The sequence below is a fragment of the Thunnus albacares genome, chromosome 2 (assembly GCF_914725855.1).
Source record: "Thunnus albacares chromosome 2, fThuAlb1.1, whole genome shotgun sequence".
Lineage (NCBI taxonomy): Eukaryota > Metazoa > Chordata > Actinopteri > Scombriformes > Scombridae > Thunnus > Thunnus albacares.
In genome coordinates, this window is record NC_058107.1 from 32,385,177 (window position 1) to 32,438,876 (window position 53,700).

At 39.4% G+C, this 53,700-nt stretch overlaps 1 long non-coding RNA gene across 6 annotated transcripts; it reads right to left on the reverse strand.

Annotated features, from left to right (window-relative positions):
• Positions 1-30,600: 30,600 nt before the first annotated feature.
• On the reverse strand, positions 30,601-34,940 carry LOC122966779. Of its 6 annotated transcripts, none has more exons than XR_006398464.1 (6): positions 34,850-34,940; positions 34,385-34,476; positions 33,992-34,229; positions 33,674-33,699; positions 32,804-32,883; positions 30,601-30,909 (listed from the first exon to the last, which is right to left on the reverse strand). It is a non-coding gene; the product is annotated as an uncharacterized LOC122966779 (long non-coding RNA). The 6 variants fall into 6 exon arrangements; XR_006398468.1 differs by having other exon boundaries at positions 33,617-33,699; XR_006398469.1 differs by lacking the exon at positions 33,674-33,699.
• Positions 34,941-53,700: the final 18,760 nt, after the last annotated feature.

Consider the following 53,700-nt stretch of genomic DNA (forward strand, 5'->3'; position numbering starts at 1 on the left):
CTGGTGCTGTCAAGTTTTTGCTGTTCATACTGTGTTGCTGTCAGCGCTTTGATATAGATCTGTATATCTGGTAGATGATTTTCAGGAAGCTTTGTGGGGGTTCTCTGCCTTTTTATTTTGCTCTCCTGTTTTTCTCCTGTTTTGTGGCTAGCCAGGGAGCGTAGCATTGTCTCTTTTTTTTTTTTTTCATTCTGTAGCCCAAGTGAGACTTTTCTTTTCTAGTTAGAGTGGAATTTTGTTTGTTGTTTTGGCCTTGGAGACCCTGACGCCTAAATTGCTTCTTTTAAATCTGGAGAAGCAGTTCCAAAACAAATGTGGCAAAAGGACACAGACAGAGAATGTACGACTGACAGAAATGTTTACTCAGCAGTAAACAAACTGACAGGCACATGGATGACACAAGAGCCAGAGCTCATCTGGTTGCTGAGAATCCACCTCAGAAAATAACTCTGCATAAAATAACTGACTCAGCATTGTCATCATTACCAGTATACCATGTAGGGCAGATTATTGTCGTTAGGTTAGTCATAAGATTGTAACTGTTTGTAACTTGTAAAGTAAAAAAGATAAGATCACATTTGAGGAGTTTTTTTTTTTTTTTTCACTTCACAGCAGTGTATATTATCAGGCTTTGCACTATGCGGATGTAGGAAAGTGACAAGAAAAAAAACTGAAATATGCACGAGGAAGATAACTCTTCCCACTTCCCTACTCTTCCCTCATGTAATATATCTACTGGTTTCCTGTGTCGGTAATGTGTAGCTCATGTTGCTTTTGGAGATTTCCATTTAAGGAGTTGTTTTCTGACTTGACCGTGATAAAATTAAGGTGAGGCAACAGGTGTGTGAGTGTGTGTGGCTGCGGGTGCAGCCATCACACACTCTGTTCAAAACTAAACTGGGAGGTTATTGGCCTGACCTCCCAGCATGGTCATGCAAGAATTTCCTGCTTCCTGAGTTTAATAGGTTACCATTCAACACTTCAGCCATTAGAAATGAATGTGAAGTATTATTGACGCATTGTGAAATTGTAGATTAGATTAGCTTAATTGTTGTTGTTCACACAGTTATCAAGTAACCAATACAATTGTTCTGAATGTAAAAGGGGACATATCATGTATATTTGCTGATCCGGATTTATATCCTGGTTCTTTACAAGAGTATCATCCCTTGATTTGCAGTTCAAAAAACTCCTTATTTATCTCATATTGGCTCTTTATGTAGCCTCTCAGTTCGGCCTCTGTCTGAAACAGGCCGTTTTAGCTCCTGTCTCTTTAAGTCTCCCCAATTCTGATTTGACAGCTTAAGGAAGCTGCCCCTTGGAAGACTTCCAGCAGTTTGTGAGGCTATGTAAACAAACAATAGTGGTTGGTTTTCGCTTCTCTTTCGTGTTTTTAACTCAAAATATAAACTTCTCAAATACATCCATACATGTTTGTGCCCGAATCAGATCTGAAATATGAGTGGACAACCTGTGGAACAACTTTAGCAACAAACAGCTACAGAATGGATGTCTATTTGTGGGCTTGCACGAACGATCTGATGTCATCACAAAAAGGAAGTAGAGGTAACTTTGCAAACAAAGCGTTCAGATCAGGTTGAAGCCCTGCGTTTTGACTTGAGGGGAGCGTTTTGCTTATGTTAACTTCAAGTTTTGGACCTTTGACCATGTTTAACATAGACATCTGACATCATAACAGCATAAAAATAACAGAAAATCACAAAAAGCATGACATGTCCCCATTAAACAATAGGTTCAGGTTTTTCAAGTCTGTGTTAAAGGAAGATTCCAGTTTATTTGAACCTGATGTATTTCCCATAAATGTGGCCATTGTGGCTCTATTTGTCATGCTAAATTTGCTCTCTCTCAGCTGCTGATTCTCCTAAAGCTTTCAAGATAAAAAGGACTTTTACAGTAATCACTTCAAAAGTTTGTTTGAGAAGTAACCACAGAAACTAGCCCCCTGTGGCAGCCATTATGGCTAACCGCATAGGGAACTACATCTGGAGTAGTTTGCACATCAGTTTGTTTACGTCAGTGTCTGTTCCTGCTAGAGGAGTAGTAACTTAGCAGATAAATAAATGGTTCATGCCTGCAAGTTTCCAAGTTGCAAGGATAAATTGACAGTTTTCATGGGCTACCGCTGGACAATAGAGACTTACATACTGTATAAGGTTTCAATCAGTCTCAATCTACTCTGATGAGGAGAGGGGTGATTTACTGGAATATAGCCTAACTGTCAACAGTGGAACTCCCCAGTTACCAGCTCTTTTGAGTCACCCACATTCCTGCCCTTCTCGTGGTCTTTCCCTCCCTTCAAAATAGATGAGACAGCAGTGAAGAGGAAGCTGAGCCTGAGGAACAACTGTAAAACATAACAGCTGGTCTATATTTCATCCCTGACCTGCATTCATGAACTTTGAGTAGTGAAAGCAACAGGCTGTCTACACCAGAAACATGTGATGCAGTGAAAGGGTAAGGAGCGCGGACATTTGGAAGTTGAAAGATCAAAGTAGAACCGCTACTAGAGGGGATTCATAGTGTTGCATTCGATTGTACACATGACAATGCTGTTTGACCACAAGACAAGCGCTTCTGATAGACTAAACAAACACCTTCAGCCAGCTGCTGTGATAACCTAGACATGAATAAGTGGTGAGCAATGGCTGGAAAAAAAATGCTACTGTTCCCTTGTGTTTAAAAAAAAAAGTTTTCGTAATGACCATTAAACAATAGAGACCGGAGCCGAAGTATCAAAATTTAACAGAATTTATTTTCTTGTACAAGAAGGAACGTTTCACAATGCAACACGCAGGATGGGGTTACAAAGAAAAAGGCTCCCAGTGGAGCGCTTACAACAAGGTTTTATACACCTTAAGTGGGCGTTATAGTTCTTTTCTTAATCTATAAAATACAGACTTATAGATGTCATATCTGTTTTCAGTTCTCCTGTCCAGGAGCCATCTTGTCCAACTGACCCCCAGATTACATGTCTCATACTGTCTCCAACGAATTTCTACATCTTCCTCTTTACAGATATGGTGCTGAACTTTCTTGAACCTTAGCTAATATGTTGCAGAGTTGCAGTACAAGACAGGAACAGTTAATTGTTTAATAATTAACGATTATCAAAGATAATCGTTAATTATTATCAAAGATAATCGTTAATTATTAAAATCGATAAAATTATTAATAAGAATTAATAATAAAAAGATAGCCAGTTCAGTCTCGTAGTGTGCTAATCTATGAATTTTGGACTTTGATTAAAAATTAATTTAATAACTATAAACTAAATCACCATATCAGTAGTTAGTTATGGTTGAAGGATTTGGAGTTCTTTACAGAGCAGGGGTTGGCAAAACTCATTCTTGTGCGACATTAAAACAGACAACAGGTATATCCAAAAGCATTTATTTAACAAAGGGTAAAAGCAACACACAATACTTATCTAGCAAAGTGTACCTATACACAAGTGTGACTGTGTATGTGTGTGTGTGTGTGTGTGTGTGTAGGGAAGACAATAGCAAGATGGCTGCAGTCACCTGACATGGCATGCCGGCAATTTGGCTGATAAAGGGAACTACAGAGATAAAAGGCCAGACCATGTGGTGTCTTGAACCACATGTGCTGCCTGAACCAAAGTTTGCCAAACTAGGTTTTAACCTCTTAACTGTGTGGTTCTCTATTCAAGGCCAATTGGTGTGGGATCGAGGTGCCATGTTAAAACGAGGTTAGTTGCATGCAAGGCCTAGTTCAATCAATCAATCAATTTTTATTTATATAGCGCCAAATCACAACAAAAGTCATCTCAAGGCACTTTTCACATAGAGCAGGTCAAGACCGTAGTCTTTAATTTACAGAGACCCAACAATTCCCCCATGAGCAAGCACTTGGCGACAGCGGTAAGGAAAAACTCCCTTTTAAACGGGTAGAAACCTCAAGCAGAACCCGGCTCTTGGCGGGCGGCCATCTGCTTTGACCGGTTGGGTTGAAAAGAAAGAGGGAAGGGGGAGGGGGGGGGACAGAATAACAACAATCATAACAACAATGACAACAGCAGCAGCCAGGGAAGGATGCCAACAGGACTGTGAAGGACCGCAAAGGCTCGGCCCAGAACACAGGGTTTCCTGCGAGCTGAGAAAGCACAAAAAAAAAACTCCGGGGAGGAAGCAAAGTTAGTGACATGCATTGATGTTACATGAATGCATACAGATGGAGAGGAGGAGGAGGAGAGTTACTGGATGCAACATGTGTTAAGCCTGCTAACATTAACCTAGCAGTGTGGTTATGCAGTAACCTGACTATAAGCGACAAGGACATCACAACAACAGTTCAATGTATAACCTTAACCAGATCAATACACGTACAGCACATTGTTTGAGTTAAACATTCTTGCTTAGCCGTACTATGCTTCACTGTGTTGCTAGGCTATGCCCAGTTGTCACCAGTCCATGAAGGAAGAGATGCTTTGTGGCGTTCTGCTTTGTAGCCGGTGAATCCGTGGGTGAGTCAGGCTGAAAAGGCTTTGGCTCTGAAGCTGAAAGATGCAGGCGTTGCTGGGGAGACAGCACTCCAGTCGTGCAGAGGGCCCAGGTCACTCCTTTGTGTAGAGTTAGCGGCAAGCTTACTCCATTTCACGGCTCCTGTACTTGTTAAACTGGCCAGCAGACTTGTGTGTTAGCTGCTGGCACAAGGAAACTTAGTTTCTGAGTCTTAGGCAGGCTCTTGCATCTTCTGCTGTAAAGAAGACTGTGTGTGTCTGCTGTGAGCAGGCCACACAAGAGAGCAGAGAGCTGTGAAAGAGCAAGCGGCTGCTCCTGCAGCTGAAGGAGAAAGAGAGCAAGGAGCTGCTCCTGCTGCAGCTCGTGGAGAAAAGAGAGCAAGATGAGAGGAGAATCTCTAGTTTTGATAACCTGGATCCATGGGTGGAGCTTCACACTTTGGGTGCGAACCCCCAGGGCTCAGGTTTCTTGGAGGCGTGAAACGTGGTAAACTGTGGTCAACATGTAGTCCAAACATCATCATAATCTAGATAAAATGGTAACACTTATGCACACTGTAAACATGATTTTTATAACATTTCCCTCCTGTTTGTAGTCTTAAAAGAATACAAAAGATACAATCATGAGTATAAAAATTTCTTGTAAGTAGAGGAAAAGAAAAATATAATTAATTCAAACGAGAAAACCACAAATGATTCAAATGAGTATATATGAATGATTCAAGTGAATAACATAAATGATTACATAATTGCATGATTCTCTTGACAACAGATGTAGGAGCGAAAAAACCTGTCTGGCAGCTCTTTATCATTCTTGTCATTTTCTTCTTTTTTTTTCGGACAGGAAAAATTCTCCTCACTACCCCACTGCCCCGGCGGCCATTAATCAGTGTTAATAAGTGTTTCAATCACATTTGTGTGCTTAATCACACATCACAATTTTAGAGATATCAATTCTGACAATAATCATTGTATATGAATCTAAAAAATAAAATAAAACTTGTCCTCAGTCGGGCTGATCGACTCATTGGACCCGTTGAGTGGACCTTACCCTGCCTAAGGGTCTTCTCCCTGATTCGTGAAAGAAAATAATAAAACCTATAAATGTATATAAATCATACTGTCAGTCTTTTTCTCTTAAGCATACATTACATCAGAACACTATAACTTCCTTTCAGATTTTCTATAGGTTCATCATTATACTGTGGAATAAAAACTAAACAGGTGTCTTATCTCTAGCAAGTGCCTCATCTCCAATATGTTCGTAGATGGGTCCATCTACGAACATATTGGAGATGAGGCTTCAAGCTGAACATACTCTCCGTAGATCTCTTCATCTCCATCTTGAACCTCGACATGTCCTCTGACCACATGTCTCTCGTAGTCATTATATGCTGATACAATAGTTGTTGTCGTGTCAGTTCAGCAGTAATCAATTTTTGCATTAATTCTCTCAGACGTGGAATGCAACAACAACCACAAGTGACTATAATAGCAAGCATGATTCCCATAGACAATATGATGGCCTTAAGGATGTTTGCTCATTTCCCAAACATGTCTTCCAACCACCCAGTAAAAGGATCTGTGATACCTGAATTCTCCGCCAGCTCATCCGACAGTGACGTCAATCCTTCTAACGCCTTTGTGATGCTTCCATTAGGGGCGGTGTTATTTGGTATGAAGGTGCAACAGAGATTCCTGAAGATTTTGCATACCCCTCCTTCTTTAGCCAATAGCATATCCAAAGCTATTCTATTTTGCCAAGCCATTAAACTAGTTCTATCCAATTGCTCATGGATGCCCTTAAATCCATTACAAGTGTATTTAATGAAGCGCTGTTGGTTGTAGTAGATGTAATTTATCCAATCTATATTTTTATTGACTGTTACCCATGTTGAGGTAGGCTTTCAGCTAACCTCCCCGAGTTGGTTGATGCGAGAAGAACGAGACCACAGTCGAGTAATGTCTTTGTAGCAGCTGAATTTATTTATCGAAGATCTTCGGAGAACACTTTACAGAAGAAACCTGCATCTGGCCAAGCGCCCTGTGTTCTGAGATTTGTCTGCGTGCCAGAGCATTTTTATACCTTGTCTTCACCCCCCTTCTGGGTGTACCTCTTGTTTGGACCCCAATTGGCTCATTGTCTATCATTTCTCCGAAAAAGGAGTTGTTTTCTTCCTTCATTTTTCACCCCAATTCACCACCCACACTTAAGGTTATTTTTGTCTCCCGCATTCTGGTCTGACCTGGTTTTTTATACGTCTTTTAATTCTCACTTCTAACCACATCCCTCTGTAGGCGCGCTTATGCACCTGCAGACACGCTTATGCGCACATTGAACTTTTGACCTCTACTTCTTGCTTATGTGCATCTGCAGACACAATACTCAGAACACAGTGAACTTTTGACTTCTGCTTATTGTTGCATAACTCATCCTGTTTACAGCCACAGTGGCAAGCAAAGGACATGACCTTTGATATCACCTATCAATTGAATAAGGCATATAAAACATACTCGATTTAACATAAGTTTAATTCAGCATTGGGATTAATATGACAATGTGTGCTTCCCATTACCTCTCACAATTCCCCCTTTTGATCTCTACTAAAGAGATCACTCATCTGCCCCATAGGGTCCTTCCAGATCTTTCAGCCCCAAGGGACTCCCTTCAAAGAGTGGCATTTGGTATGGTGGCGGAGGGGGTGCCTTCCCTTCTATGGTGGAGGTAATGAGACGCACACAGAGCAAGCGAATACATGGTATACAACAACATCCACATGTAACCAAGATGGCCATGAACGTAGCCAACGACATCAGTACCGACAGTATCAGACCCTTCCACTGACCGAAAATTGACTGCATCCAACCTTCTAATGGGTTATCGATCCCCGAGTGCTCGTGCATGGTATCCGAGAGGGTTCGCAATCCTTCCAACGCTTTAGTTACTTTCCCATCTGGAGCAGTGTTATTAGGGATGAACGTGCAGCACGTAAACATAAAACATCTCCGAACATAAAATAAACGCCCCCCTTTTCTGCCAGGACCATGTCCAATGCCATACGATTTTGCACTGCCATTAATGAAGTTGGTGCCAATTGCTCGGCCAGACCTTCTACTCGCCTTCTTGTTGTTGGTCAGATGGTGAGTGACCTCTCCTCTTTGGGACGTAGGGGTAGACTGCCCTACGCCTCCACGGAGCTTCCCAGGGGATTATTCTGCCCCTTTCTCGGAAAGCTCGGTCTCAGGACCAGCCGGTCCTGAGCTCTGGTTCAACAGGTCCCCCTGGACCTGTCTCGGCGACCTCCTGGGCTCCTCTGCTGCTGTGCATTGGCTCCAATGGAACCAGGTGTCTCCTTTACCCTGCAAGCAGACCGCGTGGGATGTCCTCTCGGTGACTCGATACGGGCCAGTCCACCTTGGCTCCGACCACTTTCGTTTGATGACTCTCAACCGAACCCAGTCGGCCGTGGGCACCACCTCTGCTCTCTCTTGGCCCTGATTCTTCTGGAGGACCTGGGTGGAGTATTCTGAAAGCAAAGCTTGGAGATCATTAAAGTAGGTCCTGGCGGGTATTATGTTCTCAGTTTCTGCTACTCCTATCATTCTTTCCCCAGGACCTGGAAACATCCTACCGGTCTGTAGCTCAAATGGTGTGTGCCCCGTACCCTGGTTAACTGATGCTCTGATGGACATTAAGGCTAGTGGCAGGGCATCAACCCAGTTGAGTTTTGTCTGATCGCATATTTTGGCCAACCGTGTTTTTACAGTCTGATTCATTCGCTCTACCTTTCCCTGAGACTGGGGGTGGTACACGGTACCGAAAGCGTGTTTTAGACCAAGCAGTCTTTCTACTTTTTGTAGGTCTTGATTTTTGAAGTGGGTCCCATTATCGAATCTTATCTTTTCGGGGAACCCATGTCTTGGTATGTACTGATTGATCAAGAATTTCACTACTGATTGACTGTCTTCTTTCTTTGTAGGAATTGCCTCTGGCCAACCTGTATAGGCATCCACACACATGAGTACATACCGATACCCTTTGTGCGTTTCAATCATATCTGTATAGTCGATAACGATCTCTTTACCTGCTTGAGTAATCAAAGGGTACCTTCCTGTTTCTGGTTTAATGGTGGTTCTGGGGTTATGTCTGCTACACACTTCGCATGTCTGTATCATTTCTTTTGCCATTTCTTTCATAAATGGGTGCCACCAATGTTTCAGATTTCTCATTATCTGAGTTACTCCTACATGACCTACCCCATGGGCTTCCTCTAGAGCGGTGCTTCTCATACCAGGGGGCAGAATTAACCTTCCATCAGTGTTTCTCCATACCCCATCTTTCTCCCCCCCCTTGCCTTCCACATGATTTTCTCATGTGGCGAGGATTGTTTCTGCATCTTGGAGACGTTTTCTAGACTCATGTCTAACCTTTCCTCGTCTTCTGTTCTTACTAACATTGCCCTGTCAGTATATCCGGTGGCCTCTTTCGCAGCCCTGTCTGCTGCTGCATTTCCTCGTGCTACCTGGCCTCTACTGGTGTCATGGCCTTTGCACTTGATCACCGCCACCTGAGATGGTAACATTAAGGCTTCTGCTAATTCTTTCATCTCCTCTTCATGCTTTATTGGTTTGTTAGTGGCTGTCAGGAACCCTGCTCTCAGCCACTGTCCCAGTTCTACATGCACAGCTCCTGTTGCATATGCTGAATCAGTATAAATATTTACAATTTCTCCCTATCCTGCTTTCAGAGCTTTGATTAGCGCCCTAATTTCTGCTCTTTGTGCTGATTGTTGTCCCTGCTACTCTCATCTGAAACGCTCCTTCCTGCTCCTCCACTACAGCGTATGCTGCTTTGAGTCCCTCTTTTTCATCTCTGTAACAGCACCCATCTGTGTAGTAGTTCCTTCCCCCTTCTATGGCTTCTGCCTGCAGGTCTGTTCTAGGTTTAAGCTCTACCCAGACCCTCTATACACCTGTGTGGTTCTCCAGTCCCTATTCTATCTGCCATATTGATGCCTTCATGTGTGTATGTAATGTTTGGAGCGTCGAGGATTTTGCTTAATTTTTGTTGGCGCAGTGATGTGAGGGTAAATGCTTGTGAATTGATGTAGGCTACTACGTCGTGTGTTGTCAGTACTTGTAAACTGTGTCCCATCACTATGTGAGCTGTCTTTTGAATCAGTTTTGCCAACCCGGCCACATATTGTGTACATGTGGGATGTCTTTGTTCCATGTTATTAGCATGACACTGGCGTACATTAATACCTGTCTATTTCCCCCTTTTTTCTAGAACAGGACGCCATTCACTACTTTCCCTGTTCCAGAAACATCCAAATGGAAGGGTGCAGTGTAATCTGGTGTCGCCAAGTCTGCTGCAGCTGCCAGAGACTGTTTGATGTTGATGAACGCTTCTTCGGCCTCTAATGTCCAATTTATGGGAGCTGAGAGATTACGCATCCCAGCCTCTTTTATAGTGTTTCGCAAGGGCTGCATAAGCCCTCTGTAATCGGGGATATAATGTCTGCTGTATCCGGTCAGACCAAGGAACGACAGCATGTCTTTGACTGTACGAGGCTGTTGGTGGTGAAGTATGTTAGCACAATGCGAGCGTGACAGGCCTGCACCCTTTTGTGAGATAACTCGTCCTAAGAAGGAGACCTGTTTCCTGACCACCTGTAATTTAGTTCTACTGACTTTGAACCCACGCTTTGTCATATGAAGAAGCACTACACGCGTGGCCTCCAAACAGGAGAGGGCAGTTGGTGCTGCTAACAGGAGGTCGTCAACGTACTGAACGAGTGTTACACTTTCCGGCAGCAGACAGGTGAGTAATATGTCTTTGAGTACTTGATTGAACAGACCGGGCGAGAGGGCGAACCCCTGTGGTAATCTGGTGTACCTGAGCTGTTGTCCACTGTATGTGAAAGAGAAAATGTCTCTACATTCCTCTGCTAGGGGAAGACAGAAGAATGCATTAGCTAAGTCAATGCAGGTGAACCAGGAATGTTCAGGAGACAGGTTAGTTAAAGCGACATAGGGGTTAGGTACAGGGACGGTGGGTGTCAACAGGATGTTATTGATTGCCCTGAGGTCATGCGCCATGCGGTATTTACCTGTACCTTTCTTCTCAACTGGCAGAATTGGAGTATTCCATTCTTAGGAGGAGAGTTCTAACACTCCCTGGGACCATAATCCTTCTATGGTATCAGCAATTCTTCCCTCAGCTTGTAGTTTATGGGGGTATTGGTTGAGCCAAATAGGTTTGAGTGTTTTAACAGAGAATGTGATAGGTTGACAATCCACAAAGCCAACATCCGTTGGCCCCTGAGCCCACAAGTGTGATGGCATGGTTTCAATTACACCTGCCGCAGCCGGATGGTCTGTTTTTTCCCTGCCATGATGTCTAGAAATTTGCGTTGCCTCTAACAGACAATGATCAACAGCGGTGACTTTTACCCTGTATGTGTTGCTAGATTGTGAAAAACTAACTGAGGGTATCTGGGTGTTCTGCCAATCTGTGGACTGCACAGCTCTTTTGACCATGCCCCCCAGCTCCCTAGCTTCATGTTCAGGGTGAAGAGCCAGAGAGACATGTGGAACAGCTTCATCATCCATCCTGTACCATGGCTGCTGGTCTGTGGTGAGGTGCACTGCTGCAGCTACACCCTCTGGCGCTACATACAAATCACAAGTGTCTATTTGCCATTCCTGTCCTGCTAACTGTTCCTGAAATTGTTCTTGATACCATTCTGTCTGGTTTCTGTCATAGAACAGGGTGACATGTGGGGGGTCGAGGGGAGGCACGTAAGGCTCAAGAGAAGCAATCCAGGGTTTCCACGCCATGAAGGCAGAGAGGATGCCTCTGTGTTCAGGTGTGTCGGGGAGTAGCCGTCCCCATTAAATCTCGGCTTGTTGCTCTTCGATGGGGCTTATGAGGTATTGCCCCCTCTACCCCTCTCCCTGTCTTCTTGAAATCTCGATAAGCTCTTCCTCCTCCTGTCACCGTCCCTTCACTGCTCCTTTCCCTGGGGTGTTTCGTGGTACCTCCGCTGGAGACCTTTCCTGTCTCCATGTTTAGTACGGGGTAAAGGGATGAACACCCTCCTCCCTCCGGGGGAGGGGCTGTTGACTGAGTGGGGGAGTAAGGAGGAGGGTTGACAGGGGGAAGGCCCCCTTTTGACTCCCCCTTTTCTGACTGTCTGTCCGCTTTTTCCGTTTTTTCTCTCATTTGGTGTCTTATGCCCTGCCAGTTCAGAGCTCTCTTCATCCACTGTCTCTTGGACTGGGAAGTTAATCCCCAATGGCTCCTTTTCCGTTCCGTCTCTACCTTTATTTCTTAACAAAACTTTTAGTTCTTCCCAGGTCTCTCTTTTTTTTCTCTTTCTCTTTTGGAGAGTGTAATCCTTCCTCAGTTTCTACCACTCTTTGAACCTGTACTAACAATGGTTTCCAGTTTGGTGGCTCTGTGGGTGAGAGGACTGTAGACATAGTCTCCTTGTTTTCAACATCTTGCTCATATAATCTACAATTGTTTCTGTAAATTCAGTGTCATCTCCCTTTAGGTTAATCAAAGGCAGTCTGTAGGGTCTACCGGATAAGATTTCAAAAGGTGATAGTCCTGTATTATTAGGTTGTATGTGTAGGCTTAGCATTACTGCTGGCAAACAGGTTAACTATCCTTTCCCTGTCTCTTCCATGGCTTTCCTGAGCTTTGATTGTACCATTTGCTCTTTCCACTAATCCTGCTGACTGTGAGTGATAAGAACAATGATATTTCATTTTGATGGAAAATAGTTCACTCAGTTTAGCAATTACATCATTTCTGAAATGAGGTCCATTATCACTATATATGATTTCTGGAAACCCAAATCTTGGTGCAATGTGTGTTGCTAGGGCTTTGGTTACTGCATCATTCCTTACTGCTGGGATGACTTCAATCCATTTTGAATGTAAGGCTATGATTACTAGGCAGTATTTTTTGTTTTCACATTTATTCAATTCAATGAAATCCATGCATACTGTGTGAAACGGGTATTGTGCATCGGGCATCCTGCCTGACCTTGGCCTCAATCTACCTTGAACATTCTGTTTTCCACACACTAGACATGATGCACAAACATTTTTTGCATAATTTTAGAATCCATAGGTTATATATATTTTGTTTATTCGTTCATACATCCCTCCTGTTGACGTATGGCTTAATCCATGCGTCAATACTGCTGCAAAGTCGGGTGAGCTTTGTTGCATATCTTTTAAAATGTCATGATCAATGTGTGTAATTTGCTCAGCTGTGTATATGTCTTGGTATTCTTGTCTGGCAGCAGCTGCTTTCACTTCCTCATCTGCCTTCCAGTTTCCCTGTGAGATTAAGTCATCTCCTGAAGTGTGAGATTTCAATATTTTTTATTTCAGCTGGAGGAATTCCATCTTTTACCAATTTCATTAGCGCCTGAGTTATATTTCCTGGCCCAGTTTGAACTAAATCCAAACTGTACCAGTAATTTCATGTCAGTCATTCACGCACAAATGTTTCTGTGTCGTCCTCTTCATCACTGTCGGTTGTTAACTTGGCATGCTTTCATACTAGAGCCATTTTGATCTGGTACTACAGCTATCCCTAATTTTGTGATATTACCACTGAGGCATATATGTTTTTGTTTGTTTTGGGATCTTTTGTTTTTAGAGGTTCAGTTAATGGTTCAACAGTCCTGTGGCTGATCTAACCCCTAAACCGGCATTTGGTTTTAGGGGAAAATCTGTCCCTGTTTTGTTACATCGCACAACTGTCGGCAAGCTCCAGAATCACATAAAAATGTTATTGATTTCCCTGTACCTTTAATACTATCCATGGTTTAGTCCCTTCCTGTGATAGTAAAATTGCAGCTGTTTATAACAATAGGATTTAATTTAGCTCTGTCTCCCTATCTACTAATGTGTGTGTGTGTGTGTGTCGGTGTGTGTGCATAACCTGGTTAAAACACTGGTTAACCTGGTTTAAACACATAGAATGATTTCTTTCCTGTCCTCTTTGCCTGGGTTCTGCTCCTCCTTTCCTTCCTCTCCCTCATCCCCCTCCTCTCTCTCTCCACAACTTCTTTGGAGCTCTGCTGTCCAGGTTTGCCACAATTGTGCACAATTGCACACATCTGCGTCTTTCATCAGTGTCATCATTATCATTAGCGTCTCTCCTTCCCTTGGGGTGATGTTAACCTTCGTGAAGGGGTTGTGGGGTGAGAAGGCGGGAGGCGGAGGTGGAGCAGTTGGCGGTGGAGGAGGAGGAGGTGGTCAAGGTTCAGGGTAAGGCGGAGGATCCGGACTGAACCCACATGGCACATAGCTATCATCCTGTTGGTCTCATGCAGATTATAGGACAGGAGATATGTATATTTTCACCTCTATTCTGTTGAGCTTCTTGTCGCTTATCTATGCCCTCTTTTGATCTACCCTTTCTTCCTCTTTGCGCTTTCTTTTCTGACAGCCAGTTTGTCCGGCTTTTGCTTTTACCAGCAATAACTTGGCCTGTAACAGGCCTTCTTTCTTTGACTTCCCCTTTTTCCCTTTTGTTCTTTCTGAGATTGCTTTCACTTATTCTTCACAAGCTTCTACATCTAGTTTTCCTACAAAATCATACTTTTCTTGCCATATCTTGAGATATTTAACATTATCAGGATGCAGTAGTTTCATGAGTTTGGCGTCTACCATATTTCTCTGCTCGTGGTTTTTTACAGCTACAACAGTTACCCATTGTAGAGGCCTCTCCCTTTTTTTGTATGTGGTAAAGCTATTTAATTGCCTTGTTTTCCCCTTAACAGCCAACCAGTTTGTATGGAGTTCACGCAAGCAACTGGTCTGATCAGTGAAATATATAGACCTTTGTTGACACCGTTAGGTTTCCAGTCCCCAGACAATCTGTTGACACCGTGAGGTTACCCTTGTCTGGTTTTCATTTCACTGAGACACTGTTAATAATTATCATATTCAATAAGACCCTTTAATCAAAACACTTATGATACATATATATATATATATATATATATATATATATGTATGTATAATATATTTAGGTATAAATTTAAACAAACACTAAATCATGATTTTACCGGAGTCCTGGACTCCCTGGAGTCCCAGACTCCCAGTATTATTTGTCGAGTCCCAGACTCACAAATAACACTATCCTGCGAAGTCCCTGATTTCTCTAGATGTCTTTTGTTTACTCAGGCCTGAGGGATTAGTTTTTCCAATTGTCAATCCAAAGACATTAGCTTCTAGGTATCCCTTCTAAGTCCCTGACTTAGGTATCACTTCTAAATCTCTGACCTAGGTATCCCTTCTAAGTCCCTGACTTAGGTATCACTTCTAAATCTCTGACCTAGGTATCCCTTCTAAGTGCCTGACTTAGGTATCACTTCCAAGTCCCTGACCTAGGAATACCTTCTAAGTCCCTGACTTAGGTATCACTTCTAAATCTCTGACCTAGGTATCCCTGACTTAGATTTAACTGATCAGTAATTAAAATTTAACATACCCTTTTTTTGCTGAGTCCTTTGGTCCGTCTCCTTGATCAACCCCGTCACTGTCTGCTCTCTCAGACGGTCCTGGCCTTCTCTGCCAAAACGGGGTTTTAAAAACTCCATGGGGAAGGTCTTTGGTTGTGTTCTTGTAAGGCCTTTCTCAGGTCCGGTGCCTTTTGAGGAGATCAGCTGTTGGGGCCCCATGTTGGGCGCCAAAATGTTAAAAAAAATTCTTAATAATGACCATTAAACAGTAGAGACCTGAGCCGAAGTATCAAAATTTAACAGAATTTATTTTCTTGTACAAGAAGAAGCGTTTCACAATGCAACACACAGGATGAGGTTACAAAGAAAAAGGCTCCCAGTGGAGCACTTACAACAAGGTTTTATACACCTTAAGTGGGCGTTACAGTTCTTTTCTTAATCTATCAAATACAGACTTATTGATAATGTCATGTCTGTTTTCAGTTCCCCTGTCCAGGAGCCATCTTGCCTAACTGATCCCCAGATTACATGTCTCATCCTGTCTTCAAGGAATTTTAATTTCTACATCTTCCTCTTTACAAATATGATGCTGAACGTCCTTTAATCTTAGCTGATAAGTCTGATGTTGCAGAGTTGCAGTACAAGACAGGAATAATTCATCATGATCTAAATAAAATAGTAACACTCATACACAGTGTAATGATAATTTTTACAACACCTTGCTGAGCTGAAGATATCCTTTGTCTCCCATACTGCCACAAAGTTTTGTTGTTGTTGCTGTTGGTATTTTGCAGGTCAGATAAAAGCATGCTACATCTGCAGTAAACCTACATCCAAGGAGACATATTCTTCACATTTCCAGGTCTATATGGGCTCAACTGGAATATCTTTGCCTGACATCTTTGTTTTGATTGGTTTGCTTCCATAACCATGAACAGTGGTAGTAGGACTTTACTATCTTTTCTGGTTCTTCACTAGATGCGTCTGTACATGTTTGAGCCTTGGTCTTATCCAAAATATGAGCGTGAACGATGCAAACAAGATGAAAAAACCTTAGCAATTGGCATGCAGGACAAGCTCATCAGCTCATGGAAAGATACAAAAAACCATCAATGCAGGTTGAATCTTTTGACTTTCAAGGAGCATTTCTACACACGTCAACCTCATGTTTTGGAATTTTGACCATGTTTAACATGATATTTAACACCATAACAGTATATAAATAATAGAAAACCAGAAAAAAAAGCATAATACGTCCCTTTGATGTAGGTTTACTGCAGCTGTAGTATGAAGCTGTTTTGTTAGGAAAAAATGACAAAAATATAATAAAAAAATAAATATTAAATCTGACTTGCTGTTGGGAAACACACCCAATAAAGAATCAGGAGCATAAAAAAGTGAGACAAGCCTGTGCTCAGTAATTCAGCCATGGCTACGTCCAGTTATGCTGTGAATTTTAAATTCATACAAATCAATACTGATGAAATGTTTTTGGTTTTTTTCCATATGGCAGTTTGTGTTTCAAACAAAAAGTGCCTGCCCTAATTCCCATGTTCACCAGTTGAACAGTCCAAAATCATTTGTATCCCTCCTTTGTCCAAACAATATCATAAAAAGTATTTTCCAGTGTTTATACAGCTGCAGATTCTGCTGTATGTCTTATGATCAGTCTTGAGGGAGGGCTTGGTTCATGTTTCCAAATAAAGTAGTCTGCTGTAATCCATCTGGTGAACAGCCCACAAAAAAAGCTGCCACCAACATAGCTAAAATTCTGTTCTCAGTCTCACAGTCTTTCCCATCAGCACCTTCACGTGAAACTTTTAAACACATCCTGACGCCGTTTCCTGTTTCACAATCACAATCCTTCCTCTCTTATCTGCGGAGGTCTACAGAGTCTCCTCACAATAACTCATTAATCAGTCATTAGAAAACTTCGAGACAAGTTGACTTCGAGACAATTTACAGATCTATGTGGATTAGATTACAGAGAAGATAAGTTAGAATCACTCCAAAAGTTTCAAACTACCATTACCATAAATTCTGCAATATCTGTATAATGTCAATGTTTACACAAGTAAAAGTAGTATTTGCACATATGCAGCTTGATAGTAACAATGTTTGCAGCATTGGGGGTGGATGAAATAACAAACGCCTGACAGCTGCACGCTAGCCTTATAAATACGGACTTGGTGTCACTCTCAATATCCAAGTTATTTTTTTGTTGGTGTTGTTTTGGGGTTTTTTTCCCGTGCAGTTCTTCTGTACAGTATTTGGCATGATTTTAAATTTTTGTTTTTTATACAATGGAAGCACTGGCATTTCAGGTCTCCTGGTTTGCACTTCTGTTTAGTCCTTCGGGTCATATGGGTTTGATTGAGTCTTGAGGATCTTCAAGTTGCATCAGATAACACATGCAATAAATCACATGACTCACTTGTATAGCTGCCACTGATTCACTGCAGTAAATCATCACACTGCACAGATTGCTACACAAGGTAACCTGATATTTTGCTGAACATGTTCCCCTAAGAACTGATTTGGTCATTTGCAGGTAATGTGAAATTTAGGAATAAAAACAAGCCATATTTGGTTAAGAATTGAGGAGTTTCTTAAAACATTTTGTTCAACATTGTGAATTATTTGACTGTGAAGCAGATCCTAACTAGACATTGAAGAATAGTCGTGAATGTGAAATGCAGTTGAATCAAAAGCATCACTTTGAACTAAATGCTGACATAAGCATGCTAACACACTCAGAATAACGTTACATATACATTACATAACTTTATATATATATATATAGTGAGATTTCGAAAAAGCTTCTCAAGACTGACTAATATTCCTTGGTTTTTCTTAAACAACGTTTTTCCTTTTATGTTTGCGTGTTGTTAATCATTTTTTGTTGTTCTTATGTTTCTTATTGTGCTACCAGTTAGTATTTTGTGTTAAATGCCTTTATTGTAAAGTGCTACTGTATATAAACATATCAAAATTTCCCATTTAAACAAAAGCAAATACACAAGAGAGGAGAAAGATCTAAAATTAATGAGTTTACATCTTTTTGCATATTTTCTGTGCTTTCACCCTTCTCCATCATTCGTCCTCCATCAGAATGACAAGGCATTCATTCTAATCTTAATTCAACATTTAGTTTTGTGGGGTTTGAATTTGTCCGTGAGACATGCTGAAACAATGCTGCTCAATAAATGGAGAATGGTGTTGAGAAATGTATTGCCATAACCTTGCCCAGGGGATCGAAACCTGAATAAGTCTTTTTTCTCACACAAAGGCAAAACCAACACCCACCAACACTTTCAGCCTTTCTCACAAGCACACACCCGACGTTAAACACACACATACACACACACAGAGTAACAAGAATTGTCCTGTTGTGAGGAGAGATCACAGAAAGGATTCATTTCTCAAGAATAATTTGTTGAAGTGGTTGTGACAGGTTGAAATGAGTTAAGGGACATTGCTTTTTATCTGGGGTGGCTGCCGAGGACAAACCACACATTTGTACACACTGCTTTCATTTCTGTATGTTTTCTACTTAAGGGCCATCTTATTTATCTGATATGGCTGACAACACTTAAAAATCATATCTAAAGAGATTTCACCATAGTCTTCTGCTCATATCTACAACAAATAATCTCTACAGTGTGACTATTTGTAAAGATATCAGGACACCGTTTAGGATATAAAAAAGTTTATTAAAAAGGTGTATTTATATTACAGATACATTGTCGTTTGTTAAAATAATTGTCAAAATATATACTATATATATATAAAAGCTTTTTGTTTGCAACACCAGCAAGACAAGATGTGAAAAGACATATAGCAACTGTTGACATTCATTAAAACCTCAAAAAAGGGGTTTATGGTAATTCAATTGCTTCAACTGTTTAACATGATGAAACTGCTGCTCAAGGTCATGTCACATAACAAAAAATGAATATTTACAATTTTGTTTCTAATTCAGGGTCTGAATCAGACTTGTAGGTTTTGGATCAGGCTGGGTCAGCATTACTGCCAGCCAGTCAGTGTATTGGATCATGAAGAACCCCAAATAAACTGTTTGGGTGGAGATTGGTGCGAAGCTCTCACAACCAAATGACTTTTGGTGAAAAACAATTCACCAATCTCCTTCACAGCAACAAATGTGTCACAAACATATGAAAATTCCCGCTTTCCCTGTTTGATATCGACAAATTAAAAGCTTTTGAAAAAACATTTTAACATTAATCGGTTACAATTTTACACATCAAGCTCAGTTTACAAGGCATGTGGAGCACTCCTCAGCCTTTAACACATTTCTAGTGCTCAGGAGGAGGACTTCAAATTTTTACAAGAAACGCTGCGTTACAAAATGGGGGGACTGAACTTGAAAGACAGGTTTAAAGGAATTTACCAGGAGGGATGGTCCAAACCACAGAATCATATTACAGTACGGGAAGTTTAGGATTCAGTATTTTTGGAGCTTGACTCATACTAGGAGTAAAAAATGTGCTGCATCAATTTTGACCATTCTTTTTTTACCTGTTCCAGATGTTTATGGAAGCGCAATACTAAATTGCTGGAATACCCCTTTGATTCACTTTACTAGAAGAAACCTTGCCACCCAAGAATAGCAAGTGATCTCTTTTCCACTGTCTGATTGGTCAAAAGCTGAATCTGATCCGGCAGAGTGCAAATTAAGGCACCTCCCCCAGCAGGGAAATCTTAAGTTACGGCAGTGTTGGATGCCTGAGAGGGTAACAACATAGAGAGTAAGGGTAAGGGCTGGTTTCTGAGAAAATAGTGAACCAGAAACTCCAACAGTGATGAGATGAAGACAGGACTATAATGAATGGCTTCAATGTAAATTTGGCTCAGTGTCATTGTAAATTCAACAGTCTTCATTTGTGTGCATGTTCTTTGACATGAACAGATTGGTCAATGCGTGAACTGACGAAGAAGGAGTCATCATCCTTATGTGGACCGCAGATGTATAGGTTGCGATTGACCACACTTTGCAGGATGTAGTAGTCACCGCCTTCAGCCTTTACTTTCTCAAACCAATAACCATCAGGTAATGTCAGGGATTCTTGGATGCTGCTTTTTTCCACCAACTGGGAACAGACAAAACATAATGGTTAGCATTGCTTTGGTCCCATGTAAGACAAAAAGAAGGAATGTGCACTTCTTAAGGTAGTTTTTCATTTGCCACTTCTAATGAGCCCTTTCACCTAATTTCAAGGGATGCTCTATAATCTTTTGAGTAGCAAACACTGCCTGCAGTATTGAAAAGTGGCTTTGGTTCGCTTGGTCAGAGATGGAAGCCTAAAAACCCACCCCAACTGCCAACCCCTGCAAATAGTTTTCTGGTCAGAAAAAATATCCATAGAAATTTTTTCTAAATACTTGAACAGTATATTGAACTTTTGCCCTGTCCACAAATGTGCTTAAAATTTTCCAAAGACTCATTTTTACACCAAATTGTGGTTCCAAGGTCCAATGTGTAAGATTTAGTGGCATCTAGCAGAACGGACTTGGCATAAATGAAATATAATATTCATAAGTATGTTTTAATTAGTGTCAAATCCCATGAAAATAGATGTGTTAGAATGAGCCCTTTATATCCACATAGGGAGCGGGTCCTCTTACACCGCATTTCACGCAAGTTTTGTGTCCACCGTAGGTTCTCCTACACACTTTGAAGGAGAGTGGGAGGGGAGAGGTATTCAGTTGGTTGCAATCTGCAACCTCACCACTAGATGCCACTAAATCTTACAAACTGATTCTTTAATAAGCTGCTACCATCTCAGTCCTCACACATGATCCTGTTGGGCTTGTGAGCAGGTGTGTCTGTTGGTTAAAGAAGCACCCTCTTCCCGCTCTTCTTCTTTGATAAGAAGATTTGTGTAGTTCAACATACCTTGGTGAAAATGTAAGAATAAACTTATTTAAAAATACTTACTATACACTTTACTATTGAATCCATTATCTATCCCATCCCAAGCACTGTGCTGTCTGAGGGTCAAGTATTAAGTAAACCACCTTTTTACAGCCACTTTTCTAGTCTACTGTACAATGCATGAGGGTTTGATACAAATAGGTTGGATAGATGTTCTCAAAATGAAATAATAATAGTAAAAGATGCCTTCAACACCTCAAGTGACTTAAAAATGTAACATGAGGGTACCTGTACATAACATACATTCCCAGGAATCAAGAATAAATGCAAAAAAACCCTGATGTTTATGCATATACTTTGATCCAGGTATTTCCTTTTATGCTTTTTACAGATCTATACAATGTAATACCGAATAAGAAAAACATATACTGCTATCGTTAGAGATTAATATTTACCTTCAGCTTTTGACCGTCCACCACTGCTAAATAGTTGGTTTTTTCACACAGGAAAATGAAAGCCATCCGTTTTTTTGAGGATTTGTGTTTTTTAATCTGCACACACTGCCCTACAAACAGAAGCAATACAACATATTTACTTTGTGTCTGAATCAACAAAATCATTCATAATCATTCAAAAACAGACTAAAATCAACTCTCTTACTGCATAGATTCCTGTAAATACTTCTTATGGCACAATCAGAATGAATGGATGACTTTTTTTACCTATAAAATAAATTAATTGTGTTGGGAGATATATCTATAAAGATGTAATTGTTAACAGTATTGTTTCTGCTTGTTTAAGGTGTTTCCTATCTGTTCCTGATCTGCAAGAGAAGCAACTGGTATCTTTGCAGAAAAAATTAATCTATCTATCTATCTAATCTCTTATTTTGAAATAATTTCAGTCACAAGAAAAGAGTCGTACCTTTCTCTTTTTCGTTTTGTATGTCCTCAGCACACAGGATTATTTCTTCGTCGTCATCGTGGACTGTCACAATTCTTCCGTCTTTAGTCTTCAGATAGTATTTACTGTTGTCCATGCTGTCTCTTCGGTGGTGTTCTGACATGAGGGGAAGGATAGAAAAACATCAGTTACATCAGAAACACAATCTGCAAGATTTAGAGAGAAGATATAGAAGAGTCTATACAACAAAAAACATTTGCCTTATATGCATTATATTCCATTTTCACTATGGAAAATGTGAGGTTGTGGTGAGACTTTAAATCCAATCAATTCAGAAAGAAAATGTCAAAAATGAAAAGAATGTTGGAATGTGAGCAACCAGTGAACAATACTCAAGAACTTCAACATAAATTGATTTTACTGAGAGCCAAATATAATGAATAATCAGCCAAGAGCTGCAACATTTAGCATTTAGTCAATTAATTGGCAACTATTTTGATAATCGTCTTTTTTTTTAAGCAGAAATGCTAAAAATTTGCTACATGTAGCTTTTCAAATGTAAATATTTGAAGCTTTTATGTGTCATACGTGATAGTAAATTGGATATTTTTGGATTTTGGACTGTTGATAAGACAAACCATGCCAACAAGACATCACTGTGAGAACTCTGACTCAGCAGATTAATCGATAATGAAAATAATCATTAGTTGCAGCTCTACAGCCAACAACCTGCATGTGTTTATTTTTGTGTCCCTATTTATTAATAATAGAAACTATGAAAACCAATGAATATATTCTAAAAACAGTTTTAACTGTTTGTAGGAGTACATGTGTTTTCTCTTTATCAGCAATCATCATGTAGCGGCAGGAATGATATCCACACTTCATTTGTACTTTCGACTATGCGCATGCTCTGTTATTATGCACAGATTGGATCAGATTCACATTGGATTGCTTGTACAGACAACTCTCAGCAGGCTGATAAACTAATCCACACAGATTTCAAGTTTTTTCGATTAGTTCATCAACAGAAAATTAATCAGCAATTATTTCATTAATCATTTTGAGTGCATTTGTAAGAAAAAAAAGGCCAAAAATTCTCTGATTCCAGCTTCTTAAATGTGAATATTTTCTACTTTCTTCAGTCTGTGATAGTAAACTGAGAATCTTTGGGTTGTGGACTGCTGGTCGGGACAACAAGACATTTTAGGTTACAGCTGGGACTTTGGGAAACAGATCGACAGATTTCACCATTTTCTGACATTTTATAGACCAAATGACTTATTGGATAGTCAATGAAATATTGAACAGATTAATTGATAATGAAAATAATTGTTTGTTGCAGCCCTACGGGGAAAACTGGAGTGTTTAACACTTTAAAGTAGAGACAATAAAAGGAACATCTGTACAGTGTGATGTGATCCAGGTAGGAGAAAGATAATTTCTAATATCTTGCCTAATACTGAAAAGTCACTATATTTTATATTAGTCCATCTTTATCTATACTGTAACCAAATAAATATATAAATAAACTCTAGATTCCACTGAGCAGCTACAATAAATATCCTACATTTACTCTCATAGAGACCAGACTGTTTTATTTAAGTACAATTCTGAAGTTATTAGTACTTTATTTTAATAATTATATTTTATACTCCTTTATACTTCTGCACCACTACATTTTAGAAGCAAATATGGACTTTTTTCACACTATTACAAATATGAGACAGTTATAGAAATAACCAATCACATAATGACCTTGTAAAATATGATGCGTTGTTACAGATAAGATAACCAACAGTGTATTAAGAACAGCATAGTGCCACGTACACATGAAGAAATCAGTGTAAACAGTCAAATAATATTGCATTAACACGGTTGGGTTCTCATAAACACTTTCTGGCAAACGATCTTTTAGTGCATGCACGGGAAAAATACAAAATACACAGGAGGTTGAAGAACACTGAGACGCAGGGGAACAATTATGTTTAAACAATTATTTTTCAGTTCTCCGCAGCTGTTTTTCTATCTTAGAAGCTATTGTGAAACTGCCTGCTGCAAAATAGTTGTAGTACACACCTATATTTACGCTGCAGAATATTATTAGAGATGCATGCAGCTTGTTAAGAAGCCCTGCACTAACTTAACCTCATTTTTTTAATCACCATGCTGCCTCACCAGGTAGGAGGGCACCACACAACGTACAAAGCTGATGTGCACGTGTGAAATAACGCATCCATCACTTACCCTCTGTGGTGAAGTCTTGAAAAGTTGCGAAAATTCGAGCTCCTGTTGTTTGGTGACAAGTGCAGTAGGCGTCCCGGTGTGCAGCAGTAGCAGCAGCAGCAGTGAGCTTTGTGCCTCAGTCAGCAAGGGAAGGGACACCCTTTAAGTAGCTGTTGCCGCGCGGTGACGCAACACTACGTACGTGGGGGTTTGAGCCTTTGTCAAACACGATATGATTATTGGAATGTAATAGGTGTTCAGGGGATCTGCGGAATGAAGTCTGTGGGTCAAATAAACAATTTACTGGCATCAAACATGATGTGGGAAAATCCACTAGCTCACCATCTGGTGCTTCTCTGAGAGTAAACTTTTTTTTTTTTTACCTTTTGTTTTCTCCTGTTTAAATTAAAGCAACAGATAGGGTGGGGGGGGGGGGGGGGGGGGGGGGGGGGGGGGGGAGTCTTTTCACGTGTTTTCAGCAATTATTTTATAATGTATAATTTGTTTCAAACGAAATCTCTGATTTTCCTTCACACAGACTTTAAATGACTCGGATGACAATCTCACTTTGAGGTGGCTTACAGGTGCAGTATGTAGAATTCATGCATGGAAAGGGCATGGGGGGGGGGGGGGGGGGGGGGGGGTACTCAGTTGGTTGCAATCTGCAACCTCACCACTAGATGCCACTAAATCTTACACACTGGTCCTTTAAAAAATAAATGATTCTACATAACTTCAACCAAGCATAATTTATGCACATCACCTTGTGTATAATATCAGAGTTTACTAGCGCACACATACTTTCTCCTTCTATTCCTCACATTAATAAGCACTACACTACCATGTTTTGCTATTTGTTCAGTATACTTTTTGGTCATTTGACTCAGGCATAAGACATTTAAAACAGACAGTATTTTTAAGTTTGTGGTGGAAAAAAACTATCCAGACAAAGTTTCAGCTGACTGAGGCTCATCATTTGTATTTGTGCATGGATGAGGTCAGACTATCCAACCTCACTTTGCTGTGTGTTGAGCAGGACATACACACTGATAAGGACAAAGTGGTTGGCATGTTTGCCACCATGAAGGAGAGGAGGATGAAGTTTGTACAAAGTTTTTTAAACTTATTTTGTTCTATGGCGGACGGTGGAATACACAGATGGACTAACGTTACACTAAACTGCAGCAGTCTGAGCAGGGACAAGAACTGGTGAGTGAAACATCCATAATTAGCCTTTATTAACTTAAATTTTGGTTATGAAGAAACCAGTCAGAATATTAGATTTATCTGTGCTTACTGCATCTCAGCACCTGTCTGTATCACTGCCTGTGGTGTTGTAGATTGTCCACTTTGTATTTGAATAGGCCTTGTAGTGTTGTAGATCGCCGTCTCTATTTTATGTTTATGTTATTCATATGTAAGAAAGACATGGCATATGAGACATTGCACCTGGTTTGTCACTGTCTATCAGCGGTGGTGCTGAACTGTTTGTCAGTCGATGTATGTAGAGCCTCCTCAGTGCTGAAACATTTGAACGTGGCTGGCAAACTCTTTTCTTTTTTGTTCTTCAGAATAAGCTTGTCACAAAGTGGCTTTGCTGTATGTTTTCTTAGACATAGGCTTGCTTGGCTCAATAACACTTTGTGATTATGGATAGTATATATCAGTTATTTTACAGTTGTGAATTTTAAAATGACTTTATTAGAAGGGCCCCTTGATAATGCACTGCCCCCCTCTGTGCAGAGAGTCTGGCTCCGTCCCTACCTACCACAATGCTATCTGATCCCCAGTAATCATGAGGTGTTTTGAAAAACATCTTGAAAAATACTTCCCGTCACCAGCCACAGACCATGCCCCTGTGTTGGGTTCACTGGAATTTCTGTGGTGTGACTGAAAGATTTGGTTACACACTAGTGGCTTAGATAAAATGTAACACAAAAATTACACTTATGACCATTGCAGTGTCAAGGTTGTGATAAAACAAAATATTATACTTAATTAAATTCTGTTTCCATCATTGAGTGTTTGTCTCAGTTACTAGGTTCTGTTTGAATTCACAACAAAATTATAGCTAATAGGTAACATATGTGCATGAAAATGGGAAAAACCTAATGTGAATGTTATTGTCAACTATCTGATGTGAAAATGGTCAACTGGAGGTTGCTTGCATGTAACAAGATTTTTAGTGTTGAGATAAATGAATGTACAATAAATGTATGTCATGCAGGGTCTCGAGTCAGTATAATAGCTAATTGTACCATAAAATATTAATATAAGCTGGGTCAAATAATAACCATTTTGTACAAATCTCTTTTTGCAACATAGTTCCGAAATAAATCAAGAGCAAAGTACAGAAACATGCTGATGTCATATTTAACTATTTTTCATTTTTACAAAAAAAAAAAAAGGATTTTTAAACACATGCATCATAGTTGCTCTAGGCTTCTGTATTTTATTGATAACTGATTCAACATCAAGCCAAACATGTTTTTATAAACTACAATCAGTACAGGCACTAAATGTCCCCTTACCCATTTTAAAGTAGTGAAATAATAATATCAGAGGGCAGCTTTAAAAAATAAGAAAACCAAGTGATTTATTTTAAATATTAAAAGAAAAACAAAATATAAATAAATGAAATAATGCTCTCTTTCTCCTTAGATGAAGAATTTTGAGTATAGTAAAAGGTTTTGTCTTATTTAAACATGAAAGTGACTGGATGGAACAGGGAAAGGTGGTTAATATAGGAAATACTTAATTTTGACAAGTTACACATAAACATTAAAGCTTGTTCATTGTTCCTTGACCTAAGAATACATTCACCCCTCATGACAGATGACCTGCTAAGACAGTATCCGCCATGATCGACTGGTTGTTTTTGGGTACTGCAGAAGGAAGGAAAAAGCACTTGTGGATATTTTGAGTGATGTTCAGCAACTCAGGGGAGGAAAGCGGGCATGAGTGTACTGGCTTTGCTGAAGTGTTGTAACTTCAACTAGACAGCCTGCCAAACTCTGTACAAACAACTCAAGAGTCAGGATGTAGCATTCTAGCTCTGTTTTTTATTGTAGGCCCAACATCAGTACAAACATACCCACAACACCGCCTAATCATCTTAACAACCATATGAATTTACTCCAAAGATGTGCACAATACAACAGTCACATGTGAACAGGTATCACTCACAACTGGGCCGAATGGTTGGCAGTTAAGTGGCAAAATAAACCTTACACTTCTAACATTAGCAAAAATACTTGTTAATATCTGAAGGAAATTGTTAAGTATACATATGAGCAATTTACAAGCAATGCTTCTGTTGGGAAGAACGACCAAATGACACCAGATCGACTCCAGCTACAAACTTTTGGACTTCAACTAGACCATTGTTCACCAACTTCCAGTCTACACAAGAAGTGATGCAATTTGACTGAAGTCAGAGTCAGAAAGCACTAAACTACATAAGACACACAAAAGAAATATGTAGAAAACAATGAGCCTTTTGATGACTTACAGCTGAAAATATTTATAGAAGCATTTGATCGAGGAGAACTGAAATAGCGAGCATGGAAGTCATCTGCAACTTGGATGCTGTCTCTTTCCATTCTGCCCCCTGAAGGTCTGAGCCTTAGGGTACGTCTCAAGTCTCTTATTTTATGGCTCCTCGCTCCTCGCTCCTCACTCCTCACCTGAACCGGAAGTTGTTCCTGATGCACCATTTTGACGAGCGTCCCAAGTCTCTTATTTTGCAAACAACTCGAGAGTCAGGATGTAGCATTCTAGTTCTGTTTTTTATTGTAAACCCAATGCGCGTATAGTTGAATATCAGGAGTGAAACTGAAAAAATAACAAAAGCACAAAACACATTAATATATTATTATCTATACAGGGATAAGTTGCTTTTACCAAATATTAATAAATCACAGATAAATAATCCTATTTCCAATCACTACCAATTACTACTAAATATAAACAAAATAAGTAACAAAGGATATTAAGAAATAGTAAACTAACACCAATATGGCCGACATTCAAATGGTAAGGCAGGCAAAGGCAGAGTGATTAGGCCAACACCCTGTGGTCCACTTAGCATAAACACCCAATCAAAATATGCAAACATCAGTACAAACATACCCACAACACCGCCTAATCATCTTAACAACCATATGAATTTACTCCAAAGATGTGCACAATACAACAGTCACATGTGAACAGGTATCACTCACAACTGGGCCGAATGGTTGGCAGTTAAGTGGCAAAATAAACCTTACACTTCTAACATTAGCAAAAATACTTGTTAATATCTGAAGGAAATTGTTAAGTATACATATGAGCAATTTACAAGCAATGCTTCTGTTGGGAAGAACGACCAAATGACACCAGATCGACTCCAGCTACAAACTTTTGGACTTCAACTAGACCATTGTTCACCAACTTCCAGTCTACACGAGAAGTGATGCAATTTGACTGAAGTCAGAGTCAGAAAGCACTAAACTACATAAGACACACAAAAGAAATATGTAGAAAACAATGAGCCTTTTGATGACTTACAGCTGAAAATATTTATAGAAGCATTTGATCGAGGAGAACTGAAATAGCGAGCATGGAAGTCATCTGCAACTTGGATGCTGTCTCTTTCCATTCTGCCCCCTGAAGGTCTGAGTCTTAGGGTACGTCTCAAGTCTCTTATTTTATGGCTCCTCGCTCCTCGCTCCTCCCTCCTCGCCTGAACCGGAAGTTGTTCCTGATGCACCATTTTGACGAGCGTCCCAAGTCTCTTATTTTGCTCGGAGGAGTGAGGAGGGATCTCTGAGGAGCGAGGAAACATGAGAGCAGACTTCACGGAAGTCTTTTACCGGCCGACACGCCCCCTTATTGGATATCAGTTATTGATTGGACGCTGCAGCTGATCAGACTGATCTGATACATCACTGCAGTTTCATACTGAAGTGGAGACAGATTACAGATTAAATTTAAGTGTATCATTCCCAAGTTTTATGTTTATATATTCATCATATAGTTAAAAATCTGTTAATTGTCGGTCTGATCAACAAAAGAACCATAAACAACTTTCTTCATTTATTAGAGATTTTTTTTCATGATGTTATTTCCTCCATTAAACTGTTTCTTGCTGACAGACAGACTCTTCCTGACTTTAACTTTACCCATAATAACAGTTAAACACATTTATATTTTACATCATTTATCGTCATTTCCATTCGGTCACATGTGAGGCTGAAAATTCCTGAGTGTCGTGTTTTATATGAGTTGCATCACTTCCATTTGCCCTAAAACATTTAGCCAAACACATATTTTCCAGTGTTCAGAAGAAATGATCATATTCTGGGTTATTGGATGATGAAATCATTATCAGGGTTATCAAAAAATACAGATGGAAATGATCAATAAATAGTATAAACACATTCCGCGAGTAGAAATGGTTCCTGTGCCTCTGAGCAGGACACTGTATAAATGCAGAATGCAGGTTTTTATTTAGGTGTTTGTTAAATAGGTAACAGGCTGCGGAGGGGAAACAGCTGCTCTAGCGGTGATAACTGTGCACCTTCATCAGTGTCAGCACAGTGCACATGTGTACAGACAAACTCCATCAGAAGTTTCTACAGCTGTTAAAGCTGACTGACAGCTGATCCAGCTGTGAGCTTCCTCCGACCTTGGTAACCATAGCAATGCTTATTCACCCTTTATCAGAGAGGTTTCCGCTTTCTCAAATATCACAGACAACTGGAGAGAGGAGAGGAAAAAATGTCTCCTTCCTGCTTAAGAATTACAGTGTAACCTCAAGGTCCAGGCTTGACCCAATGTAACCCAATTTGTAATCACTAAAGACGGAAAATTCCATGACAGCACCCAGCAGTCACAAGTCAAGGACCTTTTGTCAATTCAGAGGAAAGCACTCAAGAAACAAAAGGTGATCATATGTCTCTCTAGACTTTACCCAACATATGAGGAATGCTACCCACAACCGTGGAAATATAAAACATGTACTTGACTCCTGTAGTGCAATTTCCGATTCCCTACATTTGACCATATTTGATCACTGGCTCCCAGTGCAAGCTAGAGCTGATTTTAAGGTTCTTCTTTTAACTTATAAGGCCTTGCATGGACTTGCACCACCTTACTTATCTGAGCTAATATTGGCTTCACAGCATTTGCCTACCGTGCCCCTTATATCTGGAATGGCCTTCCATTACATGTTAAAGACGTACGTACAGCTGAAATCTTTAAATCAAGACTGAAAACCTACCCTTACTCGCTACATTACAGCCTCCCCTAAAACTTAGCCGGGCCCATCACCTTTTAACATCTATTTAAAATTGATGTTTTTAATGTGGTTGTTTCACTTTTAATTTTTATTATTGTAAATTGATTGCTGTATGTTGTCCTTTTTAACTGTAAAGTGTATTGGGACCATGCTGCATGGTGATTCTGCACTTTAAATAAAATTGATTGATTGATTGACAGAGAGAAAGTGTCTCAAAGGACAGTAAAAACATAACTTGATTGAAAAGGCTGTGCAGTTGTTTTTTTCCAGGTGGAAAAAATACAGAGGGGAGCCCTACTGATTTTGAAATTTATTTAACAGACTTAAAGCAGCATTCATTAGAGTATAGTTTCACAGTTGGGAAACTGTATGAAAACAAAGATATTGTCAGTGAAATTAATCTAGAGGAGGAAAAGTTATGCAACTCCACAAGTAGGTTAAGGATACAAATTGACTTTCTGCCAATAAGCCTGTCTGCCAGAAATCCAACTCCTTTCCTCCAGCAGCCAAGATAATCAAACCAGAGAGAACTGCTCTATATCTCCACGAGGGGCTGTTTTCCTCATCACTGGTAGGAGCATCTCCCTTAACTTGGAGCTTGATGAGTCTGTTGATACAATTTCAGAATATGTTAACTTTTGTGTTGACATTGTAGTGCCTACAAAGAACATTTTACACTTTTCTAACAATAAGCCACACATTACAAGGAAGGTTAAAGACTGTATTAACAAAAAGAAACTGGCTTTTAGAAGTAAAGACCGTGAAGGCTTGGCTACAGCACAAAAAGAACTAAATCTCCTTTTGAAGAGGGCAAGAGACAAACACTGATCCACAATTGAACAAAACTTCAGCTCTATGGACAATAAAAGGTTATGGGACAGTCTGAAAAACTTGACAAACATGAACTCCCAGAGGCAACAGATTATTACCCTGAATAAAGTGGGGAGAGCTAACAAACTGAATTACTTTTTTCTCAGGTTTGAAACACAGGACTTTTCTCAGGAGGCAGCTGAGTCTTAGACTGTATAATCACAATTTCTAGCCAACACCTGATTGGCTAGAAATTGATCCACAGCAGGTTCAGACTATTTTTAGTAAAGTTTGCAATAAGAAATCTATGGGACCGAATGGCTTGTCTGATGTCCTGCTAAATCATTGCTCATCTGAAGTAATTGCTACTTGGTTCCCTATTTTTCAAAAGTCCTTAGATAGTCATATTGTGCCAGCTCTCTGGAAAAATTTAAAATAATTCCTGTACCAAAAATCACATGCCCCTCTGCTAATAATGACTTCAGACCTGTAGCGTTAACTTCTGTGGTAATGAAATGTTTTGACAGGGTTGTAGTTAACAAGCTCATGATGTGGCATCATGTATGGATAAAACCAAAGAAATGGTTTTTGATCCAAGGGAGGTGAGAGCCAATGAGCCTGTGATTTTTGGCGACAGCGAAATTGAACAGGTGTGCTTTTTTAAGTATCTGGGCATAGTAATGGGCAATAACTTAAAATTAAATGTTCACGTTGAGTATTTGTGTGCCAGGCTGGCTCAAAGAATTCACTTTCCCTGCCTACTCAAACTGTTTGGTGTGTTTACTGATGTTTACATTCTACAATGCGATTGCTGGGAACCATTATCAGGTATGGCACCTAAACGTTCCAGCTGAAAACTAGATTGGCTAACATGGTGAAGACTGCTATGAAGGTGATAGGGAAGAGAGATTACCTGTCCCTCCAAACCACCTATGAGAGAACAGTGGTCAGACAGGCACATAGGATTTTGAAAGACCTGTCACATCTCTAATTCCCTGACTATGAATTATTACCTTCGGGCAGACGTTATAGAGCTAGCAGATGTAAAAGTAACCGTTTTAAGCTTTCCTTCATCCCAACTTCTATTGCACTACACAATAAACAATGAGCCTGCAGTTGTAGTGCCTCAAGCTCAGTGTAGGAGGTGTTATAAGGAAGTAGGCTCTGTTGTTTGAAGGAGGTGCACAGTAAAGGAGGTGCTGTAGGGAGCGCTATAAGGTGGGAGGCACTGTAGTTTTTAGTCTAGGTAGTATATCTTATGATTTTTTAAGATTTATTAAGATCTATTGTTTACAATGTGATCTATGTTTCACTTACGATACCTTGGCTTACCAATATCTTATGGTTGTGTTGCAACATCTTATCCCTTCTAGTTGAATGTAATCAACTGGTGTCAGAGTGCACCGCTGCATTGTTTGGTTGGTTTTGAATTACATTGATCATGCTGGTCATGTATTGCTTACTGTTTGATTGCAGCTTTGTGCAGCACCTTTTGCAGGTATGCACCACAGCATTGTCAAGAGAATGAAGTACAATGGAAACAGCTTATAGTGATCACTTTCATCTGGGTCAAATTGATTACTATAAGCAGATGATTCTTAACAGATTTTTTTTTTTGGCAATTTGTCATACGCTTCAAGGAAACTACTTTTTTATTGAGAGAAAATGACTTTCCCTTTTCTTTTTCCCACCATGATTTCAATGCGTATGCGTCACCAGACTCCAATCACCAGCTGACAGCGTCGTACATTTAGGCTGCGGGGGTGGGGGGCTGTAAAAAAAAAATTTGAACCGGAATTAACTTTTGGAAGAACACAATGTTGCAATGCTGTACAACCCTAACCTGCCATATGGGAGGATAAAAACATTACTAGGAAGAGGGGAGTACATTTAATTTAGTAGAAAGATTAAAAGTGACATTATCAAAATATATTTGCTGATAGCGTCCTGGCTCATTTTCAAAAAGAGAGAGAGAGAAGCAGGGGTCAAGTGAGCTAGAGAATGGACAAGGAGAGCAAGCAGTGGTAGCGAGAAAGCCAGAGAAAGAGAGGGATAAAATATTATTTTCAGATTTTTTTGATTCTGTACCTAGGTTTTTGATCCATATAAGCGTTTGATCGCTGTAACCGTGATCACTATAAGCGGTTTCCACTGTATTTAGTGATCTTTTATTGCACTGTGTGATTGTAGTTTGGTTCTGCACTTTTTTGCACTGTGCACTTCTACATTGTCTTATTGTGTTACACTGTATATGTCTTGTTATGCATCATGTGATTGCAGTGGTGTACAGCACATTTTTACACTAGTGCACCACTGCATTGTCTTGTCAATGAATTATGTTTTTGTCCATGTACTGTTTTGTCATGTATTGCTTGATCGCAGCTCTGCGTAGCACCTTTGCTCAAGACAAATTTCCTTCAGGACATTAAAGTTTCTTATCTCATCTCAAGGAAATGTTTTGAAAAACAGAACAGTTAAAGACTCAGAAAGCAAACATGTGATACCCTAGCAAAAGCTTCCAAGGTAAGAAACATGTAATCCTGTCTTTCCTGATGACTCACAAGCTCCATCTGGTTCTCTGGAAATTCTGCAATAAAAGAATATATTTAAGTTTACATATATTAAGTTTACAGATTTCTTAAATAAAGACTGCATGAGGAAAATACATGACTATGAGGTTAATCTTTCCTCTTTACTTTGATGGTGTTTACATCCACAGATGAATAGTGTAGGAATTGTAATTTTAGTTTTTACTTGTAACTAAAGTTCTCTAACTTTAGTTTAGCAAAGATCATCTGACCGATTAAAACAAATTTTATTCATGATATATAATATTTGGTGTCAAACTGTTTTCAGTTCTGTTCCAAGAGGACACTTACTGTATATCTCCTCTGGTGATTCTATGAACTGCAAACTGGGCTTTTGCCGTCGGCCTGATTTTCGGTGAGTGACACACCTGCTCAGCTGGACTGAGGTCAGGTGAATGATAATGCAAGTGGAGAACATCCCACTGCTGGGTCATAACAAACTGCATTTGCTGTATATTTAGGGTCATCCTCCTCCTTCTTTGTCCTGAAATTGGCAGACTACCTTGAAAGGGGGGCTTCACTTGTTTCACTGTTAAAACAGAATGGATATGAACAACATAAAACTACTTAAAACCAAGTCAGCACCTTCGTTTCAGTCATCCTTTCATTTCAAATCAAATATGCCAGAGCCAAAACAACCAAAATGTGTCACTGTCTAAATGATGGACTCTACTCTGTACTTACCAGCTGTTAGTTTCCCCCTGGCTGTTTCTAGGTTATCCTGGTGCAGTCACTGGGTGAGTTTATGCATCAGCTTACCCATGGTGGACCCACACCTGTCAAATAGGGACACATGAGATTTATTATATTATTTAGAACATTTCTTTACTTTGTAGTGTGCATGCACAAACACTGTGATGGCCACACTTGCAGCCACACAGCTGTTTTGAAGTTTGTATCCCAGCTGGCACTCACACTTTGGTCTCTTTCACATTTGTAGTTAATTTTTTCCTCAGTTAGCTAATTTAATTACATTTCACATTGCATACAAATAAATAACAACACACTGGATTTTGTTTCATACATCATACTCATTTTATTTTACAGTTTGGCAGTACATTAGTTTCTATTTGTAGCACGCACATTTGGTTAACTTTTGTACAGTCATTAGTTTAAGTTGTTCTAATTTTCATTTTTTTTTTGAGTTACCAGTGTTGGGGTGCTACTCCTGAAGGACATCTGGCCAGGCCTGGGCAAAGGATGTGCACCAGGACATGGAATGGTTAAATACAGGAAGTAGCCAATTGGGTCATACCAAGTCCTGCCACCTCATAGGGGGGAACTGTTTATTTCACGTTTAGTCATATTGTTTGTTTCTCTTTAATGAATGTTTAGTTGGGTATTTTTGGTTTAGTTGATTTAGTTTAGTTAACCTGTGTTTGGGGGGAATTCTGTTGTTTATTGCTAAGTTGGTAGTGGTTGTCATTTGTTAGTTACCCCTCTTCTGTTATGGTCTGATCAGCCAGTATATATGTTCCCCTTTGTGTTCATTTTGGAAGGTCTGTTAGTAGGGTTAAGTTCACTTTAGATGAGTTCTGTTTATTTGACCTCTTTTATGGGCCCTGAACTTTATTTACATATTTTGTTATTTGTACCTTTTTTTTTTTTGCATTTTTTTGGGTAAAATAAAAACCCTCTTTTTTGAAACAACCTGAGTCTCCTTTGTCTGCCAGCTCGGTCCCTTACAAACACATTGCTGGTAATGTACACATTTGTGAACACAAATACCATACTGGAACTTAATGAACTACAAATGCATGTCAACACCCCTAATCCTTACATATGACTGAAGAGGGTCCAGTTAACTGACTTCTACCATACATGTAGACATTTCACACAGACTAAGATGAGAAAATATCAAAATGAGGTGCAAAACAGTTGATAATAATTAATGAGTAATACAGTTCATATTGCTACCAGTGATAAATGCACTAGCCATTCTGACAGAAAGACAATTGATATTATTATTACCTAAATTCACTAACCTTTCTCACGAAAAGATGGTTTATCTGCCATTGATAACACTTTAAATTCAGCAGACTGGTCGAAAATTTTCAACTAAGTTTGCCTTCCGCTTCTGTAGCTAGTTAGCTTGTTAACTTTAATATTTAAAGTTAAATTTTGTTTTCTCTTAAGTGATGACAGATATAGTTGCTACACAGTAACCAATAAGTACTTTGTATTTAATTAAACTGTATAACATCAATAACTTTAATATTTACCAATGAAGCAAGCTCTGGATGGTTGGAATTGTGGTGAAGGTGAAAACGGCACATCATTGGCTGAAGCCTTATTTTATTCTTGACTTCTGAAGGAAAGGGGTTAGATTTCTGTTAGAAAAGCTTTCTGGCAGAAACCCCCTTCTCCCATGACAGACCTGATATCTATCACCACTCTCCAGACAATTGTGTAACAGACATTGTAGAGATGAAAACTTCAGATGTCATTTATGTTTGAAGTAGCACAGTATTTGGAAATGCAAGCAATAAGAGTGTTTCCCTTCTTTATACCACAATCGACCCAAATGATTCATCTAGTTTGCCAGAACATGAAACATTACTTCATATGGATGTAACTTTCCATATAGAAAATCTCTGGGATGTAGTACTCAAGTCTTGATGATACCTTGCTTGTCTCTCAGGAACTGTCATTTGAATCACTTTTGCCTCCTTCCATTGATATGCCACAGGAACAAGTCAATCAGAGAGAAAGAGTCAAGAAAATTATTGTTCCTCATCATCGACAGATTCTTAGAGAACTTATTTAACTTATGTTTTCGGAGGGAAGCATCATGGAGGATGACATTTACTTTTAAGTTATTCTTGAAAGCTAGAAAAGGCCATGGATGATGGAGGTGTTTTGAGGGATGCACTGTCAGAATTTTGGAATGATTTTTATAAGCAGTGCACTATGGGAAATGGCTTCAAAGTGCCATACATACATCATGATTTTTTAAACAAGAATGGGAAAGTGGTATCGCATTTGGCTGGCAAAAAGAGAAGTACCTCAGTGTAAAACTTGCACTTGTGTTGGCCAAGAGGAAGTGCAGGAAATCATGGAAAGCCACAACAGCTCTGAATACCTCAGAGAGTCAAACACCCAGTTCTTCTCCTTTTTCCTCAGATTTTGCACAGGATCAGACTTGTTCACGGGAAAGAGCATCACTGTCAGTTTCACATAAATTTAGGGATTTCAGAGAAGACCTGCTCATACATGTGGCTGTTACTTGAAACTACAGAGATTTTCAACATGAAATTAACACAATCTTAGAAAGCCAAGTGTGGGAAATGGAAATTGTTTAAGATATAAAGATTTCAGCCAACAAGAACTGCTATCAGAGGTTCATGTTCAGGCTTTGTAGATTTTCCAGATTTTTGGCTCATGAAGGAAGTACAGCTGTAGTACTTCCTTCATGAGCCAAAAATCTTGTTTAACCTTAATGAATGTCATAGTTTTAACATGCTGTTTACATTTTCAGCTGCTTTTTACCTTTTGTTTTGTTCAACATTGTTTTCAGTTTAAGAACATGTTCATTTAAATGGTATGTTTCAATGCAGAGAACTTACTATAAATACTTCAGTTAAGGAAGTAGTTTAGGATTGATGGTTTATATTAGGGATGCACGATATTGGATTTTTTTCTCAGAAAAATGCGGGGAAAAAATGCTGCATTTCAGCCATATGGCCATTTTCTCTTTCCTGAATCAAGTCTGAGTCTGACAGGAAGCCCAACAGCACTGATTATTTAAACTTGACAAGACACAGCTGTAGTAAACATGCCTTCACAGTCTGTTTTTTGACCTCAGATCAACACCTTCACCATCCAATAACTGTAGCAATATTCAAACTTTTTCTCATTATGTCACAATTCCATGTAACCAACATTTTTGGTGCATCCATTTGTTAAGATGAACTTGACCAGATGTTTCCAGCTGCAGTTCAATGAAGGTTGCTACATCAGAGATGCTTCTTGCATAATATCCTTTGAAGGATACATTTGCTTGGTACAATCCCATGTGAATCATAAAGCAAATGAAAATTTAATCTTGTCATACCCTGCCTGGCCCTCTAGTGTTTTTTGGAGTTTGTGTTTTCTGGGTTTTGGTTTTCTGTTGCTCTGTTTCCCGTATGTGTTCATGTACTCCTCTACATCTGCCCTGCTCTGTTTTCCCCCACATTGCCCTGTTAGCCTCATCAGTTCTCCATCCATCTCCCCACCTGCACATCATCTCCGCATTAGTTCAGTTTCTTTTTATGTCCTGGTTTTCTGTTCAGTCCTTGTTGGATCATTCTGTCAGGAATGGTGAAGCAGGAGTGGACCCTAATGCAGATGCTGGAATGCAGAGTTGATTAAAATCTCCTTCACTCTTGAAATGGTCAAGGATAGAACAAGGCAAACAGATCCAAACAGAACTAACAGCCAAAACAAATGATGCAACAAACGCCAAAGAAAACACAAAGAGTCCAAAAAAAACACTAGAAGTCCAGACAGCATGTGGCAAATCTGTTGTTTAAAGTAGTCATCGGTGTACTCATCCATTTCTGTGTCAAATTGAATAGGAGAACTCCCTTCAAACAGCTGCTACCTTGACTGTTGTGTGAAAGTATCTCATAATTATGACTTTTTATCTCATAATTCAACTCAGTATCACGCCAAAGTGTGTAATACACCTGCCGGTCCACCGTGTCAGTGTCAGTGTTTTGCCTTGCCTAGGTGTGAAAAGTATATGTGTGTACATTAGGAGTGTTTTCTCATATGGCGCCTCTATCAGTAGTAATCGGCACGACAACATAATTTGTCTGTGCTTTCCAAAACCGTTACAAATCACTGTTAACAAATAATGATGTTTTACGGTGTGCCAACGCTGTAGTTAAAGTCTGGTTGGGTTTAGGCACAAAAACCACTTGGTTAGGGTCAGGGAAAGATCATGGTTTGGGTTAAAATGATCACTTGAAAAGTGATGTGGGTTAAAGTTACTACATCCTTAAAGTTATGCAACCTTCATTGTCATGGCAACAGTTAAGACCACAACAATTGTAGTCACAGTTTTTAAAGAACTGTCCCAATTCGCAGTTGAAAACGTGACACTCGTGGTTGGAAGTGGGAAGCCAATAGTGGTCTCCTGCAGCAAAGTCCATTTTTTGTCATATAACTATCTAGCCATCCACCCAACCCGCCATCTCCTAATGTGGAAATTTGTCACCTCATATAGACGTCATCTGAACTGCGTCACTTCTCTGGATCATAATTACTACCGCTGCTAGATGGACACCTAGGTGAGGAAAAACGTGACACTGACTTGGTAGACCAGCGGGTGTATTACACACTTTAGTGTGATACTGGGCTGCATAATTATGACTCCTTATCTCATTATTCAACTTTATATCTCATAATTTTGACTTAACATGAGTATTTATTTTATTATCAAGGCCAAATTTTCATTTTTTTTTCTTTTACTGGCAGAAATGGGCTTCTGTAGCTTTTCTCCTTCCCTCCCCTCATATTTACTACTACAGCCACTGTATGGCTTCTGTCTCTTGAGTGTAAATGTATGCTGTTTTGGGACACTTGTGTAATTGACTAATCCTGTAGTTTTTCTTGGGAGGACAATCTCTCACTCTCTCTCACACTGCATGCAGGTACTGTAAAAAATTAATCAATTAACAGATATGGTTAACAATTCAGGCGGCATTAAGTTTTTAACAAAAAAATATTCACTGTTGTAATCATGATGTTCCTAAGAAGATGATGTAGAGCTGCGTGTGTGTCACAATGCAGGACAACAAGTTTAGAGGACCCACCTGAAGGCTTTTAACAGTTTATATCGCCATGAAGCTGCTTATTGCAGACTAAATTTGCAATTAGTCATATCATCACAGACAAATATCGATGACAAAATAGAATAGGACGATTAATTATACATGAGTCACTGTTAAAAAAGAAAATACACATAAAAACACATACGCAAGCATGATGGCATGAGTGTTGCTCCATCCTTGAGAGCCTTTAAAATGTCAGTAATAGCTCTGATTCAGTAGCACTGACGTCAAACAGCTGCAAGAGTTTTATTTAACCACATCCTCAACATTGGAGGGTATTTCACTTTTGGATCATCTCTGAAATTTAGGTTTCTGGCCCCGATAAGAACTGACAGCTGGGGACCACATGTGGCGTGGTAATGGCAATCATGTGAACAGACATGCTTGATGTTCCACAAACATCACCTAAATGGTTTGCACCTGTATGTTCAACTGCTGTTGCAAGACAGATGAACTGGAGGGGGGTGAATGATAAAATATCTGTCCAGTGAATGATCTTGAAGACAGTTGTCATTGGTAAGCAGTGTGAATTTAATTATTTATATATGGACACATCATGATAATATATATAACAAAGATATGAGTAAAAATATAACATTGCTGTTGTCTCGTGTTCTGCTTTCTCAAGGCGCTTCACTGATGGTGGACCCAAATGCTGAGGCCGGAATGCAGATATGACGAAAATCTCCTTTAATGATGGATGGTCAAGTACAGGTAAACAGCTGAACAGAACTAGCAGACGAGACAACACAAATGATCCAACAAAGACACTACTCAAAACCAGACCTTAAATACAGACTAAACTACATAAGGGCAGGCTGGGAGTGATTGGCTGAGGGAAACACAGGAAGACGGAAATCAATCTCTTTAGAATAGTAGGATATACTTCTGTTAGGTATGATAGGGGGGATGGGGTAGGAGGAGGATGTGCAACATTTATTAGAAAAAATATTTCATTTAGAGAGGTGAGTATAGGAAATGAGCAAGAATATGTAACTGTAGAGATATGGACAAGTGAGGGTAAATTTGTCATTATTAATTATTATAATCCTTGTAAAAGGCTAGATTTGAGTAGATTAATACAAATTGAAGGGATAGATGGTGATAGGGTGTTGATATGTGGGGATTTTAATGCTCACAGTACATTATGGGGAGGAACACGAACAGATGCAAATGGTGAGGTAATTGAGGAACTATTAGAAGAGAAAAGAATGGTTTGCTTAAATGATGGGAGAGGGACTAGATTAGATGTGCACACAGGGAACACTTCGGTATTAGATTTAACTTTAGTCACAAGGGAGTTAGCGGGAATATGTGAGTGGGAAGTGTCCGAAGAATCATCAATGGGTAGTGATCATTTTCCAGTCTGGTGTAGGATATTGCTACAAAAAATAAGGAAGATAGGGAAATATCAGGGAAGTGGGTATTTAGCAGTGCAAACTGGGAAATGTTCACTTATATATGTGAGAGAGAAATGGATAAAATAGACTTAAATGGAGATATTGAGGAGATTGATAAAAAGCTGAAAATAACATTACTAGAAGCTGCCAAACAGTCCATTTCTAAAAGTAAAGGAAGAATGAAGAGGAAAGCGGTTCCCTGGTGGACAGGTGAATGTAGTAAAATAGTGAAAGAGAGGAATAGAGCTGTCAGGTTATTAAGAAGAACTCATAATGTACAGAATTTAATCAGATATAAGCAAGAGCAAGCAAGGGTAAGGAAAATTATACGTAAAGCAAAAAGACAAAGCTGGCAGACCTTTTGCAATAAAATAGGAAGATCAACACCTGTGGGAGAGGTTTGGGGCATGATTAGGAGCATGAGAGGAATCAGAAGGGAATGGCAGTATCCAGTACTGAAGATGGGAGAAGAAACAGCAGTATCTGATGAAGAGAAAGCAGAGATGTTAGCAAAGGCATTTACTCAAATCCATGATAATTTGACTGAGAAGGGTAAGAGAGGAAGGGAAATGACTAGTTTGGCTCATCCTGGAAGTCTTGAGAGAAGGGAAATGACTAACAGTGCAATGGAAGAGATAAAGAGGGCAATAATTAAGTCTGGACTAACATCTCCTGGGAAGGATGAAATCTGCTATGTTATGTAAGACATTTAGGTAAAGTAAAGTATGGGAAGTGGGGAAATTACCAACTAGTTGGAAAGAGGCAGTGATTATTCCTATCAGGAAACCAGGGAAGGACCCATCAAATCCAATGAACTAAAGACCCATAGCACTCACATCACATGTAGGTAAGATAATGGAAAGAATGATTACAGAAAGATTAGGATTTTTTATGGAAAGCAGAAGAATTCTTTCACCTCATCAGAGTGGATTTAGGAGGGGTAGAGGAACAATGGACCCTGTTATATGTCTGGAAACAGAGATTAAGAAAGCACAAGTTAATAAAGAATCAGTAGTGACAGTTTTTTTGACGTAGAAAAGGCATATGATATGGTTTGGAAGGAGGGGTTAATGATCAAATTAAATATGATGGGAATAGCGGGAAGAGCATATAATTGGGTTAAAGACTTTTTATTTGATAGATTTATTCAAGTCAGAATTGGGACAGCCTTATCAGGAAGATATATGGTAGATAACGGTACCCCTCAGGGCAGTGTTATTAGCCCAATACTCTTTTCCATCATGATAAATGATGTATTTTCTCAAGTTCAGGATGATATTGGACGATTATTGTTTGCTGATGATGGAGCTTTGTGGAAAAGAGGAAAGAATATAGATCATATTATAAATAAAATGCAACTGGCAGTTAACATGGTAGAAAAATGGTCATACTCTTGGGGGTTTAAGTTTTCAGTTGAAAAAACCAAAACATTAATGTTCACTAAAAAGAGAGGTGTTGGCACACAGATACGGACAAAGAATAGAGCAAGTGAAAGTCTTCAGATTTTTGGGTGTGTGGTTTGATGAAAAGTTAACATGGAATGAACATATTCACAAGATAACAACTAAGTGCAAAAAGATACTAAATGTGATGAGATGTTTAACAGGATCAGAATGGGGAGCAAGCAGATCTGCGATTAAAAATATCTATGTCGCGCTGATTAGAGCAGTATTAGATTATGGATATATTGCCTACAGTTCAGCAGCAAAAACATCATTAAAGAAGTTGGAAGTGGTGCAAGCTCAAGCGTTAAGACTATGCTGTGGTGCTTTAAAAATTACTCCTGTATCTGCTCTTCAGGTTGAGATGGGTGAATTGCCGCTGCACATCAGACACAAACAGTTAATGATGAACTACTGGACAAATCTTCAAGGGTATTCTGAAGATCACAATCCAACAAAAACAGTACTTCTTCCATGCTAGGAGAGAAAAAGGGCCAAAAGGGAATGTTTTGCGTGGAGCAGTGAAACAATTGCTAAAGATATGTCGTTAAATCAGAAAAGATATATCCCTACAGTGCCATTATCAGTAACACCACCCTGATTGTTCCCCTCAGTGTCAATTGATTTCTATATTCTGGAAAAAGTGCAGGTACATAAAGATTTTTGAAATATTGCAGTTTTGGTTGAAGATAGGTTACAAACATTATATCAAACATTCATACCAGTGTACACAGATGGATCCAAGGATCCTAACACAGGGAGCACAGGCTTTGCCTTAAAAGTTTCTGTGAAAAGAAGAACGTCAGATCATCTGTCAGGTTATACAGTTGAGATGATAGCAATTGCAACAGCATTACAGTGGATAGAGGAGTTGCAAATTAAAAGGGTTATTCTTTGTACAGATTCACGTTCTGCATTAATGTCATTACAGTCATATACATCTCACAGTAGGCAGGATATAGTTAATGAGATACATGAAACTTTGTACAGATTTAAAAATATGAATATTTTGATACCATATGTGGGTACCAGCACACAGAGGGATTAAGGGCAATGAAATGGTGGATACATTAGCAAAACAGGCACTGAAGTATGAGGAGATCATGGAAATTTCACTCACTAAAACGGAAGCAAAAGGAAAAATCAAAAGAAACATCATTAAAGAGTGGCAACACAGATGGGATACAACAAATACAGAGAGAAGTGGGCCCAGCAAGGTCAGCTAAAAGAAGCACCAAAGAGGAGAATATCTTAACAAGGCTGAGGGTAGGACACACCAGACTAAATAAAACACTGCATTTAATAAACAAACATCCCTCAGGAGTATGTGACCTATGTCAAATAGAGGAGTCAGTGGAACATGTCATTTTGCACTGCAATAAGTATTCTCGAGAGCGAGAAGTATTAAAGAGAGAAATCAGGAAGATTGGAGGGGAAGAATTGAGTTTGAAAAGTATATTTACAATTGGGTTACAGAATTTATTTCACTACTTGAAAGAAACAGGATTGATTAACAGAATTTAGTATTCAGGACATCTTCCTTTTGTTTTTTTTTTTGTTTTTTTATTTGTTTATAGGGGTAGATAACTCTGGTTCACACTCCAACATAGTAGGTGGCGGTAATGCACCTTTACGCTGATTGCCACCCGCCATTAAACAAAAGAAGAAGAAGAAGAAGAAGAAGAAGAGACTGATACAGGGCAGTTGATGTCTGTCTTTTTGCAGACATTACTAAATGAATTTCCAGAACCCCTTTTTCAATTGAGACAAAAAAAAAAAAATCAGAATCATCACTTCTAAACATGGAACTTGTGATAGTTAGTCACAAGACATTTTTTTTCTTGTTTTCTGAGAATGTACAGTGCAGTTATTCTGTGTAGGGTGGGACTTTTTGAGTTAAAATAATCACGCAGCATTTCATCCAGCAAATCCCCCCCTTCCTTCACTTGGGACTGCTGACTACACTTCAACCATGACTCTAAAACTCCAGAGTCTCTCTTTTTTGCCAAGATCTCAGCCAACTTTTTTTGTTAAACTTTTCATAATAGTCAGGTCATGTGTCCAGATGATCAAAGAAGCAGATTCTTCTTGCATACTGGACATTAACAAATCTCTCCCTAATGTGCTTTCAATGTAAGTGATGGACAAAATCTACAGTCCTTGTTTTGTGCAAAAAAATATTCAAAAGTTTATCTGAAGTTAAAATGAGACTTCATCTGTCCAAATTATTCAAATCAAGTGGAAATATTTCCATGTTACAGTCTTTTTGTTGCTACACTTGTCAGGTGGGGAAGCAGGAGTGGACCCAAATGCAGAGGCCAGAATGCAGATATGACGAAAATCTCCTTTAATAATAGATAGTCAAGTACAGGCAAACAGCTGAACAGAACTAGCAGACGAGATAACACAAAACGATCCAACAAAGACTCAACTCAAAACCAGACCTTAAATACAGACTAAACTAATCAGGGAATGGGGAACAGGTGACAAGACACAAGGGCAGGCTGGGAGTGATTGGCTGAGGGAAACACAGGAAGCAGGGTAGGGCTGACGAGACTGATACAGGGCAGGTGTGGGGAAGACACAGAGCAGAGCAGGGCTAACGAGGGTGAAGCAGGGCAGGTGAGGAGGAGTACATGAACACATAAGGGAGACACAGTAACAAAACCAAAACCCAAAAAACACAATACTCCTGTGGTGTAGCCTGACCGGAGTGGCTGGTCACTTGGTAGGAGGCAGACACAGGAAACCTTATCCAGGTATCACAAGGTGGTTTATTTACAAAAAAAAGTGGCACCATGCTACACATGTAACAAAAACAAACAAAAAAAAATGTACAAAACAAAAAACAACTAAATAGTTAACTTGGTCTAACTGATCAAAACTCAACTCATATCAACTGAACTTATATTAACTTATCATCATGTTCACACAGCTACACACTGATGTACTAACCCCCCGACAGCCAAAAAGCAACTGCTTAAATAGACCCTTCATCAGCAGTCCATCAGAGTCAATCTGGGCTGTACCAATGCTGCAGGTGCATCCCATGTCTCTGCTAAAACAGGTCAGAAATAAAGTTATTCACTCTTACCAACCTCCATGGTAAAACACTTTACCATAGCTTACCATATAACTCACTTAAGATAATTAACTACCACCCCCGCCACATTATCCAACCCAGTGACATCACCAATGATGTCACCCAGTGTATAAATACAGGCCATTGTTAGGTGACTCCCCCTTTTGTCTGTGGAGCACATGGTGGGTATGGTAAGTAGCACAGAAAGAATAGGATTGAATTATGAAATGCAGACTTAACCCAATAAACAATAACTAAACTTAACAATACTTGTCGGTGTTTTACTTTAACCAAAAATGTTGCTGGTATGTGAACTGTAACCAAACATAATGCAAACCACAAACAAACCCGGAATAGTATGTGTCTGCAAGTTACAGATTGATCATAAACATATGGCTAAACAAACAATTACCAAGCATGGTTAAATTTGTAAGCTATGTGGCATTGATAGTGAAAGTAGGGACAAATGGTGTATTCTCACCCACTTTGTCACAACGCCAAATACAACCCACACCAACTTGTCCCAGAACCATCATGAACCCAAACTAACGTACACAACACACCAGGCTAAACAACAAAAGGCAGTCCAACCCACCACCCAAGAAATCCCATATGACCTGAAGGACTAAACAGAAGTGCAAACAAGGAGACCCCAAAGAACACAAGAACATAAAAAGACCAAAAAACACACAAAGTCCAGGCAGGGTGTGACAACTATACACTTTGTTCTTGTTCTTTCATTCCATTGACACTTTAAGTTCTCAAAGGCTTTTATCAGGAATGCCATTGGCAGTTGGTTGGCTCAAAGACCACTGTTGAAAGGTTTTTGTAAATCGTTTTTTTATGTTTGTATTAGTAGCCTATAAAGGGGTCACAAAATGCCACATTTGCCAAATTGGCAGTAAAATACTTTTATCAACCAAGGCTTGATAAACTACTACTTTTAATAAACTTTGCTTTATTAGGGAGAAACAGGTAAATTGCCAATTTGACATATTATATTGACATTTTAAAATTTTTGTTATGGTTCAGTCAAGGCTATGATAGTCTTGGGTCAGGTCCATTATTCACTTCCAAATGTGGGTCAGATCACAGGTGTGGTGCAGTACAGATTTTGGTCTGTTAGCCATATGTGGATCACATAAGGGCCATAAGGCCTTAACAGAACTCAGCCACACAGATATTCCATATCAGGCCCAGCTATGAGCCATATCAACCATTTGTATTTGGCTTATTACTGGTAGAAGTCTGGCTTTGTTATGATTCATTGATTCATGATTTATTAAGATTTATTTGGCCCACATCCATGCCAAAGGAAATTTGTTATCAGGGTTACTTTTAAAAACTTTGAAGTACTGAAAGACTATTCTTAATCTATTGGTTTTATTTAAAAAGGGAGTCATAATTTAAATCTATCCAAAAATAGTACAGCTACTATATGTTATAAACAAGCAGCAACTTCCAGGGCTGAAAAATGAAGCCAATGGGAAAGTGCCAAAAACTGCAGTTCCTTTGAGTCACAGGGGGGTATTGTCACAGGCAAGTTGCTACCATGGCGACATCGTCACCTAACATTGGTTAGGTGACGTAACCATGGTGTAACCCTACATTAGAGTATGCTTTCAGTTCATGAAAGTTAATGAACTGAGCTGAAGCTCAGAGGGTTAAACAAGCTTCTTAGGAACATAAAGAGATGACAGAAAGATTTAAAAGGAAACTAACCAATTAACTGTGTTGTAACAGTTTGGCTCTCTTCTGTTCCAACATGACAATATCCTGGTGCACCTGGTTGTGAACCTATCCTTTAACTTAATGTTCTTGCACTGATGCATAAACATTGTATGAATGTTATTATGACGAAGCATTAATACATATTACATCATTCCTGAAAAAGTTAAAAATGGCATGACAAGTTGTGCTGAATTCTGTTATTGTAGAATATTTTAAGAAACATTGTTGGCATTACGTCTTCATAACTACAAAAAAGAAAGATCAGACATTTAGTTTTTTCCCCCTGTCTAAAGTATTTTTAACATATAGATTTCTGGACACCTCTTACACCAAACTCACTTTCTTCAGAAGAACCTGCCCAGGATGAACACTGAAAAATGTTTTACTTGCTGTAATCATCCCTCCTGTTCATACTGGCCATTAAAAGATCCTTTACTAATGCACTTTCATTATAAGTGATGGAAGAGGTTTTCAGCAAAAACATATTTTAAAGAAGCTATTATGAGGCTTCAGCAGTCAAAGTCAATCAAGTCAAGTGGATATCTTCGAAAGGTTTAAGTCTTTTTATTATAAAATTCTCTCTTTGTGTGTCTTTGTTGATCAGCAGTGGAAGTGTTGTCACACCCTGCCTGGACTTTGTGTGTTTTTTGGTCTTTTTATGTTCTTGTGTTCTTTGGGGTCTCCTGGTTTGCACTTCTGTTTAGTCCTTCGGGTTATATGGGTTTCCTTGGGTGGTGGGTTTGGACTGCCTTTTCTTGTTTAACCTGATGTGTTGTATACGTTAGTTTGGGTTCATGATGGTTCTTGGACAGGTTGGTGTGGGTTGTATTTAGAGTATAGTGTTTTTTGGGTTTTGGTTTTGTTACTGTGTCTCCTTCGTGTGTTCATGTACTCCTCCTCACCTGCCCTGCTTCACCCTCGTTAGCCCTGCTCTGCTCTGTGTCTTCCCCACACCTGCCCTGTATCAGTCTCGTCAGCCCTGCCCTGCTTCCTGTGTTTCCCTCAGCCAATCACTCCCAGCCTGCCCTTGTGTCTCATCACCTGTTCCCCATTCCTTGATTAGTTTAGTCTGTATTTAAGGTCTGGTTTTGAGTTGAGTCTTTGTTGGATCGTTTTGTGTTATCTCGTCTGCTAGTTCTGTTCAGTTGTTTGCCTGTGCTTGATTATCCGTTATTAAAGGAGATTTTCTCTGCATTTGGGTCCACTCCTGCTTCCCCACCTGACAATTGTAGCAACAAAAAGACTGTAACATGGAAATATTTCCACTTGATTTGAATAATTTGGACAGATGAAGTCTCATTTTAACTTCAGATAAACTTTTGAATATTTTTTTGCACAAAACAAGGACTGTAGATTTTGTCCATCACTTACATTGAAAGCACATTAGGGAGAGATTTGTTAATGTCCAGTATGCACGAAGAATCTGCTTCATTGATCATCTGGACACATGAAGTGTAGTCAGCAGTCCCAAGTGAAGGAAGGGGGGATTTGCTGGATGAAATGCTACATGATTATTTTAACTCAAAAAGTCACACCCTACACAGAAACTACATTCTCAGAAAACAAAAAAAAAAAATTGTCTTGTGACTAACTATCACAAGTTCCATGTTTAGAAGTGATGATTCTGATTTTTTTTTTTTGTCTCAATTGAAAAAGGGGTTCTGGAAATTCATTTAGTGATGTCTGCAAAAATAAGTATTTAAAGACCATTTAAATCATGAAAACTGTCTGTGATTAAGTTAAGAATTATCAATGCCAGATCAATCCCCTGAACAATTCAATCATACAAAACAGTCCTCACAGACAGAGACACACTAATAAAAACATTTTTTCAAGCATTATCAAAGATATCAGTCTGTACAACTTTCCACAGGGGAAATGAGAGTCTTTAATTTTTGAAGTTTCTTGCGGTAGAAGGTGGTTTCTGCATTGTACCAGCAACCAGTTCCATTGGAATAAGGAACTTCTAAAGCTGTCATGCCTTCCACTTCTGCTTCCTCCTCCACCAAGCCTGCAACCACACCCTTCTTCACCCCTTCCTTATCTATCTGTGTTTAAATATAGGAGTGAAGACAGGTGTGTGGGAGTCAGGTAACTAGCTACCATTCATTGATTAGTCCTGCAAAGATACGTGGTTCAGCCTCCACCTCGTCGGCAGATAGACTCTGTTCATGCAGTTAGTCAATCTTCTAGCCTTTTCAGTCTTGTTATTGTTCTGCCAGTAATCTGCGTTTATCTAATACCTGTTTCCCTGTGCCTGCGGTTTACCTCCTGTCTCGTCTGTCTTCCTCAGCGGCTCAGCACAACTCCCTGATCTCTGGATACCACTCTGCCTGGCTCTACTCAGCGTTTCCCCTGCCCTGCTTGGCACAGTTTTATGCCCAATTCTCAGCACCCAGGGTTCCAGCTACCTACTCAAGCCTTTGCCCCAGTCTCCCATAATCATTCCTCCTGTTCATACTGACCATTAGAAGATCCCTTCATAATGCGCTTACAATGTAAGTGATGGGGGACAAAATCCACAGTCCTCTGTGCAAAGAAGTATTTAAAAGTTTATCTGAAGCTAATATGAAGCTTTAGCGTCCAAATGAGTCAAATCAAGTAGATATCTTTCAACGTTAGTCTTTTTAGTGCCAAAGTCCCCCCTTTCTTTTTCAATGATTAATAGTTTATTGCTAACATATGCAAATACTTCAAACACAAACTACAACATCGAGTTGACATGGAACACCACAACAAGATAAATTGTAAATTAAAATAAACACAAATTCGATCACAGATACCCATACATACATATATACATAAAGAAAAAAGTAAAATATAAATAAATATATTAAAAATAAAAAGATAAATAATAATATTAAAAACTATATAATATATATATATATATATATATATATATATATATATATATATTCTGGTTGAAGAATGGGATGCCATCCCACAGCAGTGTGTGACCAGCATGAGGAGGAGGTGCCAGGCTGTTGTGGCTGTGTATGGTTCTTCCACATGCTACTGAGGCTCATGTTTGTTAAATGAATAAATTGTTAAATTGCCAATATGTCTTGTTTCTTCAGACTTCAATCATCCAATCCACCAAACACCAAACAAGAGTCAACGGCAGAATAAGCTGTTTGGCATTGGCAGAGAGGAATTGGCACATTTTTCATGGGCACAACCCACATACTCAGCTCTGCTGCTCATCCCACAAATGCATGTTCCTTACAAATGTGGCACCATTTAAAAGGGAAATAAACAGGCTTTCCAACGGTATAAGATTTATTGCCAAGAAGCATTGTTACAACAAAGAAATAATCTACCAAACACAAATTTCCTTACTTTTTGTGCTAAATGTATTTATTGTATTGCTGTATTTATTTATTGTATTGCTGTATTGTATTGCTAAATTTATTGTATCCTACCGGTGGCTGGAAAAGGCTGGACTGAAGGACAGCACAGAAGCACTAATCATGGCAGCACAAGAACAGGCACTCAGTACAAGATCAATAGAGGCGGGGATCTACCACACCAGACAGGACCTCAGGTGCAAGCTGTGCAAAGATGCTCCTGAGACAGTTCAGCACATAATAGCAGGGTGTAAGATGAAGGCAGGAACAGCGTACATGGAACGCCATAACCAAGTGGCTGGCATAGTGTACAGGAACATCTGCACTGAGTATGGGTTGGAGGTCCCAAGGTCACAATGGAAGACACCTCCTAAGGTGGTTGAGAATGACCAAGCCAAGATCCTGTGGGACTTCCAGATCCAGACTGACAAGCTGGTGATGGCTAACCAACCGGACATTGTGTTGATCGACAAACAACAGAAGAAGGCAGTGGTGATAGACGTGGCAATCCCAAGTGATGGCAATAATCAAGAGGAAGGAACACAAGAAGATCGAAAAATACCAAGGGCCGAAAGATCAGCTAGAAAGGATGTGGAGAGTGAAGGCAACAGTGGTGCCAGTGGTAATTGGAGCACTGGGGGCTGTGACCCACAAACTGGGAGAGTGGCTCCAGTAGATTCCGGGTACAACATCTGAGATCTCTGTGCAGAAGAGCGCAGTCCTAGGAACAGCTAAGACCCGAGCTTGAGGAAGACACACCACCACCCCCCATGGGAGGGGGGTGAGAGGGAGATTATTATTTATATAGGTGTGTGTGTCATGGTGAAGGATGCCCAGTGAAGGACAAGGATATTTGCTTAACATGCTGTTTGACAAATTTAACTCAAAAGTCCCCCCCCAACACAGAATACTGTAGTTTCCCAGAAGTTAGACTTACTTTCACAAGTTGCATCACACAAAGTGTCTCCATGTGATGATTCACACATTTTTTTATTTTTTGGATTCCAGAAAGTTCATTCAGTGATGTCTGCAACAATAAGTATTTAAAGACCATTTAAATCATGAAAAGAGTTTTCAAATATTATATTAGATAAACATATTAGATGATCCTCATTTCTAAATTCTGTGATTCAGTCAAGAATCATCAATTCTGGATCAATCCCTTGAGCAATTCAATAATACAAAACAGTTCTCACAGACAAAACATCTTTGCAAGCATTATCAAAAATATCAGGCACAACTTTCCCTAGGGAAAACAAGTCTTGAATCATTTGTGTCAGTTTGTTCCGGGAGTGAGTGGTTTCTGCGTCGTACCAAAAACAAGTTCAGCTAGAATGAGGAACTTTTAAAGCTGACCTCTGGCATCATGGTTAGTCATCTTTAAAGCAAATAAAGAGGTTTTATTTATTATGCGACTGAGAAAGCAGGGCCTCATAAATCAAAGTACAGGCATGCAGGGGCTTCCTGGCTTTCATTGATAAACATCCTACTTTTGTGGTGATTGCAGTAACTGTCTTGATTCATGTCCTGTGTGCTGCTTCAGTTGCACGCGCAACACTTTGTTGTATGTGCTGCTTACAGTTTATTCTGTGTTTTTCTGCATGGTTTGAATCTGTGCACTTTTGTGTGTCTGCTGGCTTTCCTGGTGAATATGTGGAGACATGTGTTATTTGTTTGTTGTTATATGAAAGAATAAAGCCAAACCAAGAATCCAATTTGAATTTAAAGTTATTGAACCAAATCACCAAGTATTCATAATGGTGTACTGTATCGATTAGATTCCGATTGACAAGACAGGGTGTTAAGATTAGGTTATAATGTTGGTGTTAATTTAAGGCCTTTAAATACTGCGCCCAGTCAAGCAAATGTCCATTTACCAAGCATTTAGCTGTGGAGAGAGTTTCTGAGATTTCTGCCAGTGAAAGGAGTGTCATTTTTGGTTCTCAAGGCCTTGAAAATCACTTTCTAGAATTATATAAACAATGGCCACAGATGAAAACAGAGATATCCGTGAAAACTTTGTAAAAAGCTACTCAGTGGACCTTCAGTAAAGATTTTTGTTTGTCAAACTACATTACTGTTTCCAAAGTCAAAGATGAAGTTCATTTCTAATCTGATGTGTCATGTTATTTGAGACCAGACTTTGTTATAAGACGATACCCCTCATGAAGATGTTGCCACAACCTCGTTACTCTACAATTAAAGGGGTACTCAATTGATTTAGCTTTGCACTTCTTTAACATTATCAGGCTCATGGTGGAAATCAATGCAGCAGAACAGTGGTGGAAGAAGTATTCAGATTCTTTACTTAAGTAAAAGTACCAATTCAACAATGTAGAAATACTCCATTAAAAGTAGTCCTGCATGAAAAATCCTACTTAAGTAAAAGTACATAAGTATTATCAGCTTGATGTAGTTAAAGTATTGCAGTAAAAGTAGTAGTTTGGTCCCTCTGACTGATATATATATATATATATAATATATATGATAAGATATATATGACATTATTAGATTATTAATAGAAAAAAGGGGTCAGGCCCCTCCAAAGGGTCACCAGATAAATCTGAGGGGTCAGTATTTGTCTCTGAAGTGTAGTGGAGTGGAATTATAAAGTAGCATCAAATTGAAATACTCAAGTACAGTACAAATACCTCAAAATTGTACTTAAGTACCGTACTTGTGTAAATGTACTTAACTTACCACCATTACATCAGAATTAAAGATATCTTTTTTTTTTTTATTCCACACATTCTTTTTCCTTGTAAAACCTGGTGCCTACATTAGCAAAAATGCAACTTGACTGTATAGATTCAGTTGTGTTATGCTAGTAGCAGCTAATGTACAGTAGTCTGCAGCTGCTAGCCTCAAGCAGAGATGAGGAGGTAGAGCAGATCGTCCACTGATTGGAGGATTGGCAGTTCAATCCTGGGCTCCTCCAGTTTGCATGTTGAAGTGTCCTTCGGCAAAATACCAAACCCCAAATTGCTCCCGAAGGCTGCACCGTCGGTATGTGGGTGTGTGTGTGAATGATTAGAATGTGTGTGTGAACAGGTGAATGTGACATGTAGTGTAAAAAACATAGAGTGGTCGGAAGATATAAATATGGAGTCCATTTTACCATTTTAAAGAGGTCTGGTAACCTTACTTCTTTCAGATTTTTACATTTTCAAACTTGTAGT